Genomic DNA, 72,089 nt, shown 5'->3' with positions numbered 1-72,089 from the left:
GGTTTGATGCAAATAACCAATGGAAATGACCATTTTCCTGTTGAGCAATGATATCGAGGCTCTTTCCATGTGTCTATTGGACATCTGTATGTCTTCTTTTGAAAAATGTCTATTCAGAGTCTCTGCCTGTTTTTTAATTGAGTTGTTTGGTTTTTGTTATTGAGTTGTATGAGCTCTTTATATATATTGGATATTAACCCCTCAATGAATACACGATTTGTAAATGTCTTTTCCATTCAGTAGGTTATCTTTTCCTTTTGGTGATGGTTTTCTTCACTGTGCAGAGGCTTTTTGCTGCTGCTGCTAAGTCACTTCAGTCGTGTCCTACTCTGTGTGACCCCATAGATGGCAGCCCACCAGGCTCCTCTATCCCTGGGACTCTGCAGGCAAGAACACTGGAGTGGGTTGCCATTGCCTTCTCCAATGCATGAAAGTGAAAAGTGAAAGTGAAGTCGCTCAGTCGTGTCCGACTCTTAGCGACCTCATGGATTGCAGCCCACCAGGCTCCTCCATCTGTGGGATTTTCCAGGCAAGAGTACTGGAGTGGGGTGCCATTGCCTTCTCCTTTTAGTTTGATGTAATTCCCACCACCCCCCTGGTTTTTTTTTTTAAACTGGAGGTTAATTACTTTACAATATTGTATTGGTTTTGCCATACATCAACATGAATGATGTAATTTAATGTTTATTTTTGCCTTTGTTTCCCTTGCCTTGGGAATCATATCCACAGAAACATCACTAAGGCTGACATTTTCTTACTGCCCATGTTTTCTTCTAAGAATTTTATGTCTTCAGGTCCTACATTCAAATCTTTAATCCATTACGAGTTAAATGTTTGTTCTTTTACATGTAGCTGTCCAGTTTTCCCAACACCGTTTATTGAAGAAATTGTCCTTTCTCCATTGTATATCCTTTACTCCTTTGTCATAGATTAATTGTCCATATGTTAGGGAGTTAATATCTGGGCTCCCAAATTTGTTCCATTGACCTGGTTCTCCTGCTTTGCAGGCAGATTCTTTACTGTCTGAGTCACCTCCACTGATCTATGTGTCTGTTATTATGCTAGCACCTATTGTGCTAGTACCTAGGATCTTTGTGTCTGTTATTGTGTTTTGCTTACTACAACTTTGTATTAATAATATAACTTGAAATCAGGCAATGTGAGACCTCCAGCTTTATTCTTCCTTTTCAAGATTCTTTTGACTCTTCTCAGTAATCTTTCTTTAAAATCACCTCTGTCATAGCACTCTCTTGCTATTATCTGTTTCTTAAAGTCAAAATGATTTTGCTTGGCATCTATGTGTGTTTGCTGGAGTCCTAACTAAGTATCATCTACAACGGAAAACAGAAGACTAATCAGAAACTTAGGAGACTTGGATTCTAGTTCTTCTACTTTCTAGTTGGGTGACATTGGACTCACCCACATTCTTACTCCGGGTAGAGCTGACCTTGAAGCTAAGATACAAGATAGATTAGCTAGGAAAAGAGCTCTCTTTAAAGCAGTTGTGGAGAGCAGCTTCTCAAATGATTCTCAATGATTTCTACCTTCTGGTATATACCCCTTGTCTAATCCTCTCCCCTGCACCTAAGGACTTGCTTCTAACAAAAAAGAAAAAAAAAAAAATACAGCAACAGTGAAGGGATGTCATTTCTTAGATTAGATTACTAAAGACTGATTGCTTGCTCATATTCTCTCTCTGGCTTTCCTTGCTTTCTCTCTGATGAAGCAAGGTGTCATGTTGGGAGAGGCTCTGTGAAGGGACCCCATGTGGTAAGGAACCAAGGGCAGCCACCAGGCAGATGCCAGCTTCTGAGTAGCTCCATAAAAAGGCCTACATGACAAAGAACTGATACTTCTAGTCAACCATCAGCGGGATCTGAAGCCTGTCAGGCTCCACAGGAGAGAGCCTGGAAGCAGATCCTCTCCCAGTTGAGCCTTGAGGTGTCTAGAGTCCCAGTTCACACCTCGATTGCATCTTCATGAGATGCTCTGAGCCAGGGGACACCACTAAGCTGTGTCCTGGTTCTCAACCTCGAGAAACTGTGTAGTAATGAAAACGTTGATGTTTAAAGCTGCTAAGTGCTAGAATAATTTGTTACACAGAGATATATAATATAGCTGGTGGCTCAAAAGGTAAAAGAATCTGCCTGCAACGCAGGAGACCCAGGTTTGATCCCTGGGTTGGGAAGATCATCTGGAGAAGGGAATGGCAACCCATTCCAATATTCTTGCCTGGAGAATCCCACGGACAGAGGCAGGCTAGAGTCCAGGGGTTTGCAGAGGACCGGATACGACTGAGCGACTAACACTTTCAAAGACCTCGTGTCATTTGAAAAGGAAGGGAAATTAGGGGCAAATTACTGAGAAGTTAAACCTAGTAAAGTTGACAATGTGACTATGAAACTGTAACTTTGAAAGTTTGAAATTATTCATTTACTCACAGATGCACCAAGTAAAGAAAAACTAAAGAAATAAAGATACCAGTAAGTGTTGGTCCAGAGACTAAGATGAATTCTTACCCTTAAGGATTCAGAGAACTGTGCTTGGTCTTCCAGAGAATGACTACTGTTTTGGCACAATGTAAAAGACTATCTTTTCATGAATTGGGGATAATAGATCTGAAGAAAACATTGTTATATAGACCAAAAATGACTAGTTTCAACTAATTTCCTGATAATTGTGATGAAAAAGAAAAGGTACCTTATTTTTATGAGTGTTATAAAGCTGTGCAGTCTAGTACTGTATCCATTAGCCACTTGTGATTTCTTAAATATAAATTAAGAGTAATAAAGATTAAATACAATTTAAAATGTAGTTCCCCACTCTCACTAGCCACATTTCTAGCGCTCAGTAGCCTCAGAGCCAGTGGCCATAGTACTGGGTGGTGCTGGTAAGAACATTTCCAGTGTTGCCAAAGCTTCCATTGGGCAGTGCTGTTGTAAAGTGTTTTCCTAAGTCCTGACACCAATCCTTCTGAAGTTTGTTTCACTGTTGTTCTCTTCATGTGTGGTTAACTAGTATAAAATGTCAAGTGTTCCTGGATATCCCCAAGGGGTCAACCTAAAGGTCTTCTGGGCACATTGCAGAGGACCAAAGCCCAGTGGGGAGAATCCGTGTTCTGAAAAGTGTTAGAAGGCTAGTACCAAAAAATCAACTACAAAGACCCTGTCTTAAGGTGAACCATGAGAACTACCACTTCTGATGTGGACACCCAGACATAGCTCCCTTCATCACCCTGGGCTGCAGCTTCCCTACTATCAAATGAGAGCAGAGGGCCAAGTAATCTTTTTAAGCTCCATCAGGCTCTAGACTCAATGGCTCTGTGTCTTACTCTGATGAAAAAACAATTGCTTGTCTGAATTATTGACTCATAAATGCAGGATGCATGTCCTGTGACTGGTTTAAAAGCATCCCCCGCAGGGTTTCCTTCAGTATGGGTCTCCTTCCTTCTCCCTAGATGACATCAGGACACAGGAAGGGGCTAGCGGAAGAGAGGAGGACTGTACCTGGGGACTTCTGCCATCTTCCCCCCCAAAACCAGGCCATTCCTGACCTCCAGTTCCCTGGTAGCTCAGCTGATAAAGAATCTGCCTACAATTCAGGAGACCTGAGTTGGATCCCCAGGTTGGGAAGATCCCCTGGTAAGAGTATGGCAACACACTCCAATATTCTTGCTTGGAGAATCCCCTTGGACAGAGGAGCCTGACAGGCTACATACAGTTCATGGAGTTGAAAAGAGTTGGACACGACAGAGTAACTAAGCACACACAGTCTTTGTACATCCGTTATGGGTTGTGTGCAACCGTGGGAGCTTCTTCCACACCACATAACCACTGCAGGGAGTGCAGTTTGATGGTCTTTCAGAGAGATCTCAGCCTAACAGTATCTTGCCACCATTTTCACAACCTGGTGGTTATTTCATGTTATTGTGGGGCTAAGATGCTTGATAACTTCCTGACCTACTATTTTCTGGAGAACACTGGATTCTCCCAAATTTATCTGCTCACTCCTAGTTCTTCCTATACCCATTGGCTCTTGGATCTGTATGTCTACCCCAGGGTAGGGGTGGAGGGGACCTCCCACATTCACAGCTGACCTCTTACCCTTTACCTCACTTTAACATCTGACCTCCTGAACTCACCACTTCTTTCCTTCCTTTACCTTTTTGTCTAACGCAAAGTGCTTGTCCATCCTATCCTGCCACTCTACACTGGCTTTTAGCAAACTTTTCCCTCTAATACTTTCAAAAGAGTTCTGAGAAACTTGAACATTTTTAGCTTGATATCTAAATTTCTTTTATTGTAAGTTTGATAATGGCAAAAGATGTAATCTCTGGTGTATTTTACTTACATACTCTAAAATGTACTTTTATGTCAAACCTTAGAACATTAGATTTTTCTCATTTACTATCTGGAAGACATTCATGCAGAACCTAACTGGCAAGATCAGTTTTTGTTGTCTAGCCAATAAGCCAGATAATCCATACTTTCTGTCAGAACAAGTCTTGATTTTATTTCTCAATTTAAGTCAGTGTTTCAGTATACATCCTCATGGCAACCATATCACTTCTGAATTCTAATACATAGATGCAAATAGATGAGGCAGTGAGCTGTCTGTGACTCTGCAGTCTGGATGAAATAAGACTCAGTGACCCTCAGGATTTTACTGTGAATTCACCTGACGCTACTCTCAAAGAACTCTCCTTTGGGGCATGCATTCTCCAACTGTCCAGTCATTTGGTGACCTAGAGAGTTTTGCATCCTGAGGCAATAAACTATTTTAGGATTCTAGATGGTGGAAGGTATGATTTTCTTTTGTAAAGGAAGAGAACAATTTGAAAAGGCAGGTTAATCTGCCAATTGTAAAGGCAGGTTCATTTTAGGAAAGAAGTCACTTGGAAGTTGACAGTTTCCAAAACTGTTCCCTTAAAATTCTTCCCTTAGTCTCCATGGCCCCCCACTCCAGGGGTGCACAAAGGCCAGTGTAAAGACCACAGCTTACCAGTAAAGCTCTGTGCTCAGACCCCCAGCTTTGCTTTTACATAGGTGTTGAAAAAGGCAAGTTTTAGAATTTAGGTAAGATCTTTTTTCCTCTTAATAAAACCTGGAATTATCTTGCTGTGCACTTAAGAAGTTTGGTTTGACAGTCTAAGCTGAGTAATGACTTTGTTCTAGTTGAATATTCATCCTTTCCCAGAAGTACTCAAACCCATAGATTCAATGAGTGAGGGGTCGTAGGACAACATCACTTATGAGAAATGAAAATTACTTTGGTTTAATATTTCAAGGGTATTATCTTTCCTTTCTCTTTAATTTGGAACACGGATCAAACTGACTCTGCCTTGGTACAGAGTAGGATCAAAGGAATGAGACATACAGGAGCAGATTTTTTGAATTGTTAGGAGGCAGAAAGAGAGCTGAGAAATCAAGCCTCCTGTGACCCAGATGTCTCAGAGGCTCTGCCTGTGGAGTGAGGTTGACTTGTCCTCGTCTTTCCATTCCCACCAGGTTCATGTCCCAAGGTGTGCCCAAGAGTTCACTGAGTTCCTTTCTCATGGTTATTGCTGACTCTCTATGCCTGCTTTCAGTTCTGCTGTCTGTTTTGCAGCATGTCAATTCAGATGCATAACTCACTCTTTGATTTTCACAAACAAATTAGAGTGAGAGAAGGCCAAACAGAAGAGACAAAGAAGGAGCTGTTAACATCACAGGAAAATAACCCAATAAAGGGTCCCATGGTGTACTAAGTGGAAGGACCTCTGGCGAGCCCCTCTCAAGATGGTGCTGGTGGTCCCAACCTCTCTCCATCTTTTCAAGTGCCCTCTCGCCTCACTTTTCTCTGTAAACTTCTCCCTACTCCTTTTAGGAAGAACACATGGTATTCTCCCTGCCTCATGTAGAGCGCTTTGGCATGAGAATACAGCCATGTTCTTTGAATCTCACCATACCCTAGTGCCCCAAAGGGGTCCATCTTTCTCTAAATTCTATTCCCTTTCTAAACAGAGGAAATGGATCATTGGCTGTTAGAAACCTCCAGAAAAGATCCCAGCAGTGGTGGTAGGAGTGGGTGCCAGTGAGAGTTAAACTAGGGAAGCCTCTACTGTCCCTTCTACATCAAAATTCTTTGATTCTACCATTCTGATGTGAAGAGATTTTTCAAAATGAAAACACTACTACTATTGGTTCTAAATATGAAGATAACATGTATGCATTGTGAAAGACAAGACAAAGTGAGATAACACAAAAGTATAGAAATTCAAATAATTCACCCATATTTCCATCACCCAAAGAAAAGCATTGCCATTTATATTTTGACAATCATCATTTGAATTTTCAGATTCACACAGAATTTATTTATTTTCATACTTATGTTACAGACATGGGATTGACACTTTGCTTTGTGCCAGAAACCAACACAATATTGTAAATCAACTATACTTCAATTTTTTAAAAAGTGAGATTAGAAAAAAATCTTCCTTTTTTTTTTTCCTCTTTCATGTATTTATACAAGTTTAAAATGAGTTCATGGCATCTTCTAAATTTTTGGCCAAGAGTAAAAAAACATGCATTTAAACTTTGGAATGTGCCTACATAGACAGAAAACTGACTCAAACAATAATGGGGGCAGATGCCTGAGAACCAAAGGGCTGGGAAAGTCAGGAACATCTGAAAGAATCTTCAGCCAATTTATGAACTTGGTGCAATGATACCTCCTGGCTGACACTTTACACCAGAGATGTGGTTCCATCTAACTGGCACTTATCCCTTCCGTTACAATTGTAAACCTGCGTCATCATTTTTAATAGCTATATAGAATCCTATAATTTAACCAACATCCTGTTTCAGGACATTGAGATTGTTTCCATTTTGTAGACAATGCTGCCATTAACTATTCTAGCATAGACATCTTGTAACAAATATTTTAAATGTTTCTCTTCCCTGAAAATTTTTGAGAGTAACAATTTTACTACACATTTTACACTTATGGAAGTCTGTTTTCCTGCACATTCTTAAGTTCTTTAAGATGTACTTGTGCTGTCATTTTGGAAAATGATGGTGATCAAAACAATACCATGTTATTGCATTGTGAGGTTATGGCAGTTCTTTAAAAATTCAAATAAAGGCTTTTTTGCATATATTCCATATATTATATCCTATTAAAAAATATTCCCTATGATTATTATTGGTCAAACTCACAAGGATAATTTTTGAAGCTCATTCTACCACTCTAGAGAAGTTGGAATAAGCTTACTCTCCTATAGGGAAATCCAATTTACATGAAGTTATATGTCTACAAAGAAACAGCTGGCCTGTGATCCAAATGACTATAGTAAAGCTGATATGATATTTAACAGTAAAGTTTTCTCAAATCATGTTGAAGTGATCTTCAAAAATTCTACCTAGAAAAAAAATTTGCAAGTATCCTGAAATGAGTCCTACAAGATTTCCTCTGTTTAGAAAGTAGAATTCTCTTTGTTAATGCATTTGAGTTGATTAATCTGAGTTTGTGGAATGACCTAGAGGCTGTAACAGCTCTAATGTAACAGCTAGTTATAAATAGCTTTCCTGTTAAAGTATCAGAAATCAGTTCACACTCTGAAGCTAAAATGGGAAATGTGTTATGGGAATACGGAGGTGTCTTGTCAATGGCGTCCTGGGGTTCTTGACACAAAGACCTAGAAAGCTGGGCAACCGCTCTCACTAGGGATGCTCTCTGCATCTTCTTGAGCATCAGCTCTTTCTTTCCCTGCGTGCTGCTCTCCTGGTCCTCTGCTATGAGAGAGGCTTGCCCCTACCCTTTTCACCAGCTCTCTGGAGAAGGAAAGTCAATGACTCTTTTGCTGTCTTCCTCCCAATTGTTAGAAAAGGAGATTCTGACTGGCCCAGCTTGGGTCAGATGACTCTCATGACCCAACTGACTATGGCCAGAAATCAGGAACACACTGCTCAAAACGGGAGCTCAAGGGGGCCTCTGTGAGCTGGGAACATGCTCAGAAGAGTTCCTTGTGAGAATGAAGCTTGAGAGAGGCGAGACTGAGAGATAGAAAGTTGACAGCCATTAGATTCTAAATGTTGATTAGACACATGGGAATAGATGAGACCAGGCAAGGAGGGAAGGAATTCTGAAGAATGTGACTTGAAGGCTGATTCAAGGAAGAGGAGACATTTCTCTCAAACTGACCCTGGCTTGTCAGGGAGAACTCCAGGAATGTGTCAAGAACTGGCAAAGGCAATTTCTGGCTGCCTTTCCTTTCTGGAATTTATCAGGTTTGCTGCTTGTTTCTCTCAAGGGATTTTCTAGATCTTTTGTCTGTTCCTTTTCCCACCTGTGGACTCTGTGAATTTTTCACCTTGACTGATGATGACTCAGTTACACTTCCTCATCTGGGGCTCCTCCGCACAGGGATGGATCCAGGTTTAGATGGAACCTTGAAGTCCACAGAATAGTGGGGACCATCTTTACAAAATCATAAATTTTGTAGGAAGTATGAAGTTATAAATACAAAATAAGTTACAAGAACAAATATTTATTTAGAATGAGAAAAGAATTGATAATTACAATATTGTTAAATATCACAGATATCACAAAATCTAGAAAGTCATATAATTTAAAAAATTCTTTTAAATACCTCTAGAATACGTTTCCTCTAAATTTTTGATATAATAGATTTTAATCACTCCTGAATATTCATTGGAAGGATTGATGCTGAAGTTGAAACTCGAGTACTTTGGCCACCTGATGCAAAGAACTAACTCACTGGAAAAGATCCTGATGCTGGGAAAGATTGAAGGCGGAAAGAGAAGGGGACGATAGAGGATGAGAGGGTTGGATGGCATCACTGACTCAACAGACCTGAGTTTGAGTACACTCCGGGAGTTGGTGATGGACAGGGAGGCCTGGCGTGCTGCAGTCCGTGGGGTCACAAAGAGTCGGACATGACTGAGTGACTGAACTGAACTGAATGTGACAGTGGTTTTGTAATAATCATTTTCCATAGAATAAATAGAAAGATAATTCACTCTTTCCTCTAGTATAGTTTAAACTTTCAAAAATTGATAGTTCAGAAAGTTTTTTTCCAGCATCACAGACATTATTGATAATGCCATGTAAGTGTTTAAGGTTGTTGTTGAACCTAGAGAAACCATCAGATTTCTTTTCTATATGAGCCATATATACAGTTCAGCCAGACTAGCTTCTGGCCCTCAGAATTTCAAACCTGCTTCTCCATTAAACACATTAAACATCCAGTGCTGAGCTCTGTAAGATGCCTTCGTCCTGTAGGACAGCTGCTGGCTCAGCTCTTTAGGGTCAGGACCCCTCGCATTGGAGATGGGGAGATGGGAGATGGCTGGGGAAGGAGAGTGGTCATTTTTGTTGTTGTTGCTTGTGTTGTGCAGCTTGTAGGATCTTAGTTCTGCAACCAGGGATTGAACCTGGACCCCCAGAAATAGAGGCACTGAGTCCTAAACCACTGGACCACCAGGGAATTCCCAGGAGGGTGATCTTGAATAGCAATCAAGAGAAATTCAAGGGAAAGAGAGAGGTGAAGGTGTGTCTTAAAGTAGGTGAGTCCAAAGAGGAGATGACAGGAAGTTGAGGGAGTTCCTGCTAATGACTTCAGATTTACCATGAGACAGAGCTGGCTACGAGGGGGAGGAAGAGAATTTGGAATTCCATTTTAATTGGGTATTCTGTATTTTGTCTCACAGTCCTAGGTGGGGCCTTAAGAGAACAGTGAAGCTCTGGAACAGTCATTGAGAGGATGAGAAAGCTGACCAAAGATTAATACAAGGAAGGTATGGTTGAGATTAGAAATCAGAAAATTCCTGCCAGTGGTGTTGGGGTGTTTCTCTAATGGGGCTCAGATGTTCAGGTACATTGGTATGCACACAGCCTGTGATTACAGAAACAAGGTTTAAAATACATGGTAAAAGATGGGATTCAGCTAGGTTTCTCTCTCTTTTTTTTTAATGCTCACTATTTGTGCTTTCAATAAAACCAAGGCAGCAGAAATTTTAAAAAGAAAGATGTACTGATTATAGATTGGCATCCAAATCACAGAATGTGTTAACACAAGAATATTTTATTCTATGCTTCCCAAACATGCCATAATATATTCACCCAAAGCAATAAATCCCAAGCTGCACAAGCAAATTATAAACAAATGATAGAAGCTGAAGTTTCCTCTCAAAACAGGCTAAAGAACAGATAATTTAGAAAGAACAGATTTTATTGGAACGTCAATAGTTTTCATGACACAGATACTTAAACTACTCGTTTTCAACATACCCATATAAAGAAAATTATAAAAGGATTTTTGTGTGTGTTTTTTTTTAAGTATAATTTGACAGATGGAGTCTTTTTATGGGATCAGTAGAAGTGATAAAATTGAATAAATTACCAAGACTTTATCTCCATTTCTGTAATTCTCCCTAAAGATTTAGAGATGGCAGATTGAATCAACTGGGAAATAAATTTGCATGTTTATAACATGTCTAAAACAGAAATTAAAGACAAAAACTTCTAACTTGTTTTCAAGAGTGGTTTGTCTTAAGGAAACCTGTTTGCATGAGATATCACACATTCCTTAACCAAGTAGCAAGGCTCATTGAAAGGACCTGTACCACCAAAGTTCCAAACACCTGGGTTCAGTGAACTGTCTATTATTAAAATCAGTGTCAAAGGACAGATAATAATAATTGTGAGCTAAAAAAATTGGAATGACTCAAAAAATGTACTAAATTCTAGGTAATTTTATACATGAGGCAATTGTCTTATGACCAGGCTAAACTAGATTTTATAAAGTAAGTTACTAGTAAATCATATAATTTAGGATGCTTTATGCCAGTGTGCCTAATTGTACTACAGTGTCTTGGAAGCAGGACCACTTCCATCTCCAACTAAACCCATGTAATAAAAAAGGATTTGGGGAGTTATTTTGCTAGTGGGTGTTCTCTCTCTGTGTAGGATCCCAATTCTAAATTTGCATTGGTTGCTGTGTATGGATGAGAGATGTTTTGAGAAAATGTGACGCCAGGGGAATAAGAAATTGGAAAGAAAGCAGTGGCTCTAAATGAAGCATGTTGCTGTCTTCCTTTGAGGAAACAGTAAGCTGTTATTTGGATTAAACACGGCTCTAGAACGAACATATTGTTGACCTGGTTGTAGAGAGAAGCTGAGAACATTGTGGTAACTGCATTCTTCTTTTCCTTTTCCCAAGAGCAGAGCACATCTGCCAACCCAGCTCCCCCTGCCAGAGGGCACCTCCTACCCTCACTTGGAGACCTCCTGGACTCTTCTTGGGCTGTCTAGCCAATGGTTTGCAGTAGTAGGCGAAACTCACTTCTATTTTAATGGTTTGGAAGGAGTGAGGCCTGGTAATCAAACTGGGCATAAATCCCAGCTCCATCACTCACCAACTGTGTGACTTTGGGGAAGTCACTTTTCTGAACCTCAGTTTCCACAACTATAAAACAAGAAGAATGATTTGTAATTTGCAGAGTGGCTGTGAAATTAAACAAAGCAAAATATGTAAAGGCCTTAGTGGTTTCTGGTCTTCTTAGCGGAGGCACTGGCCTGGTATAAACGCCTCTGAGCCTTCTTCCTGTATGGCCACCAGTGGGTTGCCTCAGTTCTGGTGCCAGGTTCTGAGAACAGCCTGCTCCGCCCTCTTTTTCTTTTATTCCTTCTCATCCCAGTGTTAGCTCCTATCCCGGCCTCTCTCCAAATCTGGTGTTATATGACATCATCTGCCTAAAACTTTGAAGGTGTTCCCAGGCTAGAAATCTCAGGGGTGTCTTCTCTCTTTTCTTACCCCGCCATACCTTCTCCCTGGCATTCTGACTTAGCGATCCCATCCATAATTGTGGCTTTACCTCGCTTATCGGGAAGGCTCTTAAATCTGTTTCATGCCTTGACTTCTCAAGCCTATCTTTGTCCTCCTTGTTCGCAGAACTCAACCATCAGGAGGAAAGTATACAATCTGCACTTAGTCATTTTGCAGACATAGCCTATGAAGGCATAGCAACATCCCCTGTTTATCGAGCACCGAGCAGGTCCCTGTCTCTGCACCAGGATACAGTACAGGAGGAAAAGATGTGTTTCTTGTCCTCAGGGGCTCCTGGGTCAGAGAGAGTTCCAGTAGATGCATGAGGCATAACTGTAAACAGGTGTCACTGGAAATAGAAAGTTATTTGTCACTGTGGCCTTTAATGCTACCAATGGAGCCAAGAATAAACCGTTGGCAGTACTGTCACCTGGGAGAAGATAATGGAAAGAAAGACGGGAGGAAGGAAAGGAAGTAAAAGAGAAAGAAAAGAAAGAAGAAAAGGAGAAAGAGAAAGGAAGAAAGAAAGAAAAAGGGAGGAAAGAAGGAAGGAAGGAAGGGAGATTTAAGAAAGCAGGAAGAGAGAGAAGTCATGAGAAAAGTCAAAAGAAGTCAGAAAAAAAACCACCAATACAGTATATTAACGCATATATATGGAATTTGGAAAGATGGTGATGACGACCCTATATGCGAGACAGCAAAAGAGACACAGATAAAAAGAACAGACTTTTGGACTCTGTGGGAGGAGGCGAGGGTGGGATGATTCGACAGAAAGGCACTGAAACATGTATATTACCGTATGTGAAACAGGACACTCAAAGCCTGTGCACTGGGACAACCCAGAGGGATGGGATGGGGGGGGGTGGGGTTCGGGATGGGGGACCACACATACCCGTGGCTGATTCACGTCAATGTATGACAAAAAGCACCATAATATTGTAAAGTAATTAGCCTCCAACTAAAATAAATAAGTTAATTTAAAAAAATAAAGCAAGGGTTTATACGGTGAATGTCACCTAGTCAGACTCCCATCTAAGACTTAATTTCCTCTAGAGTGTTTGCATCTAGGCGTGTGACACTTATGCCTGAAAAATTCCAGGGACAGGAAACTCACCCATGAATATTCCTGGAGCCGATTCCATGGTGGACAGTGATAATTATTAGAATGTTCATCTAATAATGTAGAATTTTAAATTGCCTTCCTATCGTTTTTTCTATTGGTTTAGGTTCCCTTCTGGGCCCTAAAGCTAAGCCACACTTCCTTCCCTGGCCTTCACAGCCATCACTGTCTGGGCCTGTCTTGTTCTTGAACTTCATTGTGTGCTATTTGCTTCTTCAGCTCAGTTTGCTGGGACTCCTTTCATTGCTAATACACCAAGCACGTTCCCACCTGAGAGCCTTCTGACCAGGGCTCACTCTCCTGCTCTCTGCATGAAATTTAGGTTTCAGCTCAAGTGCCACCTTGCTAGAGTAGCCTTCCCTACCGGAATAGCTAGCATAGCTCCCTCTTGGGAGGTTAAATTTCATGACACTGAAAAAGAAAAAACACCTCTGATGACAAAGCACCCATAAGCCAAGTCAAAAGTAGAAAAAACCTGGGAAAGTATTTGCGTATTAGCTATGATATGACTGATTTCCTGAAAATATAAGGGCTGTTCCTAAAAAAATCAACAGAGCTATTGGTCTAATGTGAAAAAAAAAAAAAAGGGCAAAAGATATGAACAGTTCGCCAAGCAAGCCACCCACATATGTTGCTCAAACATGTAAAAAAGTACTCAAACTCACCTTTGGTTAAAAAAAAAAGAGTGAAAGAGATACTTTTGTACTGCAGTTATGCAAACAGTAACCCGCATATCCTGCTGGTAAGAGTGTAAACTGGAACAATTTTTATAGAGGGTAACTCGATAGTATTTATAAAAATTACACACGTGCAAACCTTTCACCCAGTGATTTTTACTCCTAGTAATTTGCTCCACAGATATGCTCCCGAGTGTGGGAATAGATCTGGGTACAAAGGTACTCATGACAGTGCTGCACATAACAGCAAGAGGCTGGAAATACCTATGGATCAGTCAGTTGGGTAAAGGATAAATCAATTACAGTGCATTCTTCATACAATGAAATAATATGTGGTTATTAACAAGAAAGAGGCAGATCTGTGGCACTGGGGTGCATTGACTGTATTTTGTATTGGCTTGCAGATATTTTTAATTTAGTTTTTCTTAGAGAGGGCCCCTAGAACTGTATCAGCTTCAGGCCTAACAAAACCAGGGTATTCCGCCTGCCATTCACTGAGGAGACAAGACACACTCCTGCAGTGACAGAGGTTTGGTCCACGGTGATGCGAGCAGGAGAGGGATATGGAGGGATATAGGGTTGGGATGGACAGGGAGGCCTGGTGTGCTACAATTCATGGGGTCGCAAATAGTCAGACATGACTGAGTGACTGAATTGACTGACTGACTGGGGAATCTGTCTGCATTGCAAGAGACCCAGGTTTGATCCCTGGGTCGGGAAGATCCCTTGGGAAGGGAATGACTACCCACTCCAGTATTCTTGCCTGGAGAATTGCATGGACAGAGGAGCCTAACGCAGTACAGTCCATGGGGGTTGCAAAGAGTCAGACATGACTGAGCAACCAACATTAATATGTTTCAATAATGTGGGCATGGATCAAGGTTGAGAGTGTGAAACAGTTCCACAGGAGTCTACTATATAAAAAATAAATAAACAACGAGGATCTACTGTATAGCACAGGGGAACTATATGCAATATTTTGTAATAATATATAATGCAAAGAATCTGAAAAAGAATAGATAGATATAGGTATATGTCCGAATCACTTTGCTGTACACCAACAACTAAAGCAGCATTGTAAGTCAAGTATATTTCAATGAAAAAAAGTTCCCCAGCTAGTTCTGATATGCTCACTGCTTTGAGATTCACTACTACTCTGGGTTCAGCTGCAAGTCCCTGGTGCTGTACAACCCTTCCCACATGCACCCTAACTCCTCCTTATGACTTCAGAACCACTTGCACCATCAGTTGAAGACTGATCCCTGCAGCTAATGTCCAGGTGCCTCCATCCGTCTCGTCCATCTCCCTGTCCTCATCAGTCTAGATACCTCGGCCCTTGAGGCACCCCTCAGATGCTGGGACCAGCCATCCTAACTCCAGAGTTGTTTTCTCTCCCTGGCTCTTCTGGCCTCTGATGTGACATGCCACACAGCTACTATTCACCTCATGTTTAATGGGAAGATGGCAATATGCCACCGGGAATTCCCAGATCATTCTCAAAGCCTATCAGTGTTCTAGAGGCAAGAAGCCTCTGAACAGTTCTTATCTTCTATAAATTGCCTGGGTATTCACTTTCAATTTGTCTCTTTTTTGCCAGTTGTCAAACACCTGCTGCTGCTGGGAGAGTTTGGAGAAATTTTGAGGAAGGTGGGGAGTAAACCAGCCTGACAGGACAGATTCCAGTCACAAAAAGCAATGAAGTTAGGTTTAAATATATGTGGCTATATATGTATATACATATATGTACAAATATAACCACATATATTGGGAAAATCAGATTTCCTTGAGTTCTGTGCATGAATATAGAAACAGTTAAGTATGCAGTGCATTCATTCAGGATATGGTGAATATCTGACTTGTGTCAGGCATTGTCTTGGGCACTTAGGGTTGCTGTGGTGAATCCATTCCTGCCCTCAGACTCCTGGGAGGAATAGATGTAAAACAGATTCAAATAAAAAAAAAAAGTCAAGTTTTGATAGGCACCAAAAAGGAAATAAACAGGAAGCTGAGATGGGCGATGCCTCCTCTTGTTTGGGTGATAAAGAAGGCCTTTGGAAGAAATTTCATGGAGGAAGTGATGAGAAGCTTCCTTTCTGGAGGGTAGGGAAAAGTGTATTCCAAGGTGAAGATACTACAGCGTTACTAAGGTAGGAAAGAGAGCTTGGCTTGTTTCAAGAATAGCAAAAACAGTTGTGTGACTGGATCACGGTGGGTGAAGAAGATGAGGAACAGTGAACTGGTTCCTGGGCCACGTTAATGAGTTTGGATTTTAAGTGCAGAGATTTTTACAAAGCAGAGTGATGCCACCTTATTTAGGAAAGAAAATTGCTCCAGTTTCTGTGTAGAGAATGGATTGATGTGGGGCAAGTGGCAAGTGGAAGCCCCAAGAGAAGGCTGTTGCAATAATCCACTTGGGAAATGATGGCAGTCTAGACCAGTTGTGGCGGTGAGACAGGGAGAAGAGGATTTGGAATTACAACTTGGCAGTCAAATTAAGAGGCGTTGTTGTGAATCCACTGTGGGAACTGAGATTACACATATCAGTCGGTGTCCAGCTGGGGAAACAGAAACCATTCTAGGTATTTCATGTGGAGGGAATTTAACCTAAGGAATGAGTTGCAGAAGTGTGGAAAGGTTGGAGCAACCAAAGGGGAGGATGTGGTAACCTAGAGATAAGCATCTGAGAGAAGTCTTGGACCACTCCAAAGGCTGAAGACGAAACAGAGAGATGGCAATGTTTTCAGAGCCCAGGAGTATCTGGCATCTAACACTGCAGAAAGCTGCTGATGCTGTTGGCACTGGCCACTGTCCCAACCAGGGATGTTATTGCTGGAACTACTGAAGGCCTCTGGCAGCCACTGTCAGAAGCTTTTTTAAAAATGGAGGGTCTCTCCTTCCCTCATTTCATCTGGTTTCCCACCAGTGTTTCCCACTGGCAGCATTTAACTGGGCCAGCTGGCAAGGGAGTCTGGGAGATGCCATTTACAGGATCCCAGCCACCTCCAGCTGACCAGCACACAGGATGGCAGGGACTGTACTTAATACCACAAGCCAGTGACCAGCACATGGAAGAACTAAAGATTTGTTTTAAGTAGGAAAAACAATCTATATTTTAAAAATATATATATTTTTTAGGACTTCCCCGGTGGCCCAGTGGCTAAGACTCAGCGCTCTCAACACTCCCAACACAGGGAGCCCAGGTTCAATCCCTGGTCAGGGAACTAGTACATTCGATCCCAGCTCTGGGAAGATCCTACCTGCCACAGAACAACTAAGCCTGTGTGCTGCAATGGCTGAGTCTGTGCTCCACAACCCAGAGGCTGCAACTACTGAAGCCCGAGTACCTTAGAGCCTGCGCTCTGCAACTGAGAAGCCCGCACACCAACTAGAGAGTAGCCCCCACTCAGCGCCACTAGAGAAAAGCCCATTCACCAGTGAAGGCCTAGTACGGCCTAAAGTAAGTAAAAAAAAAGTGTGCACTATTTACTGTGACTACAAGGTGACCGTTTCTCTGGTGGTATCTTTTTGACAGCAAGTAGCTGAAAACCATGACTTTAAGTTGGCTTTAGAAATGAGGAAATGCCTTATCTCAAATAACTGGAAGTCCAGAGGTAGGACAGACTCCCGGAATAGTAAGATAAACTGCTCTGGGATGTCACCAAGGTCCCAAATTCTTTCCACACTGTATTCTGCCTTCCTCTGTTGTTGGCTTCCTCCTGAGCCTGGCTGCCTTCATGGTGACGAGACGGCTGTCAGAGGCCACGGAGCTGCCTGTTTCCTTTCCCATGTTCAGCAAGAAAATGAGATCCCTCCCTTCATATTCCCTGAAAGGAATATGAATTGCTTTCAAGCAGATCAGTGGTTCTCAGTACTGCCTCAAGTTAAAATCACCAAGAGTGCTGTGTCACTTATTTATTAATTGACGATGATGATATATTATTTATTCGCTATTTTATCTTTGAAACTGCAATACCTAGGCCTTTTCACTAGAAATGTTAATTAGTCGGGGGTGGGGCCCAGCTGGAGGTCATTTTTGGAAGCTCCCAGCTGATTCTAATGGACAGCCAGAGCAGAGAACCACTGGGTTAGGTCACCTGCCCACCCCTAGACTAGCAGTCACCAGGGTAATGCCGTGAACTGACTGGCTTAGGAAAGGGCCTCAAAGTGTGACGCATATACCCTCACCCCGACCGACTAGCAGAAACAGCTCCTGGGACCTGTCAGAGACGCAGATTCATGGGCCTCACTCATGCCTACTGAATTTGAAACTCTAGAGGGCCTAAAGTTTGTATTTGAACAAGTTTGTCGCTGGTTCTGGTGGATTACTTATGTCTGAGACCTGCCTTAGATCAATCAGGTTCACCTTTGAAGCTGGGGAGGGTAAATATGTTTTACCAGGGAACCCCAGGACATTGAGCATTTTAATGCTCCCTCCTCCCACTGCCAGGTCAGAACAGAGCAGGGGATTAGCCTCCTGAACCCCCAGACTCCTGGCTGTACAGGGAGGCCTCCCGATTGTGCCACCGAACCTCAGCCACTGCAACGGGCTCGACAGTGGGCCAACCCAAGATGGGAGGAAGCCATCTTCTGTAGGTACCCATTCCTTCCTACCCTGGGGAAACTGGAAGTTTCTGCAGGTGCTAAAGAACTGAGAAGATAAATCTGGCATATATACTTTCCTGAAATCACTCTGAACTAGTTTCAACTACTGTATAATTTCAGCAGCATCCTGGAGAAGAAAAAGGCCATGCGGTAAAAACAGAAGCAATCTGAACATGAAAAGGACTTTGGTTAATAACAATGTCTCAATATAGACCATAAATCGTGACCAAGGTACCATACTACTATCTGATATCGGTGGGGAAACTGGGTGTGAGCCTATGGGAACTGTGTGTAAATCTTCACAACTTGCCTGTGAATGAAAAACTATTCTCTGTGTGGCCCCATGGACTGTAGCCCGCCAGGCTCCTCTGTCCATGAAATCCTCCAAGCAAGAATACTAGAGTGGGTTGCCCTTCCCTTCTCCAGGGATCTTCCTGACTGAGGGATCGAACACATGTCTCTTGCATTGGCAGGCAGATCTTTACCTCTGAGCCACCAGGGAAGCCCATTCTAAAATAGGTTTATTTTAAATACAACACATTACGATGTGAAATTCTAATGAATGGAAGAACCTTTGGAAAAGCTTTATAAAATTAAGTAAAGTTAAATTCTTTAAAATATTCCATGCTAATATAAATTTCACACTGCTGTATTTTTATGATTGATGCCATGTTTTTAGCCAGAGCAAATGCTTTTTAGACATTTTTAACTTAAACAAGAGTTGAATTGGAAAATACTAATGAATATTCCAAATACATTGCACTTCCCAGAACCTGCAGAATTATCAAAGAGCAAATGAGAGAGGCTTAAACTTGTCCATATGCATAAAAATTATTAAGAGCCAATATAGAAAGTTGCTTTCTTTGCCATCCCCTTAGACCTGGAAACGAGTAGGATGGCTGGACTCCACAGGGAATGGGACATAATCAGATGCATCTCTTTCTCAACCCAATTCATAGCAGTGAGTTCAAGCACATGTTCCCTTCAGGCGCTCTCTTCTTATTTCACCAGCTCCATTTAAATGAAATGTACATCCTGTGTCCTGAGGGGCGAGTCACACAATGCAGTGGACTGAGGTGTGGCTCATTTCCTATCACTACTCTCAGCAGACTGTACATCACTGAATTTATATGGGATTCTTGGAAACACTGGGCTATAAATGGAATGGAACAAGGACTTCCCAGGTGGTGCTAGTTGGAAAGAACCCACCTGCCAATGCAGATTAGATGTAAGAGACATAGGTTCAATCCCTGGGTCGGGAAGACCCCCTGGAGGAGGGCAAGGCAAGCAACTCCAGCATTCTTATCTGGAGAATCCCATGGACAGAGGAGCCTGGCAGGCTGCAGTCCATAGGGTTGCACAGAGTTGGACACGACTAAAGTGACTTAGCACTCATGCAAGGAGCAAAGCCTAATTTGTAGCTTGGAAGATTCCTCTCAATGTAGTTGGCTAAATAATTCAAGGTAAGCTTTTTGCCTATCTTCCTCTACACCAAGTATCAGTAAGGAAACCAAGAGTTAAAATTGTCATTGCAGGTGAAAATGCTGAAATTAAGACTTACAACAAAAAAGAGTACTTATAGAGGAGCCTGGTGTGCTACAGTCCAAGGGGGCATGAAAGAGTTGGATGTGACTTAGCAACTGAACAACAAAGGACAAAAACATTGCTATGTCAAGCAAGTGGCTCAAAATAACCACCCCCCCACCCCACCCCTGATCTTATCACATTTGGAATCACTTGGGTTTTGTCTGGCATTGTTATATATCTCATTGTGTGGTCTTGGACAAGCTCCTTAGCCTCTCTGTGCCTCATTTTTGTCATCTTCACAGTGGCAAACATAATAATTCCTTGGCAGTGTTAGAAGAATTGATAGAAATACTATTTGTAACACTTTTGGTACAGTGCCTGGAGTATGATGTTAAAAAGTGTTTGATAAATCAATAAATAAAATCATCCTTGCCCACATTAAATCCTTTCAGTTTAATCAAGATAAACCTCTTGATGATATGGCATGGCAAAACATGGAAAAGAATATTCAGATACCATCTTGGAGGGAGGGAAACTCTGGCACAGTAAGATGTTGAAGGAGTGAAAGAAATGTAGATGGTTTTCATCAGAAATAAAAAAAAGATGTGATGGAACCCTCCCAAAGTATCAGCAGAAATGTAAAATGGCACAGCTGCTGTGAAAAACAGTATGGCAGTTTCACAAAACAGTTAAATGTAGAATTACCGTGACAGTGGGGAAGAAAGTGTTAGTCGCTCAGTCATATCCAATTCTTTGCCACCCGTTGGACTGTAGCCCGCCAGACTCCTCTGTCCATGGGATTCTCCTGGCAAGAATGCTAGAATGGGTAGCCATTCCCTTCTCTAGGAAATCTTCCCAACTCAGGGATGAACCCAGGTCTTCTGCATTACAGGCAGATTCTTTACTGTCCAGGAAAGCCCCATATGACCCAGCAATTCCACTCCTAGGTATATGCCCCCCAAAATTGAAAGCAAGTACTCAGATACTTACACACACATGTTTATAACAGCGTTGCTCACAATAACCAAAAGGTGAAAAAACCCCCAATGCCCATCAGTTTATGATAGATAACTATTATATATTCATACAATGGAATGATCCATGGTACAACATAGATGGATTTGGATAACATATTAAGTGAAAGCAGCCAGATATACAAGGCCACATATCTTGTGATTCCACTTGTAGGGAATATCCAGAAAAGGTGAATTCATAGAAATTCTAAAAGCAGATTGGTTGTTGTCGGGCACTAGGGAATCAGGGAGTAATTGCTTAATGGATATAAGGTTTTCTTTTGGAGTGCTGAAAGTGTTTTGGAATTAGAGAGGTGGTGATTGCCTAATATTGTGAATATACTAAATGCCAATGAATTGTACACTATTTTTGGTGAATTTTACCTAATCCCCTCTCCTCTGCAAAAAAACAAATCCCACATACATACATAAATAAAATAGGAGAGAGTGCTCTCTTGTAGTTGAGAGCACAGAAACATTCCAGGCTTCCTCTTCCACTGACCAGAGATTCCTTCCTTAGGAGAGTCCCTTAATGTCCAGGCCCGCTGGACCCTGGTTTCCACTTTGGTTGGAAAATGAAGTTGGATCATTCAGATCCCTTCCAGTTCAAATTCCAAAGCCAAGAAATTCAACTTCCTTCTTTTACCCTCTCTCATCTACATGCTTGAAAAATACCTGCCTCTGTGGTGCAAATATATACTGGAAGACCACATTGTTGAAATTAAATTACAGGGAAATTAATTTGTTTTAGTTATTAATAGGAAAAGTATTTTAATATTTATGATGATAATGGCACAAATTAATGGACAAATAAGTAAAACAAATGCACTTTAGCCATTATCTTGGTGTTTGCCACTCTGATGTTCAGACTCCTCTGAGCCCGCGCACGGCTCCAGCCTGTCTGCACCCCTTGTAATCACACACTGTGCTTTTTGCCAGTCACAGTATCTCAGGCTCCACTGCCAAATGCAGTGCCGGCAGCCCCAAGTTGATTAGGAGGCCTTTGATTGATTGATAGGTGCCCTTGCCAAGTAGGAATGGGGGCAAGGGATTGAATACCTTTCTAAACTGCCTTCGCTTTGCAACCAAAGGGATCTAGAACAACTTAAAGATTTTAGTCACTAGAACTTGCTCATGGGCTGTTTTAATTACAGCTGGACTAGTTACAAATTCATTCTAACATTACAGATATACGATTTGAATAGTGAGCTGAACTTAACCAGTGCCGGGATTTAAAGCCCCAGGTTAACAAGTTGATTCTGGGAGGTGCGGATGTATTTTTCTGTATTTCACTGACCACCATGTCCTCTACCTTCTCCTGCGGATTTCTGGTCCTCTGTAAATTCCCAAATTATTCCTAGAAGTGTCAGGCATATCTTCAAAGAAATTTCAGGTAGCGAATTTTCAGCCAGCTACCAAATCTGTTATTCCCCTTCCCATCCCCCACACCATGCTTCAAATTCAAATACACCTACTTCTGAGGCTACGACAATCCCCAAAGCTGCAAAAAACCTCCAGCCACTGCTTACCAGGGCCCATGTTCAGGCAGCCTCAGACTGCTCTTCTCTTGATCACTTGTTATCCATAATGCCCCTGAAGGAGCTCACTGGAGGGCCCCAGGTATCCTGGTTAGGCAGGGTTTAAGCACACTGGAGGAAAGGGCCTTCCTCTCTTGGTATTGCATCTTCATGTTAGTCCCTGCTGCAAATGAGCAGCCCCAGGTTTCTCTTTAGGTCTCCTGCTCTCAGAACTGACCGTCCTCCATGGCTGGATAGAGAGGCGAAGCCAGGAGACGAGTATCCTGCAGAATGCCTAACTGCCCCTCCCTTCACTGGCCCCTGGAGTTTCGCTCTGGGCCAGGCTGCTCTGCCCGATACTCTCCTAGTGATTTCTCTCTGGGGAGGCATCTCTATTTATCATGCAGATAGGGCCAGTTTCCAACCAGCCCAGACTTGCCCAAAGCCCATGTGGAGGTTGCCATGGCTCAGGGTGAGACACCAGTTTCCCAATACCTACTTGTTAGGCCCCTACTATGTGCTAGGTGCTGGAGGTCCAAGAATGATGGGCTCTTGTCATCCAGGAGCTGCTGTGGGAATTTAGGCAGCAGCTCCTTGAGGCTGGCCAATCAAGCCATTACCTCAGTTGGTGCACCTCCTGCTGGAAGGTCATACCAACAGTGCCAGCTTAGTGCTGCCCTGGCAAAGATCCTCCTCCCTATATAAGTAGGAGTTTCACTGGGGTTCTCACTGACCGCTCCTCTTGAACATTCTTCAGTTCTTACCTGACCACGTATTTCTGTCTGTTCCTTTCCATCAGTAGCAGCAGCATCCCTTTCCTAATCTGCTCTTTGTTCCTGACCCACACTTCGCTCCATTTCTCCTCTCAGAAGAAGAAAAGAGAGGGCTGTGGGCAGGAGAATAAAAGTGTAAAATCTATATGCGATTGTATACAAAATAAACAATACCTGTAATACCTGTACAATTTTTTTTTCTTTTCACAAATGTTCATTGTACTTTTATTTTTATGAGTGAACTGTTTTTTCTTTTTCAGTTTAAATAAACTGAATAAAAGATAAAAATGTAGTTAACATTTGTGGAAAGAAAAAAAAGAAAGAGAGAGAGAAGAATGTACAGGTTTTACAGGTATGGTAGGACTTCCCTGGTGGCTCAGTGGTAAGGGAGGGTGGGGTGTTGCTCGATTTCTAGATTGGGAAGATACCCTGGAGAAGGAAATGGCAATCCACTCCAGTGTTCTTGCCTGGGAAATCCCATGGACAGAGGAGCCTGGCGGGCTACATACAGTCCACGGGGCTGCAGAGTTGGATGTGACTTAGTAACTAAACAACAACAACAGATTTATTGTAACTTGCAACTTAATGTGAGAACTGTACATTCTTTTGTTCAATTTCAGTGAAGAACCCAAGTGCAAACTGATGTAAAATTTAAAATATAGAAATGGCTTTGCATGCAATTTATGAATCTTTTTCTCTTGAGTCTGTTCTCTGATGTTCAGTAGGAAAGAGAATTTTAAAAATCCATTAAGTAATCAGTTTGCTGCTGCTGCTGCTGCTGCTGCTGCTTCTGCTAAGTCGCTTCACCCCATAGATGGCCTCCCACCAGGCTTCTCTGTCCCTGGGATTCTCCAGGCAAGAACACTGGAGTGGGTTGCCATTTCCTTCTCCAGTGAATGAAAGTGAAAAGTGAAAGTGAAGTCGCTCAGTCGAGTCTGACTTTTAGCGATCTCATGGACTGCAGCCTACCAGGCTCCTCTGTCCATGGGATTTTCCAGGCAAGAGTACTGGAGTGGGGTGCCATTGCCTTCTCTGAAGTAATCAGCTTACCTTTGGATAACTAAAAAGTCTTAAAGGACATACCTATGTTGGCTGTTACATGAATGAGCATGTGGTGAATTTTGAAGGCAGACTTTCAGAACATCATATTTTAGTAAGAAGCTTGAAAGATACATTGATCAAAACATTCAGCAAAGCAAAATACAATATTTTCAGTATAAAATATGACCCAGTATTTCTTCATTGTTCACACCCTCCCTTCATTGAGCACCGGGGCCTTGAACATAGCAGTCTGGAGATGCTTGTTTATTTTAATTAAAATTGGATTCCTCCCAGTCTCTCAAAGTCTTGAACCTCCCGGCCTGGGTCAAACAGCTGAGGAAAGGAGAATAAAGTACCAAGAAGCTAGAACGAGATCATTGCTAAAATATTTGTTCCTGGGTTTATTATTTTACTCAAAAGTCTAGGAAGTGACCGGTCTAGAATGTGGCAGCAAAGTGCTGTTAATCCCATTTACATTTTCAGAGTTGGGATCCAGGTTTTCAAGTTTGTTATGGGATTTTAAGCAAAACTGGGCAAATCGATAGCATTCTTAAACTGCCGTCTGTTCTCCAGCTCCCCTCCTGGTCACAAACAACCGAGGCTGGCGCCGGGCTTGCCTGGCTCCTAGAGCGAGGGGTAAACCCGGCCGGGAGATGGACTGGGGAGAAGGGCTGTCCCGGGGGCGGTCCCGGGGCGGAGCCTGGGCGGGGCCCGTGACGCTTGGAGTCGGCCGGCTCAGGGGCTGGACCTCAGCTTCTCCCCGCCTGGGGCCGCCGCCGCCGCACCAGTGGTGGCTCCACATTTCTAAAAGGGGCCCTCCGACGCTTCACTGGGCCAGTCTGGTGCTGAGTCGCGGAGCTCCGCACAACTTCCGCTGGTCTCTAAACGGGATCCCTCCTCCCCAGAGTTGCGGGCAACTTTCCCCTCTCCCTGGCGCCGCGGTGGCTTGGGGACCGTGGCCGCCGCAGGTAGCTGAACTCCGGGCCACGCTCCCCGCGTCTCGGCTGAGCGCACACGCAGGTCGCTCTCTGCACGCTGGGGGTCCCCAAGCGCGGCTTTGCGGGCGGGATGCCCTTAGGACATATCATGAGGCTGGATCTAGAGAAAATCGCCCTGGAGTACATCGTGCCCTGTCTGCACGAGGTCGGCTTCTGCTACCTGGATAACTTCCTGGGCGAGGTGGTGGGCGACTGCGTCCTGGAGCGCGTGAAGCAGCTGCACTGCAACGGGGCCCTGCGGGACGGCCAGCTGGCCGGGCCCCGCGCCGGCGTCTCCAAGCGGCACCTGCGGGGTGATCAGATCACGTGGATCGGGGGCAACGAGGAAGGCTGTGAGGCCATCAATTACCTCCTGTCCCTCATCGATAGGCTGGTCTTGTACTGCGGGAGCCGGCTGGGCAAATACTACGTCAAGGAAAGGTCCAAGGTAGGACGCGCGCGGGCGCCCAGCCGCTGCTGCAAGCCCGAGGAGACCGGGGACGTTCGGAGTCCGTTGTGTGTCTCCTTGGCAGGGCTGCAATCGAACTTAGTTTTTAAACAAGCAAGAAGTCCGCCTGCCCCCTACCCCCGCCCCTCACGTTTCCATGGGTTATTAGAAACCTTATGTATGATTTGAGACACACTCGAACTCATGATCTTAAATGCCTGCTTTCCAGTCACTTAATAGTGCCCTTCAGACCTTCATTGTATTCAGAGGGGATTACAACAAAAGCGCGTTTAGAGAATTCTAGAGACAGTGTGATTTCACAGTGTGGCATTTGGTTTGTGGAGTGTGGCATTTGGTTTGTGGAGTCTGGCAGGTGTGAGGAGAATTTGATCTGTGAAAGAGTAAGGCTCATCCTCACTTTTGAGTACTGCCCTTGGCTTGTTGGCATTGTTTGATCATCCAGTTGATGTGAAAATTCTCTCCTGGTGCTGAGCCCCAGCCACCACTTACCCTTCCTGTCAATTACTGGGGAAATCCACTCAACCAACCAGTTGAGTGATCAGGAGAGGGTAGTGAAGTACCTCTGGAAAGAAACCATGTTTTTGTTCACATCCCAGCAGTCACTCCTTAGGTGGTAATTTTTCTTGGAAACGTTAACAGGTAGATTGGCAGAACTATGGGAACGTGGAGTACCATAATGTTGGTGCATGTACATTATGCTGGGATAGTCCAGCTACTCAAGTGTTTTCTACAAATGATAATCCATCCAGTTTTCCAGGGTAGCTCTGAGAGTGATTTATACTCCTTTTATTGTAGACCCCATCAAGAGGCACTTAGAGCTGTAGAGAAGTTTTACTTTAACACAGTGAGGCACAACATACTACTGTGAGAAGGAAGGTGAGCATTCACCTACGTACCACTCTGTGACACTGCGTGTAGTATTCTTCAATTTAAGATTGCTCCTGCGATATTAATAAAACACACCATTGTTGTCTCATTTGTCCTGTAAGCTGAAAGGAACACTTTTTATAAAGGACAAATGGTGAAGACTGAAAGTGCATAGAAAGGAAGGGGTTGGATTGATCAAGTAGAACAAGGGAGAGACTGCAGTTACCTTTCCAGCCAGGACATGGTTAGACTATCTGAGAACACTATTTTTAATAGAATGCAAATAAAGTAAATCTTAGAAGGAAATGCTGCTTTCTAACCTTTGATTGAGGGAAAGCTCAGTTAGCTGGTCTCTGCAGAACATTTACAGTAAAGTGTCTCTTTACTCCTGTCCCATCATTTTGGTGATGGACTAGAGAACCATTTGTCTTGATTAGTTTTGTTTCCGCACTTGTTTTGTAAATGACTGTGCCTTTCGGATGGGGGAGGGGTCTGGCTAGCCTCAGTGCTGTAGAGGTGCTTGTGGCTTCAACCTGAAACAGCAGATGGCTTCTCTTCAGGTTTTCAAAGTTTCTTTCAAATTTTGTTGTTATGAAATTCACTCTCAGCATTATAGAAATGGAATTTGCTCAGCAAGAGATCAGAATTAATTGATAGAAAGAGGTCACCAACATATTTAAAAGTTAATTTTTTTGTTTTTATTGTAGATTTGACTTAACAGACAGTTGTAGGGTTTTAAGCTAGAATTTAACTCCACAAATTGAATGAAAAGCATTGTGTACCTCTGAGTAAGGGAAACAAAAAAGACCTCTAGATATGATTCTTCGATTATGGATTATCATCTGGGTATAACAAAACTTCAGTTAACCCTTTCAGAAGGTGACTGAATTGAAAAGAGAAAATTCATCTTTTGGCCAGTGAAGAGACCTCTATCCATACTTTGATTTTCAGCTTTCCTTTAGCTGTTTGGCACAAAGTTCTTTATTTCTGCTCTTTAGAATAATCACCTTTAAACTGGGATATTCATTCCCTGGCCAGCTAGAACCAAATGTAAACCACGCTTGAGCAAATCATTATTATACTAGAAAAAAAAAAGTTTAGTTTGTTTGTATAAAGAAGTCTCCTTAGTAGTGTCTTGTGGCCCCTCATTCTCTTACCTGAAGTTCATTATTGAAGCACTGTAGAAACACATTTCATTTTTACATGATTTATAGTAGTTCTACCTAATTTAACCTTATTTATTTCTCTTCCCTCAACTGAATGCCTTACTCTACTGCTTCCCAGGGTAGTGATACAGACCCAGTTTCCTGCTCCATCCTCAAAGCAGGTTTTCAGTAAAAATTAAAATTTTAAAAAGAAGAATTTGTACATTTATTTTAAACATTTATTTGTAATTTTTATTACAGAAATTTTCAAACATATATGTGTAGAGAGGCTAGTGTAATGAGCACCCATCACCGATTTTCAAGTGCCAAGAGATACATTTACGTATTTCAGACCAGTTGTTTTTTAGGTACTTGAAATTTATTTGTGTTTTGCTTAATCAATCCTGATTAAGCACTTTTTCCCCTGAACTTTTAAAGGTCATTGAACAGTGTAATAATGCTTTTTATCTTGATGAAAGAATTACTAGAAGCATTGGAAATAGAATAGGAATATATGCTAGTCCTAAAATTGAAATTGTGGAAGCGTATGGAAAGAAATATTAAAGGGTTCTTTCCCCTCCCTGCCACAAAAGTTGTTACTGATCAAAATTTATCTACCTCCGCTTTGTTAGAAAAAAACCCACGGGTGCTGAAGACTCTCCAGGGAAGACAATTCCACGATACACAGCAGTATGGTGCCCCCTAACTTCAAGTACTATCATTGCTTTCAGGCTATGAAAAGATTTCTTATCTGTTACTCCCTTTTGGATAATTTTGACCATATCCAAGATAAATATTGGTTCTAATTTGCTTCTCTTGCTTTAGCTGCCTAGATGTTGGATGTGGCTGTTTTCCAGATGGCCTGTAGTTTATAGAACCCAGAGTCCTTCCGTTTGAAGTATCTCACTGTAGACTCACTAGTTAATAACTCTAATAATAATAGCTACCTTTTAATGAGCAGTTGGTTCCATCTGGCACTGTGCTAAGCACTCTTCAGACACTATCTGTCTGACTTAGTCTTCAGAACCATAATCTTTGGCAAACTGAGTGATTAAATCATCCGCCCAAGGTGATGAAGTCAGCAGTGAGTGCGGTTTGTCACAGGGGTTAGGGATTTGAACTTAACCTTGACTAACCTTGTAGCCATAGGTAAGTTTCAGTTTTCACCAAGTGTAAAGTGAAAGATACTACCTTACAGCTTGAGGGGTGGGGAGATTGGTGAAGAAGCATGAAATAAGATAAATGAACATAAAATTCTTAGCACAATTCTGAGCCTTCATAAATGTTAAAAGAGGAGATTTGGGATTCTGACCCAGTTCTGTTTGAGCCTAGAGTTTACTTTTGACTCTTAGGCTCCTAAGAGGCTACATGCCCTCCTTTCATTCCCTCAGCATGGGGAATTTTGCTGGGATAGGGAGACAAAAGTGGACAGGCATCATGCCTGCCCCACTAGAGTTTACATTCACTTGTACTTTTGAGTTGTAGGACCCTCTGGCTTACACTTGATCAATTCTCCAGCTTAAAAAAGAAAAAAACTCAAATATTGAAGTGGGTCTGTTAAGTACATTTGAAGAAGAGAATGGAATGCCGTGCTAATGTTTTCCTACTGTTATTTCCAGGAAACGCATTTATTAACAAAGTTGGTTGTTAGGGTCCCAGACTGGAGTAGCTCTGGATGATGGGGTTATGGGATTTGTATTATGAATCAACAGGTCAGTCCTCCCCTGGAAACTGTACAGAGAAATGATGAAACAACCATAAGTTGTGGATAACAAAAAATATATAACAAATGGTGGGTTTGTTCCTTCACTGCTAGAGCAGTGACAGTTTTGGCCCTTCCTTCTGTGATGTCAGGAATATTCATGACTCGATGGAGCTCATCATGGTTGCAAATTGCCTTAAGCAAACCTGGGATAATGAATTTCAAAGAATAGAATCTCTCTCAGGACCCAAGTGCAGGAAATGTGGTTGGGGTTCACAGAAGCCTGGAGCCATGAACTGAGAACCAGAAAGTCCTTAACATGCCTGAAAGCAGGTGTGTTAGTTCTTGTTTCTGGCGCTCTATGGCCTTCGCATTTGCTTCTCTGGTTGCATGCTATTTCTTGCCGTCTCTACCTTCCATCCAGCTTTTACTGATTTCCTATGCAGTTGGCTCAAGATGGCTGCCTCATAATGCTCATTTCAGCCTCAGTTTGATTTCAACAGAGACATGACTAACATTCTAGGAACCCTTTTCATTTCCTGAGAAAAAATACTATGGTCTCATTGTGGCTCAGAGGATCCATCAGCCTTGGGTGGGGATGGTTGGGGGCGGGGGGCATGTGGAATCATACATAACAAATACAGGTTACCAGGGCCTGTAAGAGGTGCAGTTCTTAGAGTACAGGGTTTGGGGCCTAGACATCATATGTGGTGTCTCTGCAACTAAAATCTTAAAAATTTATCTGTCAATGAGGTATTTCAGGGGAAGGAGGCAGGAAATTTTAAAGCATGGGAACATCTTTCTATAAGGATGTGAGGATTCTTATAAAAGGTTTTGTATTTGAAAGTCACTTAGCTCTTGGAGGAAGAAAATAATTTACTGAATACAACCTTAGTGAAGCAAGTTTCTCCACAGGGTGAGTTTTCATAGAGTTCTTTGTGTATTTCGTTGAATGACACTTGGGGACACAGAAAAGAAGGTGTGTGTGTGTGTTTCCTTTATCATTTCTATTGTTCAGTTTTGGGCCACTGGCCACCGCACCCTTGTGTGCTTGCAGTGAAGCGGGAAATCAGGAGGTATCAATTTAATTTATTCATTCACAAATCATTAAATGTCTTACACTGCACTCCATCTGTATGTGGATGGGAGAAAGGAGATGGAAAGGGATGATAAAAGCACCTAAAGAAGTAAGCTGAAAGATGAGTGGCGTAAAATAGTTGTTACCAACTTTGCAGTCTCTTTTTCTGTTTTAACAGGCTACTTTTATACTGATGGGTCATTTTTGTTTCTCTTCTTTGAGCTTTCTCCAGTTTCTCTATTTACTAAACATGAAGTGACCAAAACTATTAGGATTTTAATGATAAAGTTTTTTGCACCTAGGGAGGTATCAGAAGGAGACTAGCTGGCTCAGTGGTAAAGAACCAACCTGCCAATGCAGAAGATATGGGTTTTATTCCTGATCTGGGAAGATCCCCTGGAGGAGGAAATGGCAACCCACTCCAGTATTCTTGCCTGGGAAATTCCATACACAGAGGAGCCTGGCGGGCTACAGTCCATGGGGTTGCAAAGAGTTGGACACGACTGAGCAAATAACACTTAGGTGGGAATTATGTAGCCTGTCTGTGCATTCAACTTTTGGATGTCATGAACTATTTCCCTTTCTGACCTTACTCAGCTCAAGCAAAATTTGTAAATTCTTTCCTGATTCTGGGCTTCCCTGGTAGCTCAGACGGTAAAGAATCTGCCTGCAGTACGGGAGACCCAGGTTGAATCCTTAGGTCGGGAACATCCCCTGGTGAAGGAAATGGCAACCCACTCTAGGATTCTTGCCTGCAAAATCCCATGGACAGAGGAAGCTGACAAACTACAGTCCATGGGGTCGCAAAGAGTCGGACACTTCACTTCCTTCCTGATTCTAGACTCTGGCTAGAAAAATTTCGGGTATTATTCAGATGCATATTATTACAACTCTATCCTGAAAATGCTCCGTGTCTGGGAGACCTCTCTGATGAGCTTAAAATTGGGGATGGAGTTTAACCCATAAGGAGCAGAGCACATTGGAGAGGCGTCTCTGAGCACCCCAGCATCCTGGCATTGGAGGTTAAAGTTCAGAGAACACCTCACCTGCGGCCCATGTTTGCTCAGTTTGGCAAGACCTCTGCTTTTGACTCACCTTTGTGGCCTCCAGTAAATTAAAAGACAATTTGACCTGTGTCTGTTGAACACCAAGGAGCAGCTTGCAGGTTAACACAACAGAGAAGGTTATTAATTCTTCATTAATTATTATAGGTCTAGACTTGATAGTTCCTTTATAGCAGTACTTTGTGGCTGTTAACTAATATTGCTCTAAGAAACGAGTGTCATTTTTCTCTAGTGTTTGTCAAATGTGCATGTTCTGACAGTAATGATAGTTCAGATGTATTCTGCTGGGCAACTGCCGGGGGTGCCCAGTGGGTAGCTGAATCCAGAGACACTAGAATTGTAAATTCGACAGACAAATCATTTTATGATGCCAGACTAATGAATTCGACTTTGGTAGATTGCCAGGAGCCGTTATTTTGGCTCAGATTCAGAGCTGTGTGTCTGTTTGCCAAGCAAGATGAGTTAGCTTGGTTCATTTTACATAGGATTTGTACCTTCTTCCCCTTGATTATTTTCATCTTAAACTAATGTGGCTCTTACCTTAATTTGTATCATCTTTTGGTATTGATTTGTGGGCAAGTTCCTATTCTTGTTTTTGGTGAACTGGTAGTGACAGAGTGTCATACTTTTTACCCCCTGCCCCACCCAACCCCAGCCTTACCGATACCTGAATTTGCAGTTGTTGATTGCAAGCTCTCAGATCTTGTTCTGGATTCCTTTTGCTCCAACTTACTGAGTGTTCTCCAGGTTCAGTACAATGTTAATACGGCCTTAAGTCAAACCAATTTAATTTTAACGTTTTATCTTTATCAGATTTTTAAAGGTTACTTTCCATTTACAGTTACTATAAAATATTGGCTACATTCCCTTTGTTGTACAATACATCCTTGAGCCTGTCTTACAACCAGAGCTTGTACCTGCCACTCTCTCACCTGTATGGTCTCCCCCTCCTCCTCACTAGTGACCACTAGTGAGTTTGGTCTCACGAGCAGTTTGGGCTCATAAATATACTTCTTTTTAGTTATATTTCTTCATTTGTTGTACTTTTCAGATCCCACATACAAGTGATATCATACGGTATTTGTCTTTTTCCATCTGATTTATCTCACTTAGCACAATGCCCTCCAAGTCCATCCATGTTGCTGCAAACAGCAGAACTTCACCGTGTTTTATTGCTGAGTGGTATTCCATTGTGTATGTGTACCACATCGTCTGTATCCATTCATCTGTCGATAGACCCTTGGGTTGCTTCCATATTTTGGCTGTTGTAAATAATGCTGCTATACACATTGAGGTTAATGTATCTTTTTAAATTAGTGTTTTCATTTTCTTTGGACATATACCCAGGATGGGAATTGCCGGGTCATACGGTAGTTTTATTTTTAGTCAAATCAATTTTTCATTCTTTAGGGGATGCAATGATCACAGTTTCTCAAATTCTGGAGTAAATGTACCTATCTCATTTCAACTCTTATTTTTGTTTCCAAATGAAATTCAAATGCTATTACCATATAGAAATAATCCCCAAATACAAAGATTCAAAGAATATGAGAGCAGTCTTGATTATTTGCCAGTGGGAAGAAGACAAATTGAAAAATTTGATTCCAGGTGTCAGTGACATCTATTTTTGGTTTTCTTAGGGCAGATTAAAATTGTTTTGAAGTATTCAACATAATACTCTTCTTTTTGAGCATTGCTTGGGAATAGTAAAGATGTACTGTACTGCTTGAAACAGTCTGGACACTTGCGGGGAGTTTGCTTGTGTTCTCAAGACACAGAGAACATTCTTCCCATGCCCCTCCCTCCACGTTCCCTCCACATCCCCTCCCAGTTCTACTCATCTGTCTAGTCAAACCTGAGGGACTATTACTCAGAAATCTCAATACCCAACACAAAGTTGGCAATCTTTTTTTTTGGATGACTTTCCTATTGATATTGTTTTGCTGGTTAATTTGATTGTTTTGGAGTAGATAAACAAAACCGTTTTAAACACTGAAGGTTCAGTCAGGAACATGTAGTAGTTTTGGTTAAAATCTGGCTATTTTGTGCTGTTTTAGCTTTTGAAGGCTCACTGTAGATACTTAAGTTTTGTCTTTAAAAAAAAAACAAAACTAAAATTTGTCTTTCATAGTATTGTAGAAATCCTTGAGGAGGGAAGTCTTTTAAAGACACCTACTTTAACCAGAAATCCCCTACCTTTGGTTCTTGTCCTCCTTGTAAGCTATTTTAAAGTGTTTTGCTAGAGTGTTAAGTAATGTACAACCGAACACTAATCATGCAGTCTCCATGCTCAACAAAAAAAAAATTTAAAAAACCGAAGAGTGCTTTCTCCTCATTGTCCACCATTTACGCTGTGAACTTAGCATGCTATTTAAGTTTCTCCGCTTCTGACCCCATCTGACCTTTCTACATTTAATCTCCCACTGACAGCCTTCCTTCCCTCCGGATCCCTGAAGTGCTAGAAACTGATTTGCCAGGCAAACCAGGCATCCCCATTGTCTTGTCCTCAAAATCCATCTTAGTGCCTTTCCACGAAGTTCCCTCCTGCCCCCTAGAACTCTGTGGGTGGCTCAACCTGGGCCGCCCCAGTAGGCTTATTTCTTTGGCTGCTTACCCTGCCCCTCATTTACTTATAAATTCTTTGATGGCAGAGACTTTTAAGCTTGATATATACTTTTAGTGCCTCCCCACAGTCCTTTACTGTTGACTTAATTTCATCTTTAAAAGGAACTTCGATTTTAAGGATGTCAGAGTATCAAAAAGAAAAGTTAATAAATATTTTGTTAGGCAAAAGGAAAGATTTTCAACTTGGTCCCTAATCTGATGCTAAAGGGTTTAACTATTTTATTACATTAACAGGCTGTGAGGGACCAGCTAACAGGAGAGACTTTGGCTTTGCAAGTTTTTTTTTCTCAGTTCTGAAAGTCTATGCTTTGCCCTAGAAAGTACCAAGTTGCACTCAGATTCTGGCAGCTTGTACTTAGTGGTCAGACTCAGAGAAGCCTGGGACCACGAGACTAGAACCCCAGCTTCTGGTCCTCACTCGGTCCCTTACAATTAGCCTCTCAGGACCTCAATTTCCACTTCTCTAGGAAGGAAGTCAATTTTTATTTTTATATGTGAACTTAATTTTAGTCAGCACCTTACTAGGCACTGGAATGGACATTTTATATTGTTTCACTGTGTTCAGTTCTCTGAGCCTCACTTTCCTCATCTATAACATGGGTACAATAATAAATATCTACATCCAGATGATAAGGAATTAAATGAAAACTGAGACTAAGATTTCATTTGAGAGAGCAGGTAAGTATTTTCAGTGCCTCTGATTGCATTCCTGAAGAAGAGATCTGACTCTATCAGCAGTCACACCTCAATGCTGACATGACAGTAATCCTCAGCAATGCTACAGAGTTGCAGTTGGAATGTTTCCTGCTAATTTCAAGAATCATGCTGCAAAGCCTGTGCCAGAAGCTGCCCTGTAGGAATTCCTCTTACTTCCTGCTCTACCCATCACCTCCTGTTGTCTGAGTTAACTAGTTGTTGTTTGTTGTTCAGCTAAGTCGTGTCCCACTCTTTGCGACCCCATGAACTGCAGCATGCCTGGCTTCCCTGTCCTTTACTATCTCCCTGAGTTTGCTCACACTCATGTCCGCTGAGTCAATGAAGCCATCCAACCATCTCATTCTCTGTCACTCCCTTCTCCTCTCCCAGCATCGGTGTCTTTTCCAATGAGTCAGCTCTTCACATCAGGTGGCCAAAGTATTGGAGTTTCAGCTTCAGCATCAGTCCTTCCAATGAATATTCGGGGCTGATGTCGTTTAGGATTGACTGGTTTGATATCCTTGCAGTCCAAGGGACTCTCAAGAATCTTCTCCAACACCACAGTTTAAAAGCATCAATTTTTCAGCGCTCAGCTTTCTTTACAGTCCAACTCCCATATCCATATGTGACTACTGGAAAAACCATAGCTTTGACTATATAGACCTTTTTTTGGCAAAATGATGTCTCTGCTTTTTAATACACTGTGTAGATTTGTCATAGCTTTTAATCCAAGGAGCAAGCATCTTTTAATCACTGTCCATGGTGATTTTGGAGCCCAAGAAAATGAAATCCGACACTGTTTCTACTTTTCCCCCATCTATTTGCTGTGAAGTGATGCGACTGGATACTGTAATATTAGTTTTTTGAATGTAAAGTTTTAAGCCAGCTTTTCCACTCTCCTCTTTTACCTTCATCAAGAGTCTCTTTAGTTCCTCTTCACTTTCTGCCCATAGAGCGGTATCATCAGCATATCTGAGGTTGTTCATATTTCTCCCGACAATCTTGATTCCAGCTTGTGAGTTAACTAGTGCAGTTGACTAATTCTAATTCCCCTTGACTTTTTATCATTTAGGCTGAATCATTGCACAGAAACTCTTGGTTTGTCACAAAATAGCCATGATTTCTCAAAGTGTGGTTGTTGGAGCAGCAGCAGCAGCCTCACCCAGAAACCTATTGGAAATGCATAGTCTTGAGCTTCTCCCCAAACCTAGTGAAACAGAAACTCACAATCCTCCAGGCATTTCTCATACAGGCTGAAGCTGGAGAACCACTGAGTGAAATAAATATGAGGAGGCTAAATGGGGATGTTGTTCTATTTTTCTGTAGTTTCTCCATTGGTGAGAAAATCAGTTCCATCAGTTGATTCAATCTGAACTTATTCACAGTGAAAACTAAAAAAGTACAAGTGTTTTTGGTTCATTTGGAAAATTTTTGAGAAAAGCACTTTAACATGTTAAGTACACACACACCCCACACCTATGATTTATCTGTTATTTGTTCCAATAAAGTTAAGCTTTCAGAATGAGGATTGGGGTGGAATTTGGAGCCGAGTCTCTCCTGTTATGTTGAATGAAGGGGAGCATCTTCGTTAATATCAGTATGTGCACAGTACTGCTCCCCTATCTGTATCCTCCAGCCCAGCAAGGAGTGCGAGCTGAAGGCATGAAGGAGAGCAAGAAAGAATCGTAATAATTTGGGAACAAACTGGAAAAGAGCAGTCTCATTCTCATTCTCTCTGTATTGAGCATCTATCATGCGCTAACTGAACACCACACAGAAGCCTAAGGTTATGTCGTCTGACCCTCTGGGGTAAGATGGCTGAGGCATGGGATTCTAAGGGAGGGGAAACCTGGAAAGGAATCCAACTTGATCGGAATCAAAGGTCTGACTCAATAGAAATCTGAGAGTAGCTGGCACTTGCCTTTTCTGCATGCAGGGCTTTGAGTTCTCAGTAATGCAGTGTGAGCCCATATTTGGTAAGTAACGAGTATCCTCTGAGAATCCTTTGTTGTGTTATCTTGGAATTGAAGGAAGACAATTTCACTCGTGGTCACTCTGGAAATAATGGCATATGTTTTCAGTGATCAGCCTTTTCCTGATATTTCTGAAGCACGGTTTAGTGGTGGGAAGACCATGTTTAGTTCTATAACGTCCTGCAAGTTACTTTTTGTCTCTCTCAGTTTCCACATTTGTAAAATGGAGCTTTTTTTGGAGCCCCATCTTGAAGGGACATTGCTGTTGTTGTTCAGTTGCTAAGTCATGTCCAACTCTTTGCGACCCCATAGACTACAGCATGTGAAGGGACTTGGGGACCATTAAATTAACCATCACTGCCCCCTAGACTCAGAGTCAGGCACTCCTTTATTTCTAGCCCCCTTGCTGCTCACCAGAGTACTTTATACATTTCTCTCAGAAGAGCCTTTTATTTTCCATCCATCTGAGTGGTCCTCTGGATCTCACCCCTGTTGAAAGCCACAGTGGGTCTATATCCAGTGTGTTCTAATTAATATGATATTAGAAAATTCTGTACGGTGAATTCTAATTAATTGTGTAGTGGTAGTCAAGCCTCTCCTGAATAAGCTTTACACCCCAGGAAGGAAATTTTGTCTCATCCCTTGGTTTCCTGGGAGTTTACTAAGTGTTGCCCTTTGTCTTCCCAAGGGAAAATACACTTTATATTTCCTTTAAAGTTTTTTCTTGATTGATCGTTTACCTTCTGACTTTGAAATAGTCTGAAGACCTTAGCTGGTGTTGGGAAGGGAAAGGGAAGGGAAGTCGCTCAGTCGTGTCCGACTCTTTGCGACCCCATGGACTGCTGGTGTTGACCTGAGCTAAAAAGCAAGATCCTGGAGAGACTGACTTTCTCCCACAGACCTTGGGGTGGGACCTGGGACTGAGACTGATGGTTGTTGACCACCTGCATCCCAAGCAGATATGGGGCTACAGTTTAAGCGGGATTGAGCTCTGCAGTGTGAATAACCCATCGAAGACCACTAATGTTTTGCTGCAGGATTGAGTGTTTCCTTTGCTCTTTGCTTTTGTTGAAATACAGCCCCCCCCCCACTCCCCGACCAAATCCCGAGTCCCCGCTTTCTCACCTTTGCCCTGGAGATTTTGGTTCACAGACTCAACACTGAGCACACTCATTTTTCTTTCTTCTCATTTTATGATTTTCTGTCATTAAGCAAAGGGTGACAGGCAAGGGTGAGAGTAAGTAGATACCTCAAGAAGAACTGAAGATCTTAGTTCTCTCAAAAATGAAGTGAATCAGTTAATATTAGACATTAGATAAGCTGCGCTGGTAAAGCATGACGTCATTCTCTAACTGCGTTCCGAAAAGCCAGTTACTTAAACTCCTTGTGCCTCAGTTCCTCATCTGTAAAACGGAGGTGATAATGGTCCCCACCTTATGCAGTTACTATGAATAGCAAATGAGGTAGTATTTGTGAAGCACATAGAACAGTGTCAGGCACGTACAAATGTTTGTTCAGTAAATAAAAGTGCCTCCTGAGTTACATGAATTCTGGTTCTGACTTGCTGTGTGTCATTCCTTTCATTCAGCAGATCTATTTCCAAGTGCTGAAATTCAAATGTGAATATAAGATCTGGTTTCCTAGAAAGTTCTTTAACTTTACTTTTTCCAACATAGCTACACTATCCCAAGTCTCTTCAAAATCACTGGGAATTGCAAATAAAGTGTTTCCTGTTTCTCTTAAGAACATTGCTTCAAGGCATTTTTCTTGACATGTTTTGATTGGTAACTATATATTTTTGTATATTACTCAATAAAATCTTGTCTTACCGACTGTATTTAAGTTATCATGGATTCCCTCAAGTGTTTTAGGATTCATTCCAGATGAAAATTTAAAGCCAACCATACTTAATTCTCTGACATTCCTGTGGTCATAAACATTCTTTTTTTTTTTTCCTCTTCAGCTCAAAGCCTTTAGAAAGCCACATGTAAAGTTTTATTTACTGATAAGTCTGTTTCTCACATCAAAGGAAGTTAAATGGGGGAGTTCCTACACCCATACTGCCTTAAGGATTACTCATGAATTTGTTTTTCTGTAGGACTGGGATAACTTCTAGATCCCTATGCTAGCTTCCAGGGTTAACGACTTCTACTGAAAACTTGTGGGCAGGGTGACTCAGGACAGACGGCCACTAGTTCACCTTCCCCTTAACCTGGAGATTAAATGAGAGAACGTGTGTAAATTGCCACCCTCAAGTGCTCCTTGGCTACATGGGTCTTCAGGAAATAACAGTTGTTAGGATTTGGGGGAAAGGTCTCGGAATGGAGAGGGTTAAATGGCCTTAACCCAGGGCCTGGCTGACTTTCGGGGATTTCATAATCGCAAGGAAGCCCTTACTGAGAACATCTCTCTGGTGACTCGGGTGGGGATGGGGGAGGGCGCTCCCGTGCCGGTTCTGTGCTCGGGTGTGGGCTGGCTGCCACCCTCACGCAGCGCACGTAGCCCTGTCACTCAGCCGTCACCCTGCTGGCCCGGAGCCAGGCCTCCGCGGGAAGGGCTGCCTTCCCAAACGCAGACAGCCTGTACTGCTGTGCCGATGTTCCCGGGCCTGTTTACTGTGCTTAATTGCAGGGCTCTGCTTGAATCCCCTCCAAGGAGAGGAATTAAGCACAATTCAAAACGGAGTGACAATAGCCTCTTAAATTCCTGGTCTCTGAGAGTTTCAGTGGCTCCTGGGGGAAGGGTGATTCCCTCAAGTTCAGGGTGATTCACGCAGGTTCATGCACGAAGTGCAGGATCCCCTCAAGAGAATTTTGATCTAGTTCAGTCAGACCTTACAGGCCTGTGACTCCTCTGTAATCTTAGGCATGCTTCTCTGTGTGTGTGTGTATATATGCATATTTCTGAGGGTGGGGTGGGAGCCAGCTCTTGAATGTAAGAATCTGAAGGAGCTATTATCACTGAGCTAAGAGAACTGAGGAGAAGGTTTCAGAGTCTCGATAGTTGCTGATGGTTTGTTGAAGTTGCTGATGGTTTGTTGAATGATCCCAAAGTTAGGACCAAGTTCGTAATAAAGAGGGACGCTGATGAAAAAGGTCTACCTGAGGACAGGTTTTCAAGTGAATATGGTAAATTGCCTGCCTTTCTAGGCAGGCTGCTCTTGCCTGATAGGAAGGAACCAGCAGGCCCAGTTCACCAGAGCCACAGAGAATGGCTTATAACTTCTGATTTTTCATTTTCAGAATTACTGGAGCTCCTGCATTTCCACAAAATTTAGGTATGGGGCATAACAATTATTGTTCTAAATTGGGGGTAAGGTTATATGTAGCACAGTTCTGGGCATGTGGGTTCAGGGAGAAGAATTTTTAGTGCAGATATAGGGCGCGTGAGGAAGGCAGAAGTTCTCAGTGTAGAAACAGAATTAGTAGAAGATATTTGTGTGAATAACTTGGGGTTTGTTGGAAGGATTACTTGCCTCTTGGATATTGACTGCCTGATGTTCTGAATCTTCTGAACATGGTCAGCATGGTCAGATGCTGAAATTCTGGGAAGGGGAACGTGGTAGCTGGATCCAGCTCTTGCTGTTGCCCACCAAGAGCCTTTTCCCCATTATTTCTTCTTCATTCCCTTACATCAGTCTTTAACTTGGGCAGTAGGAGAAAGGAAATAGCTAGACTTGCTCTTAACTAACCAGATAGCTAACAAGCAAGATGCCAAGATATCTAGTGACAGTTTGTATACATTTTTCCTGAATCTAGAATGAATATAAAGACTCTAAAGCACTTTTTCTGCTTCTGAGCTGTTCAGCAACACATTGAGAGCTGACTTTTTTCTAAAACTGGCAGCAATGTGAACTGGTTAGTGACATTTTCTTGAAACTCTTGGAGAAGGCTTTGTGTAGTTGCAATTATTTTGTAAACATGCCTTGTGAATATTGTATGAATTTAAGTGATTTAGGTAATATATATTGTTTAATGTTCTTTAAATATAGTTAGTTCATAATATCATGAATTTTGGGTGTGCAGCAGCGTGATCCAGTTATACATACATATCTACACACACACATATATTCTTTTTAAGATTCTTTTCTATTATAGTTTATTACAAGATATTGAGTAGAGTTTCCTGTGCTATGAAGTAGGTCCTTGTTGGTTATCTATTTTATATGTAGTACTGTGTATATTTTAATCCCAAACTGTTAATTTATCCCCCTCCCTTCTCCTTTGGTAACGATAAGTTTTGTTTTCTGGGTCTGTGAGTTCTGTTTAGTAGATAAATTCATTTGTATCATTCATTTTTAAGATTCCATGTATAAGTGATATCATATGATATTTGATTATGTGATATAAATTGGAACCATTTCTGGCCAGTAAACTTCATCTATTACATTCTCCACTCTGATTGCTTGGCTGTTTTTCCAAGCTAAACAAGGCGCATGGTCTTGTGTATTTTTTCTCAAGTCTTTACTCATCTAACATTCTGTGTGGTTGGTATCTTATGGTATAGTGAGGAAGGATCCTGGGCCCCCTTTGCTGTGTTTGGAGCAGATGTGGTGGAAGGACTTGAGGGGAGAGAGGTTTGGTGAAGGCCTGTGCAATGTGGATGGCAGTGAAGGATATAGCTGAGCCTGGTAAAGAGAGACAGGGAAAGCACCCCTGTGTAGCTCAGGAAGTGTCACAGACAGTTCCTGGGCCATAGACAGTGATCTCAAAATCCAGCCTGATTTTTTTTTGTTTGTTTGTTTGTTTTTTTGTGGCTCTGATTTAACAATTAGGGTTAAAAATATTCAGGAGAGTTTATATACAAATCTGGTTCAGTTACCTGCTACCCTCCTAAAACCTGAAGATTTTTAATGTCTGCCTCTCATTGCCAAGGATAGAAAATTCCCTAGTTGTAGGTAGCATAGCTCACATTCCAGAGTTCTGACACATATATACCTGATTGGCTTCAATATCTTAAGTAAGTGAAAGTCGCTCAGTCGTGTCTTGACTCTTTGTGACCCCATAAATATAGCCTGCCAGGCTCCTCTGTCCATGGGATTCTCCAGGCAAGAACATTGGAGTGGGTTGCCATGCTCTCCTACAGAGGATCTTCCCATCCCAGGGATCAAACCCAAGTCTCTCACATTGCAGGCAGATTCTTTACCATCTAAGCCACCAGGGAAGCCCAAGAATACTGGAGTGGGTAACCTATCCCTTCTCCAGGGTATCTTCCTGACTCAGGAGTCAAACTGGGGTCTCCTGCATTGCAGTCAAACTCTTTACCAGCTGAGCTACCAGGGAACCCTTCAATATTTTGTTACTTGCAAATCCCACAGGCTATGTGAGTTTCTCAGCCCTGCTTTTGAAGCTGCAAAACACTTAGGTAGGATCAGATTCCCTGAGCGGAGACATTCTGAAGCCCCAGTTGAGGGGAACACAGACGTGCACATCATCAGTGCATATTTTAAAAATAGCTGACATTAAGCTGTGACAGACTTTATTTTCTTGGTCTTCACAATCACGTGGATGGTGACTGCAGCCATGAAATTAAAAGATGCCTGCTCCTTGGAAGAAAAGCAATGACAAACCTAGACAGACTGTTAAAAAAACAGAGACATTTCTTTGCCTACAAAGGTCCATATAGTCAAAGCTATGGTTTTTCCAGTAGTCACATATGGATGTGAGAGCTGGACAGTAGAAAAAAAAAAAAAAGGCTGAGTGCTAAAGAACGATGCTTTTGAACTGTGGTGCTGAAGAAGACTCTTGAGAGTCCCTTGGACAATAAGGAGATCAAGCCAGTCAATCCTAAAGGAAATCAACCCTGAATATTGGTTGGACTGATGCTGAAGCTGATCCTTCATTGGAAGGACTGATGCTGAAGCTGAAGCTCCATTACTTTGGCCACCTGATATGACTCATTGGAAAAGACCCTGATGTTGGAAAAGACTGAAGGCAGAAGGATAAGGCGATGACAGAGGATGAGATGGTTGGATGGTATCACCGACTCAATGGACATGAGTATGAGCAAACTCCGGGAAATGTGAAGGACAGGGAAGCCTGGCATGCTGCAGTCAATGGGATCAGAAAGAGTTGGACACAACACCAACAAGGCGGTGTTTGGTATGTGCCAGGCCTTACACTGAGTGTTTTACACCTTCAGTCCTCATAAACCCATTCTACAGATGAGAAAACTGAGATGTGAACAGGTTAGATACAGGTTATTCTATATTTAGGTTGCATTTTATTAAAGGTATGTTCTGCTTAGGGACCTTCCATAATTCAAAACAAATCTTTACCAAGATTGGCTGGTATTTCTGTTTCACAGTTGGAGGGGCTTAGTATTTGGCAGTAGACCGAAATACCAGTTTAAAGTTACTCAACCTGGCAGCTTCAAAGTTATGCTCTTTTTAGCAAATTTTTCAAAATGGATTCATATTTATTATCAACTTGGCAAGTAAAATGAGATGATTACTGTTTTAATGTGCTAAGTTAAAATTTCTATAAAACGTCACTCTCTACCTTAAGATCAAGTCATACTAGTGACTGATGCTGAAGTCATGATATATATATATATATATATATATATATATAGTACATTTCTGTAGAAAATCTATGTTGCTGACTGTTTTTAATGAAGTGGTGAGTCTGAGTGGAAGAGAGGATGGGACAGATGTATCCCTTTCCGACCTGTGGATCTAAAATGATCCTCATTGCTAAATGGACAGTGGAGGTTGCCAACACCAGTTTTTTGAAGTGGTGTATACGGAGCTGTGGTTGGTTTCAATTAAGAGCATTCTGTTTAGGTGCTGGGATGGAAATCCTGCACTTTCCTTTTTCAACTTTACCTTTGGGATGGATGAGATATGGCTTTTCACAAAGCCGACTTAGTAAGCGCTCTTAACAGAAACCCTGTTTTCTTTTCTACCTGCAGCATTTGGGGAGCATATTTTGTTACTTGGGTTTGGCTGTTAAAGTTCTACATCTGTGTACATTTTCAAAGCATCGTTACACATTTCCTGCTGGAATGTGGCCGCCTAGGTATCCAGAGCGCCTGTCTCTGGTCTGGAGCCAGTCTGGAAGCCTGGGAGGGGTTCACCCCTCTCCACTCATTTTCTTCTGTTAAAAGCTGTAGAGAGGCTTCTGGGGATGAAGTGGGGATAGGGAGTGGGTGGAGGAGTCCGCAGTGGGGCCAGAGGAAGGGATGGTGAATGCATAAAGAGATGTGGATTTATCAGCACATCCAAGGCTAGAACTATAGGACTAAATTGTATGTGTAGTGCTGGTCACACTAACACCTTATTAAACTTTTATAAATTTCAAGTATTAATCTAGTCCAGAAGTTTTGATGAGTAAAAAGTCAGTGATAAGTGAAACTTCCTGCTGATGGGTTTCAGTGTTAACTGCACAGCACATTCGTCACTTGATCCTGAAATACTCTGGTGATGTTCTTATTGTTCTGGAGCGTTCTCCTCTGTACAGTCTAAAGCCCTTCCCTGCTTGATGAGGTTTGGATAGCAGCTCCGTTGACCTGATCAGTTTCCGGGGTTTGTTTCTGCCCCGTGCACGATTTGGCACAGAAACGTGTGACTTGTTATTGAAGTGAGCCTTGCTTCTCAGTGCATCCTTAGCCTCTGTGGTTTTGGACTATGTCAGAACCCAACAAATATTGGGAATGTGCCCAAGCCAAGACCCATCTCGTGTGGCTCTTGTCCAGAAAACACTGATAAAACTGGCCTGTGTGGTTTCAACAGGGCCACTGAGGCTCACAATGATTTCCTTCCATTGTTTTGAAGTTGATGCTATGGTTTCAGGAACCAAAAGAGAAGGTGAAGATTCACTCTGGCCAGAAAAATTCTGTTTCTCTCCATTAATCAATCAGATACTTTGCTGACATTAGGAGTTTTGTTCTAAAAATAAATCCCCTGGAATGTGCCAGCTCCTTCACTCTGGGTATGTTTTACAGATGCAGCAATTCATAAAGGAGGTACTTTTGTGAATTTGTATCTTTTTTTTTTTTTTTCAGTTTTTAATCTAAGCTGAGTCCTGAGGCAGATAAGCGCTTCCTAATGCCCCAAAGAACTCTGTTGCTGCTTGTAGGGGTGATGCCTAGATAGAGTGCTAGACCTTCTTGGACCATCAGAGGCCAGGTAACCTAAGCCCTTTAAAGGAAAGACACCAAGCCTGGAATCACATAATTAGTTGCAGGGTGAATTAGATGGCAGGCATCCAGACCACTGACCTTTTCCTTAGAGTAGAGCTGTTTAAGAACATAAGATTATGTAGCATTGATGGAGTACTTTTTCTTCTTTTCAGAGCTTCACAGTGGGGAGAGGCTGAGTTGGTAGGGAATCCAGCCTCTAATTATTTGTGGCTTAAGTGACGTTCATTACTGGCTCAGTGGTGGCTCTTATAATCCTAATAGCTGCTTCCAGGGATGGGTAATTCCCTAGTCATTATAGTCGACTTCATTCATCTCTTCCCTAGCTAGGCCCATCATTTCTATCTGCTACCAATCACCTTTCCCCAAGCCATCCTTTGCTTGGTGGTATCATTTGTTAAATCTCAATTGCAGTAACCTCAGAATTCCATCTCTGAAAGATGTTCAAGCTAACAGTCTAACTTTAGCTTTAAGATGGCATTGCATTGACATTCAAAGATAGGATATGGGGATTGCTAGCTGCATGGGGATATAGAGTTGGAGAGATATGGTAATTTAAGCCTTAAGATCACTGTAAAACTGAGTTACTCTTCAGCCTTATTTTTGTTCTAGTATGCGGTGTGTGTGAGGCCTTTTAGGTACATGCCTCGTTCATGTGTTCATGTTACCATTGGGAGTGACTTGGCACTCACGGCACTGAAGCTAATTCTTGAGCCACTAGTGCCTTAGTGTGGGCTCTACTTGACTGGTATTTCACCAATGAAACAGTCTTTCCATTTGTGAAGGAAACTGTGAACTGAATTGCTACATGTATGTTTGAAGATGTGCTTTTAAAATGACAAAATCCCTACTGATCTAGGTAGAAAATAAACTTACTCTTTAGCGGGAAGACCTGCCTACTAATCATTCATTTACTTATCAAATTTTATTTTATTTTATTTTTTTAATTTTAAAATCTTTAATTCTTACATGTGTTCCCAAACATGAACCCCCCTCCCACCTCCCTCCCCATAACATCTCTGTGGGTCATCCCCATGCACCAGCCCCAAGCATGCTGTATCCTGCGTCAGACATAGACTGGTGATTCAATTCTTACATGATACTTATCAAATTTTAAAACAAAAGCAAATCAGAAAAAGGGAATTCTCTGATGGTCCAGTGGTTAGCATTCTGAGCTCTCACTGCCAAGGGTACAGGTTTAACCCCTGGTCAGGGAACTAAGATCCTACAAGCACTGTGGTGTGTGTCCACCCCTCCAAAGTAAAATTTAAACAGATAGGTTCCATGTTTTAGGAACTGTTCTAGGCACTTAAGAATACATCAGCAAACAAAAAGGAAACATATCCCTTTTCTCATCTTATGTTACCAATATCTTCCCTGAGAGTATCTCATCCCTATGAAGATATTTTAGAAACAAGGCAATCTCCTGTGAAAATAACTGGCTTTTTACACTTTGTCTAATTTTTTCTATCCCTTCCTATAAATTTTCCAGGGAACATTTAGAGGTTTGTTACTTTCTTCATAGTAATTCCCTAATACTAATTTTTAGTAGGATTTTTAGTTTGGCTTCTTTCTCTATTTCTCCACATGAATGATACAGGTAGTGTTTGGGCAAAAGGAAGAGAATCATTTAATTTGATAATTCTCAATAGGAAAAAGACAAGCTTTGAAAAATGCATTAAGGTGTCTGTGAGTTTTCTTCTCTGAACTGGATTTGACTGTCATTTATGCTTCCCTGGTGGCTCAGATGGTAAAGCGTCTGCCTGCCTTGTGGGAGACCCAGGTTCGATCCCTGGTTCGGGAAGATCCCCTGGAGAAGGAAATGGCAACCCACTCCAGTACTCTTGCCTGAAAAATTCCATGGACTGAGGAGCCTGGTAGGCTACAGTCCATGGGGTCGCAAAGAGTCGGACACGACTGAGCGACTTCACTTCACTTCACATGCTGGCAAGTTGGGCCACGGTTTCCATTGGCCCTTCCCTATTTTTTCTTGTCCTGAGCATTTTATTGAGCAAGCCTAACCTTTTTCTCCTTCGTGATTGGTTCCTGTGTCTTTGTAAATGAAAGTATCTTAGCCATTGATCTAAGATAGTGATTGATTCAGTGATTCTGGGGCATTTGCTAGTAAGGCATAATCTCTAAACCTAGTGATTCTGATCTTCTGGGTCTAGGGTGAAACGCAGAACCTGCCTTTTCAAAAAGAAAGATTTAAGAGGGGCAGGACATTCTAATGACAACATAGATGCTATCTAAAATGTTCTAGAATTGTGCGATTATTGTTGAACTGCTTTCCACTGGGCTGAGCAGTAAGATATAACTTGGTTGTTAATGTCATATGCTGAAGAGTCCAAATTTATGCACTGTACACAAACTGAAGAGGCCAGCAGATACCTGTGTCCCATAGCGGCTGAGGAGGCTATGTTATTCAGGTCTTCACTGGTGGGAGATGCTTGGCTCAGCTTTGGTAACCAGCTTCCTTTGGATTTCTCTGTAGGCGATGGTGGCTTGCTACCCAGGAAATGGAACAGGCTATGTTCGACATGTGGACAACCCCAACGGTGACGGCCGCTGTATCACCTGCATCTACTATCTGAACAAGAACTGGGATGCCAAGGTACTTGGAATAATGCGAGTAGAGGGAGGGCTGAGAAACCACAGGAAAAGAATTCAGATGACTTAGAGGAGAGTTTCGGAGAAGGCAGTGGCACCCCACTCCAGTACTCTTGCCTGGAAAATCCCATGGGCGGAGGAGCCTGGTGGGCTGCAGTCCCTGGGGTCGCTAGGAGTCGGACATGACTGAGCGACTTCCCTTTCACTTTTCACTTTCATGCATTGGAGAAGGAAATGCAAGTAACCCACTGCAGTGTTCTTGCCTGGAGAATCCCAGGGATGGGGGAGCCTGGTGGGCTGCCGTCTATGGGGTCTCACAGAGTCGGACACTACTGAAGCGACTTAGCAGCAGCAGCAGCAGCAGCAGCAGAGGAGAGTTTGGAGTTCATAATTCCCACTGAAGAATCTTTTCTATTTCGTATTATCCTTTTTTCCTGCTATGGTTTTAGTATTAAAGTTGATGAGATGAAAATAATAGATGTAAAGTTAATTTGATGGAGGTGGGTGAGTAGAGCCTTTTTATTAGGTTATAGGTTATAATTTGATGATTGATGAGGAGAAGGTACTTTATTTTTTAAAAATTGGGATCAGTGTTTTTAGTCTAATCCAGAGCTGATAGGATTCTTGATTCTCATTGTGGAATAAGATATATACTTTTCCCTGCCAGGAGCAACGCTGAGAGAATTTCACAAAAATAGAACCGTAGGATGTTAAAACATCCCCAAGTGACGTTTCCCACACAGTCTTCTCTCTGGGTGAAATGTCTCCTTGGTGGCCTCTTGCCATGGTTTACTGTGATTGTGAGTGCCAAAGGTTTTGTAGCTTATTTTCGTATTTTTGAACATATATATAGATAGAGATGTAAAGTCTGGTGCCATGCTCACAGACATTTGTCTGGAATTTGTATGTTTTTTAAAAGTTAAGGATGATTTAGGAGTCTGAGAAGTTGGAGAACTTTTCAAGCTTATCTGGCTTTTGAACCTTCTGCATCTCCATTTCCTATTCATTAGGCCAGATACTAGCTGTCATAAAGCAAGGATATTTTATCTGGGGTCAGAAAAAGTAAACCTGGGAAACCAGTGAATTAGTGACAAGGTTTGTGTCAGTTCCCTATTTGATAACATGACTGAAATATATTCCTTAGTTATCCTTTAAAATCTTGAAAGGTAGTGTTATAGGCAAGAGAGTCAAGTTGTCAGATCAGTGATGATAAATCACAAAGTTTGAAATCATTCAAAAATTTTTTGAGTGCCTGCTAGTGCCAGGCATCATGCTGTGGGGAACCATCAACATATAAGACCAGAATTCTACCTTGACAAGATTATTCTAGTAGGACAGATTGGATGTACATGTAAAAAAATGTAATTCGAGGGGGAGAGTGAGTGGTATATGTCATGAGAGATACAGATAAGGTGGTCTGAGCATTCAGAAAAAAAAGAGCGTGTAACTTCCAGCTGATGAAATCAGATAGGAGATGGGGAACTCAAAAGAAAACTGTAAATTCTAATTGAAGGGGCGGTTATATGTGGTCACTGCCCTCTGGAGCTGTTAATATTAGATTGAATTACATGAAATGGCTAGGGCAGGGAGGAGGTTATGGGTCAAACAGTCAGATATTGGCAAGTCTGTATAACTGACCTAGTAGAATTCTACTTTGTGTCCATGGGCTTTGAGATTGTGGGGGTGAGAAGACTTCATTCAGTATGACTTCGGTATGTCTAGTCAAGTTTAAGATAACATTTAATACACAGGATGGCACTGGAGTTAAAATTTGGGAATAATATATGCTGGCAGTGGCAGTTGGAAGATAGCTTTGTTTCTAGATGAGACTGAAGTATCATTGTTAATGAACTGTGTGTGAGGCTCGGAAGTAATCTACCTTCTTTGTGGCCCTCAGCGACATGGTGGGGTCCTGCGAATATTTCCAGAAGGGAAATCATTCATAGCGGACGTGGAGCCCATTTTTGACAGACTGTTGTTCTTCTGGTCAGACCGCAGGAACCCACATGAAGTCCAGCCCTCCTATGCGACCAGGTAACAGCCAGGGCCACGACCGCTCTTGAGAAGCTTCTTGGACCAACCCCAGTTCCCAGAAAATTCTCAAATGTGTGTTGTTTACGGACAAAAGACCAACCATCCCCCTAAGCAGAGAGCAAACCTGTTCGAAGTCAATAAAAATTAAAGGAGAAACTTGGCTTCTTTAACATATAAAGTCTAACGTTGGTTTCAACTATTAACAAGTCGTTTTCCATTAAGTGAGAGTCTCAGATTCCAAATTTCCCAGAGCCCTTTTTTCTCTTCTCTTCTTTCTTGCTCACCACCCTCCCTTAAAAAAAAGCCTAATGTTGAACTATGCCTAGAGAATGTTGGCTGCCACATGTCAGAAATCCTATCTGGTTAACTCTGGATGAGTTTACAAGCTGCCAGTTACAAGCAGAGAAAAAACCTTGAGAATAGAAAGAAGAATTTGTAACACAGCATTGTAAATCAGCTATGCTCTAATAAAATTTAAAAGGAGGTTCAAAAGGGAGGGGATATATTTATCCCTATGGCTGATTCATGTTGAGGTTTGATAGAAAACAACAAAATTCTGTAAAGCAATTATCCTTCAATTAAAAAATAAATTGATTTTTAAAAGAAGAAAGAGGAATTTGTTCTGACTTCTTTTCCTTTTCCCCCTTTTCTTAGCTTAAAATTGGATTGGGTTTACTGTACCCAACATGTCCCAACAATTGGATTTTTCAGACTCCTTTCTTTAGATCACGCATGGGAAGATTTTTCAGAGTAACAGAACAATTTAGTATTGTTTACTATTAATATAGAAATTCTTGTGTGTGCGTGCTTAGTCATTTATGTCCAACTATGTCCAAGTCATTTATGTCCAAGCAATGGCACCCCACTCCAGTACTCTTGCCTGGAAACTCCCATGGACAGAGGAGCCTGGTAGGCTGCAGTCCATGGGGTCACTAAGAGTCGGACATGACTGAGCAACTTCACTTTCACTTTTCACTATCATGCATTGGAGAAGGAAATGGCAACCTACTCCAGTGTTCTTGCCTGGAGAATCCCAGGGACGGGGGAGCCCGGTGGGCTGCCGTCTTTGGGGTCGCACAGAGTCGGACACGACTGAAGCAACTTAGCAGCAGCAGCAGCATGCCACCTCATGGACTGTAGCCCTCCAGGATCCTCTGTCCGTGGAATTTTCCAGGCAAGAGTACTGGAGTAGGTTGCCATTTCCTTCTCCAGGAGATCCTCCAGGGATTGAACCTGCATCTCTTACATCTCCTGCACTGGCAGGCGGATTCTTTACCTCTGTGCCACCCGGGATGCCCAGAAACTCTTGATATATCTTAATTTCAGATTCTATCTCATTTGCACCTGTTTTATGGCCAAAGCTGTAAACCATGTGGTACTGGAGTGCTGTGGGGTGCAGCTTGAATTGGGAATAACAGTTGGGGGCAGGGAGGAGAGAGGTTGGGTGGAAAAGATAATGACTAAACCTTAACAAGACTAATTAAATTAAAGTCACAGGTGTTAAGTGTTCAAGGTTTATGTGTCCCCCTCCAGAAGTGACAGATCTGAGCCTCACACAGAGTTGCCTATGAAATGTCAAACTGGGATGTGCCCTAGGAGAGCAGATAACTACTTCTCCCACCAAAGCCTGTTTGTGGCTTATTAATGGGGTACAGTAATCGGTCCTTGTCATTTGTGCAGAATTTCCTTGCTCCTCCCCAGTTCCTCTATGACTAGGGTCACAGGGGAAACCTTAACACCACATGTTGATGGAAAGCCTTTGGAAAAATTCAAGTCCTATAGAAATTCCAGTAACTACTACTAAAAATGAAACAAAACTTTTTGGAAACTCATGCATAAAATTACTCCTGTATAGTCTAGCCCATAAATGGGACATAGTAGAAAACATGACGGTACCAATATCCCATTGCTTCTTTGCCTCAGCGTCCAAAACTAAAGACAAAAGTCAAGAATTTTAACGTCCTGTCATTCGATAAGTTATTCTTCAAAAGCTTCACTCCTCATCTCTGTGTTCTCCCCACCAGCTTAGGTCCCTCAGGCTTTAGCTGAATGATTCGCTGAATGACTTGCTTCCAGCCCTTTCTTGTGTAGTTCATCTGGACCTGTTATATTATTTGTTCAATTGCCTTTCCCCTCCCTGCTAGAGCCTGAGCTCCTTGAGAAAGAGGCTGCTGTATTCACAGGACAGTTTCAATTCCCAGCGCCCAGGATAATGGGTGGTGCATACTTGGAATTCCTTACATGTTTTATTACATTTAAATAGACTTGAAACCAGAGACGTTTATTTTAAATTAAAATTGGGATGGACTTCTGATAGTAGGAAAATTTTTAAATGTTGGCTTTACAAATGTCTGTTATGTGAAATTTATAGTATTTTTATTTTTGGTCATATTTTTAAACCTCTTTTCTAATATCTTCTTATCCTTCACAGATACGCCATGACTGTTTGGTACTTTGATGCTGAAGAAAGGGCAGAAGCCAAAAAGAAATTCAGGAATTTAACTAGTATGTGTTTGATAATTTTCTGTGACTTTTGCTCAAGTCAATCCATTATTTTTATTTAAGTTTTTTATGTATATGCTAATGTACTCTGTTCAGTCTCAGCTATCTATCTATACACACACACACACACATATATATATAAATGACATCATGACGGACTTAGTCCTGAAACCCTGGCCTTAGCTCTGCTGAAAAAAACAGAAAAAAAATGCAAAGAACGTCCCTGGTGAATGCCCACTGACTGTGGGACAGTTTGTAATAGATGGGATACGGTTAACTTTTGATCATTAATATTCACCCATCAAATATAACATTAAATTTTGCCCATGGTTTTGGCTTTGTAATAACAAAGGAAATGCAATGGAACCCAACCACCATGGTTCATTTATTATATTGGTATAGGAATGTGACTTTCAGTATAAAAACCAGGCTCATGTAATATAAACTGAATATGACTTAATGTCTTTCCTGTCCCCTCCAACCAGTATTATAAGGCATATTTTCCCAAAATACATTATATTGAAAGACATGTTATGAATAGTTTGTGAGAAGGTAAATTCCTGGTCCCCAAGTGTGGGAATTGTTACGTACAATATCTCTTTCTTGAAGAGTAACTGTGTTTATGGGCATATTAATCAAGAAAAATTAACCTAAGAAATCCTACAGTAAACATGTATGTAACATCATGTAATGTTACATGACCTATTGAATGTAACGTCATGTAATAGGTCATGTAACATCATGACCTATTTGAACAGTCTCCCCAGCAAATACCAAAGAAAATACATCAGGAGGTCCTTTGTTCAGCTTTGTTCTATGAGATGGGAAACATTTGCTAGAGGTTTTAGGGGTGATGTTTGTGACATGAGGTTCATCAGATCTGGCTCCTTAACCTCTGTTTTCTTTTCTGTTCCTAACTCAGGGAAGACTGAACCTGCCCTTACTGAGGACTGACCCTGCTCTGAAATCCGCTGGCCTCATTCACTTTTAGTAACAGTTTCTGAATTTGCTTTAAGAGTTGAGATCCAAAGAAGGCCTCTTCTTCAGTGACTCGGTGACAAGGAACCCCCACCCCCACCCCCCACTGCTTGCATCACTCAGATCCCTGTCTCGTGTATGGTACTTTGTGTTTTCTTGCCAAGACTGCACCTACCTTCAGACACTCTTTTTGCCAGATGAACTCATTTGCTAACTCCAGAAATACCTGCAGACAACCTAGCTGGCCAGCGGTTTAATTGTTAGATTTGGTAATCCTGGCTATCAAAGCAAGAACCTGAAAGCACGGGCGAGGGACTGAGTCTTACTTGCACTTTATGTACACTTTCTAATTTGAAAGGAGGAGGTTTGCAAAGAAAGAAAATGGTGACAGGTGCCACGGAGAGGCATCACTGAAGCCTTAACACAGGAAACAAATGTGTGTCATCTGAACAATTTCCAAATGTTCCTAATCCTGGGCTATTGGGGTTTCTGGAGAATTATCACAACCTAATGACGTTATTACCTCTAGAACAGGCTGCTGTTTTAGTAATCAATTTCTAAGTATCCTGTGGGTGGACACTCCCTTTTCCTGGTCCTGTAACCTGGACTTGCTGCCTCTGCCCCATCTTGCTGAAGTACAACTTTCTGATCAAAGATGACACCATTTATTTTCTATTTTCACTTCTTACATAGAGAACCTAATTCATTAATTATTTTGGTTGCTTTGTTGAAATACAATTTGAATTTAAATCAAAGGGGGGAAAAAATCTTCCTGGTAGTTCAGAGCCAACAACCTCTGATAATGGTGTCAAAAAACCTGGGTCTGCTGATATACAATAAACGTGTGCATTTTAAACAATTTGAGATTGGAGATGGAGTTGGAAATGTAGGCATTCCTGTTTTTCACTTTTTGTTTTTAGTGACCTCACTCTTCTCTAATGAAACAAGAAAATCACAAAAACTAGGCTGTATTCTAAAAAAGGTAATGGAAAATAAAACAAAAAATCCTGGAAAGCTACTGAGTTCTTCCACATTTTCTGACCCTGGTAGCCTCTTCGACACTTGACTCTCCAGATCTTCTGTGGTTGGCAGTGTGGCCAGAATCATGGAATTTGCTAGAATTGTGGGAAATTCTCCAGCAGTAAACACAGATTCCAATGCCTCACAAATTCTGTATGGAGCTCCTCTTTTATGAAAGTTACTCTGCTTAATTTTCAATTCCACTTTCATATTTTTAAAACCCCTGTAATTTCTTGCTTGAAAATCCCATGAACATTAAGGGGCCAGAAATATTTTCTTTTCTCATGGACAGGCACATAGACTTTCCAAGAAAAAAGCATATTTTTGTGTGTGTCCGGTTTGGGAAATTTTCCAAATAAGGCTTGTCTTCATTCTCACAATTGCTCTATTTTTTTTTTTTTTCCCTGTAGTACTCATTACCTTCTAACTTACTATGTAAATTATTTATTATGTTCATTGTCTGGTATCCTTCCTCTAGAGTGTAAGCACAATGAAGACAGGGATTTTGTATTTTTTAATCAATGGAATGTATTCCTAGCACATAAAATAGTGCTTGGCATATAGTAAGGGCTCAGTAAATACTTGTTGAATAAACTCATTCTCCTGCCTTAGCCTTTTAATGGTTTGATTCATTTCCTCCATCTTGGGCAGGAAGGGCTCACTAGCATTTTTGTGCACACACACCTTTCTCTTGTTGTTGATGTGTAAATTTAGGCTAAAGGTTATAGAAAGCTTTGGTCATAGTGTCCTCTCTTATCTGTTTACCTGTTCAAAATACAGATGCACAGTGCATCTGAAGACTGAGGAGGATTCTGCCCTTCTGGGTCCAGGGACCATGGGAGTAATGTAAGAATACCTTTAGACAGGACAGACTACATTCCTCCTTCAGAACAGTTTTGAAATACTTCAGCAAGAGAGAAAGAAACAAAGCTGTTTATTAGGAATTTTATGTTCCCTGTAATGGTAGATAAGTTTTCTTCCATGATTATTAATGTCATGAGAATTATAATGATGATATTCTGAAGGAATACCATATCATTCCAATACTATGTCTTAGATCTTTCATTTTAGTTAATATTTTTACTTACAAAAAGATCAGACCTCATAGGCCTTGCTTATTCCTTCCGGACAAAGGTCCTATAACCTAATAATATATATATATCAAATCAGTTTTTAGTGCACTGATTTTTTTCATGGCTGAATTGGAGTCCTGGAAGATACAACTAATAGTGACTGCTTTTTGCTCCTCTCTTTGACAGCCCACTTAGAGGAGGACTTAGCCCTGATGAGGAAACATTATTTAGCAAATAATCAGATCAATTTCTTTATATTCCTGGCAATGACATGTTACGTCACCTACATAGTGCAGAGTCCTTGGCAGGAGATTAAATTTTGGACCAAAGATCCAATTTCATGGAAATAAAAAGTCTTACCTAAGTGCATTAAATAGATCTTCAGTAGAGTAGTTAATACCAATTAGCTGCTGGGCTATCTGAATCATGAATTACCTACTCAGATATGATTTTGTTTTTCTTCTTTACATGACTCAGGATTTTTAGAGGCTGGGTCATCCTAATTTCTTTGGGTCCCTCGGTCTTGAAATTTCCTGTGATTTAGGGAGCAGTGATGGGAAGCGCCATGCTGAGTCAGCAGTTTGTATAAAATAGGGGTTGGGACATGACAGGTACTTTTATATTTGATTAACTGTGAGGACAAGCCCAAGGAATGTTCTTGGTAAAGTTATTTTAAATAAAAATAATACAAAATTGACTTAGCTTCAGTCTTGAATCTTTTGAATGGCATGAAAATAGTACTGGTTAGTGAGGTGGAGAAGGAAATGGCAACCCACTCCAGTGTTCTTGCCTGGAGAATCCCAGGGATGGAGGAGCCTGGTGGGCTGCCGTCTATGGGGTCACACAGAGTCGGACATGACTGAAGTGACTTGGCAGCAGTAGCATTAGCAGTGAGGTGGTTGGAAACTATTGTCAAAACAGTGGAAATAGCTCTTTTCACGATGAAGCTGGTTCTAGTTGAACTCTTGAATGATATATGCTAGTGTATATTTAAGGCCCTGTCTGCTTTCAGATCAGTCTATTCCTGCCCAAAAGTGATTTTCAGTATATTGCTATCTCTGTGTTGATAGGTTAGGTCCTTTGAGATGCTGGACTTACTATGGCTTATCTTTCTTACGTTTGCAAGGCCAGCATCGAAGAGGTCCAAGTCACGATGTTCTGCAGCTGGTAAGATGACTCTACGTATGCCAGTAGCTCGGTTCCAGGCCTGCGCTCCGTGCTCTCACACGTTCATTCTCTGCAGCCTCTGTCAACTCTTCCTCTTTTCAGATGAGGAAATGGTCTCAGAGCATTTGGGTGGTTTGTCAGGGGCTGCAGTCCAGGAGTTGCAAAGAGTAGGACACGACTGAGCAACTAAGACATGACATGACACAGCATGGGGTGAAGGAGTACTGCACCCAAAGCTTCCAGCTCCCAGGATCTGCTGTCTTTGGTGTCTCCTTCCTGCAGAGGAGATGCCAGACAAAAGAGCAGGAATGAGTGGAGCCGGGAGAGAGGAAGCTTTAAGTGTTTGCTGCTTGCTAGCTTCACATGAGGCTCATGTTATCAACAAGGTTCTCATGCCCAGTATCCTAAAGGAATGTCAGTTACTCAGAAGAAACCACGTGAGCAGAAAACATCAACAGCATAGATGAATTCTCCCTTGTCTTTGCAATGGAATCTTCACTGCACGCCTCCCAGGATCATGGAGGAAGTTGGGAATATGGGCAACATTGGTCTCTCAGGCTAACCCTGGGTATGAGCTGTGTGGGGCATTCCATCCCCCACAGAGCAGAGGTCAGCAGTGTGGACCCTCTGGAAGAGAAAACAGACTGGAATTTCCCGGGTACAATTTGGAAGCCTCCCAGCAGACCACAGGGCATGCAGGGCATGGGGACATTTGGACAGTGTCCAGGCTGCCATCCTCATGTCCCTAGGTTGATGCCCTCTGAGGGGAGGAAAAGAAACCTTTTTTTTTTAAATGCACCTAACTTTCCAGTTTAGGCTTAAGATTGAGATGTCAGCATGGTTCTATTACTGGCAGTTCTCTATCTGATACGTGGAAATCAAGAGAAGAAGCTAAGCTAGGTTCTGTCATCGTAGGGAATTCTCAACATCCCCTCTAAGTGACATTGAGTGGAAATTAAAAAACATTTTTAATTCTCTGAAGCTCTTAGATAGTCTCTTAGCTAATCTTTTTGAGGTACTTGTAGAAAGATGTCATTTTCATTTCTTTAAAACACAGCTCTTTTGCCTATTTAAATACCCTGAAAGACTATGAGTGTTGAAAAAAGCTCCAGATTTCTTTCTTGAATCCTGTTTGTTTGACCTTTGGTAAACTTAGTATTGTACTTAGAAAAGCTTTCCTTGAAGCAGTTGCTGCTTGTGCTCCTGAGTGCTGAGATTTTTCAGAAATTTTATAAAGACCATTTTGTGATTCTTTTTTTTAAGTTAGAGGAACATCTCAGATAGGGAATGGCTGTTGCACTTTATTGTCACAGTTTTGCGTAGAGATTTTAAGAGCAGCTGTGGAACGAAATTCATTATTTGCACTAGGTTATTAAAAATTAATTTCACAGGTAGTCTTTGTTTTGTGCCTATTTCTTGAGCAAAAACGGCACATCCCTTATGATGAATGCCTGGTGGATGTAGAGGAAGAAGATTCGGGACTTCATGTATCATTTGTAGTGGGACTTCAGTGGGTGTGTGGTAGGCCGGTTTTGAAAAGAGCTGTGGAGCAGCCCAATTTCATGGCAAATCTCAGAAAAGCTGTTGAAGATGGGGGGTAGGGTGGGGGGTGAAGGGTTGGGGGTGGCATGAGGGGGTGAGTTCCTAGCAGCCAAGGCCTGGCTGCTTGCTGCCAGCTTCCTTCATCCTCATCCAGTTTAAGCATTTACTACCTGGATTTTGAAAAATTCACTGAGGACAGGGTTACCAGCCATAAAAATGCTGAGAAGTAGAAATTGCCCTAGAGTGTTTTCCGAACACCGATATTTTTCTGAAAAGGTAACAAATGCATGTGGGGCAGGGGCATGGATGGGGAAAGGACGCAATCAGTTTTTAAAAAGTCTCTCGCCACCAGAATCAGGCCCTTGGCCAGTTTCTTCTGTATCCCTGGAGGGTGACCACCTCTCCTGGAAGGTCAGCACCTGCTGGAGAGCCCTCCTCCCGCAGGACTGGCACGTTTGCTGGGTCATTTCCTCATGTTTTTATGCTTATTCATCCTGTGGCCTGTGTTCTCCTGCAGTTTTTCCCTCCATCCTCCCGGGGGAAGAGAGAACATTCTCAGGATCTAATTCTCATCTGATAAGTTTTATTTTTAACCAACTTCTACATCCTTCCTTCTTATTTTCATGGCCCCTGTGCTTCTCGGCCTTTTCTGGCTTTCTCAGAAGGGAAGAGCAGAACACTGGGGTACTGTGTAGGGCACCAGGGTTTCTCCCATCCCATCCTGGAGCTGCCACTCGGGGCTGGGCACCTGGCTCATTTTCTAATAGCAGGGAGACTTCCCTCTGCACCAGGTCCTATTCTCACTCTTACCTCCTTCTGGGCTGTCTGTAGATTTCCTTCTGTCAATAAATTAATGTGATCTTGAGGAAGGAAACACGCTTTAGAAAACTAGACAGCTGTGACTTGCAGGGATTAACATGGACTGAGTTGCCAATGCGGGGTGGCCTTGCGGCCACTTAAGGCTCCCACAGTGTGACAAAGTCATGACTTGACAGGATGATTCTTGGATTGAGATGAATGAAAGCAGCCAGGATCCACCCAACCAAAGGGAAAGGTTTTATTTGGCTTGGTTTGTTTTTCTGTCCTGAGCCCTCTGGCCCAGGCTTTCCCAGACAAGTATGTTAGCTGTGACTGTGACCTTAGCCACGTAAGCATATATACATTCTTTTTCTTTTTTGACTTTTGACCCGACCCCTCCCCAGATATGACTAAATATGGTTATGGCTAAAAGTTTTCCAACTAACGCTAGGGGGAAGTGGAAGTTTTGAACCTGGGGAGGGCGATGGAGTTTGTGTTCCCCAGAGAGGGTTGTGCATGGGAATGCTGTCCCAGACTTGAACTTCATGGCCTCCAACTGCAATTCGTTCTCCATGGACCGGTTGTCTCTCAAGCATCTCTTGGCTCTGCCGTGCATTGTGTATACAGTCCCTATGCCTTTCTTATAACCCTGTAATAGGCTCTTAGAAACAAATCTTAAAAAAAAAAAGGTTTGTGATGTAGCTTCAGAGGATAGAAGACTTATCAGAGGATTTAAGAAACAACGAATAAAATACTACCACTTAATCATGGAGTACCAACCAGGGCTCCAGGAGGAAATGGATGACACTTACAAATTAGGATAATTGTAGGAGAGTTAAACAAAAAGACTTTTCACCAAGGTGGGGAGCAAGTAGGGAAACCATAAGAGAGAGCGCAGTACCCAGCCTTCCAAAGCAGGTGGTGCCACTCCAGACTCCACACTTGCAGGCGGGAAAGTGGGGGAAACAGTGACCAGAAGAGGGCGGCTTCCTGACGGGAGCTAGGGCCTTCGCTGAAGGAACCCAGCCAGCCCATGGGACCCTGCAAGAAGGGAGCTGGGTAGTTAACACCGCACCTCTGGCTTTTCCCTCATCAGAGTTGCTGAAATGCACCCTGGGCTACGCACATCTGTAAGTCACCAGTCAACTGCCCACTGATAGAAGACCACAGGTCTGGTCAGGCTTCTGTGGCTCAAAAGAGGGGCATAACCTAGAGAGTGTGGAGGGGTAAAACAAAGAGATCTCCACGGTCCAGCCCTATCTCCCCCTCGTAGCCTCTCTCTCACTACACCAGGACTTTTCTGTTTGTCAAAGTCCAGTCTGCCTCTGCCTCAGGGCCTTTGCACTTGATCCTTCTGCCTAGAGTGGTCTTCTCCACTATAATGATGGGTCATTCAGATCCTGGCTCCCTAAAGAGGATCTCCACTCCTAGTGTTCCCCCATCTCACCTTCCAGTCATGCTATTTCACAGTCTAGTTTTATTTTTACATTGAAGAGAGTAATGGAACAGTTTTAACTTAAAATGTCAATATTTACTGGAAGTTTTATTCTTTGCAATGATTTAAGCTTAAGATGAAAACCAGATATCAACTTTCAAATATGCAGGGGGTACTTATTTTTACAAAAGTTGCCGGAAGGTGTGGAAACATGTTTGGATATCACTGAGAGAGCCTGAATGCTGAAGGAGGGAGCAGTTCTCTTCCTCTACTGGAGGCTGTGTGCCTGTGCTTCTTACCCCAGCTACCACACAGTGTGTGTGAGTTGCTAAGTTGAATCTGACTCTCTTCGACCCTGTGGACTGTAGCTTGCCAGGCTCCTCTGTACATGGAATTCTCCAGGCAAGAATACTGGGGTGGGTTGCCATTCCCTGCTCCAGGGGAATCTTCCTGACCCAGGGCTTGAATTCCAGTCTCCTGCATTACAAGCAGACTCTACCTCTGAGCCACCATGGAGAGAACATGAGTTAGCACAAGTTAGGAGGTAGCTACCAGAACCGTATTTCTTTATCTACAGGGACCTACAGAATCTCCCCCAAGAGCTTCAGAGAGAGATTTTCTTCCTTCTCTGCTGGCTGCATCCTGACTCATGCTAACTCAAGTTGATGCAGAGCAACCCAAACTTGAGGAGACTACTTTAGCTCCACCTACGGACTTGGTTTGCGTGCCAGACCAGAGGCAATTACCTTGTCTTTGTGAAGGGCCACACCCCACTCTTTTTTGGCCCCATTGAGCAGGGAGTGAGGCTTGCAGAACCAAGTCTGGATGGGAGCAATTTGAAAACTATGCCAGCCTGATAATTTATAGTGAGCTTTTAAGGCATCATTTCATTTAGGGAAGGGCATGAAGCCATTCTCCATGGCTTTCCTCCGACTGCCACAATTGCCCTGACTGAAGTCGGTAACCAGCCCATGCCTGCTGGCGTCTGATGGGGCAGACCTTCCTTCTGACAAGTGGGGCCTCAGCCACATAACTGTCAAGAATTTTCAGGACCACCCGTGCTTTTGAGGATAGATCTGTCAGTTTTGGTTTGGAGGCCGGGATTTTGTTCCAAGGTCTGCTGCTGACTGAGGGCCCCCATGCTCATCCTCCAGGCAGCGCCCTGGTAGGGTCTGAATTCCAGAGGAAATGTCATGGGCATCCAAGAGCAGGCCACGAACGGTGCAGGCTCACTGGACTAGCATAGAAGCCATGAGAGCAGCCAGGAGTGAGGAAACTCTCTCTCCTGCTCTTTCAGCTGAAGAGCTCCTTGACACCCTAACTATACAGCTTTCCTGCTATATGACTTCCCACCTATGGAACCTTCCAGCTGCTTTTAGTTTTCTGGTTCCCAAGGAAGGAATATGATTTGCAAAGCTCATCTTGTGGGGCCAGACCAGCAATCTGGATTGATTGCTCTGGGGGCAGGTGTTCACTAGCGTTGTTGATGGTTGGGGGAGCCAGGGTAGAATTCTTCGGTTTCTATAGACTGCTTCCAGCTGTTCTTCTCAGAAGGGCATGTAGACTGGGCAGGCCCCTCTAGATTACATAGCAATCATATGGGCTTTTTCGGGTTCTGTGAAAGACAAGTGAAGTAATTCCAACTGACACTAAAAGGTGAAAGCTCTGTTCTTTAAAAAATATACCACAATTGTGGTAGGCTGTTGACTGGCCTCTTCCGTGTGCCCCGACTTGTGAATCAGATTCATCAGGCTCTGAAAGCAGGGGCTGGAAGAACTAGGACCAGCTAGGGGGAAACCACAGGAGAAGGAGGCGAGGCCAGGCTCCAGGGGCTTGGAGGAGGCGAGTAGAAGCAGCATCCTGCTCAGTGGGCAGCTGAAGGTACTTCTTATTTTACCACGTTCCTGGAGGTGGGCCAAGTTCCCAGCTCACTTGACTCATCGGTAAGAGGGAAGCAGTGGTTGAGTAAGGGCTGACCCTGTCCTAGCCCACAGAGCTGGACAATCAGATCACGTCTCTAAACTCACAAAGGAGCCTGGTCTTGGAGGTGACCTAGGCAAAGGAAAGTCGTATTATTACGAAGTTTCATCCTCAAGGAGAAGAGCCACAGCACGACCATTTCTTTTCCTATTAGATTCTACTTAAAACAGACAAGCCACTTCGCCTTTACCATGGTCCCAGCCATGTGTTTCTCCTGCTCCCATTAGCTTGCACTGCCAGGAGGGCATCATCAACAGGTCTTCGGAGGCTGTGTTAGCCACGCCTACCATCTCTAGAAGGAGTGGCATTAATAACCCCTAACCACCTGTAAGCCCTGAGTCCTTCACAGCTGTTGCTCGTTTTCTGAACAAACAGCAGAATTCGGGCTTGGAGGCATCCTGAAAGGTCAGTGGATCCTCTGTGAGAAGCTCAGGTTTCTCCCCACTCATCACCAGTTTAGCCTTTTTCCCCCCTGCAAAACCACCGTCACCACAATTGAGCCAGACTCAGCAATGTCTGCTATCCACAGGATAGGAAGTGTGGTTATCTAACTGCCCAAGGTCAGGACCCATTTCTGGTCCTTGAAGTAGTGTTTTCATTCTCGGAAACACGCTGCTCTGAGATCAGAGGAGAGTCTAGCTCGAAGGTGAGCCTCTTGGTTTTGACATTCTTGGGGAAATGGTGCTGCTTTTTGGGTGAAAAAACAGCACAAATGGCCAGCAAGTACTGTAAGTAGCCCAGCTTAACCACGGGCCTTGTGTGTCTGTGGGCTGAAGGTGGCTCAGGAGCCGAGAGCACCGGTGGGTTGGGGTCTGCCCATGTATTCATCCCCAGTATTTCACCGCAGCCTGGCAGACAGCTGGGGGCAATATGGTGTGGTGAAAACAGCATGGACTTTGGAGTCAGGCCTGGTTTGGAGTCCCAGTTCGGCTGTTTCTACCTGTACAACCTCTAAGTTATCTACTCTCTGTGTGCCTCAGTTTCCTCCTCTGCACCCCCACCTCCACTCCCTCTAACCCACTTCCACAGTGCTTCCTGTCCCCGTGGAGCTGAGCTCTTCCTGTCAGAGAGGTTTCTGTGCCCAGAGGACAAATGCTTCCTTCAGGAGGCACAGGGAAATTTCTGATGAATTTGGAATTTGAGAGAGCCAGCCGGAGGCACTCCTTCAGGAGTAACTACCAGGGAAATGGGCCACAAAAACGAACCACAGCACAACCCAGAGTGGACTCGAGTGGTTGACACACTCTCAAGGGAGGATTAGGGTCAACCGTGCTGGAGGAGGTTTCAGAGGCATGTGCATGGCGGATGTCTGGGCCTTCCCCTGGGCTGCGTCCTTGGTTTCCTGTGCGCATAATGAGGATGGACATGCAACTCCCGCAGCAGATCCCAGGCAGCACTACCAGGACTCAGCCCCATTGAGAATGAGGGTTGAGGGCCAGGTAAAGGGCCTCTGCAGCTGTAGCACTGGCTGAAGGGAAAGGGGTTGCGGTGGACAGCGAGTAAGTTAGACAGTGACCTGTTAACTGCCTCTGTGTTCCATCCTGCCCTTCATTGCCTTGATGATGGAGCCAGACTCCTTGCTGTCTGGAACAATGCTGAATTTGTCAGTAGAGGTGCTGGAGGGATACTGCAGGAGGAAAGGGTTGCCTGCAGTTTGCAGTGTGCCCCATGGGTTGCCAGTGTTAAGTGGAGGACACTCAGGGGTCCTTGCACTCCAGCCAGTTGCATCGCTGGCGCCCGGCCCGTGTGCTGCCTTCGATACCTGACCACCAGCCTCAGCTCACCCACCATGGACCAGCTCTGGCCCTGGCCATCTCGAGTTTCTCTGCCACCCAGTGGGCTGCAGTCTTGTCCTATGGAAGGAGATCTGAATCTCAGCCTGGGAAAGTTTGTTTTTTGCTTGGCTATTCTTCCTCAGCCTTAGGGTATTCTTTCTTTTTTAGTGTGTACTCCCTGTAAATAGTTCTTCGTGTTCAGCATCCATATATGGTTTCAAATGTTCAAATTCCCGTGTAGTTTCTGTCTCTGCCTGGAGTCTGACTATGATAGAATTGATACCAGGAGCGGTCCCAGTAGATAAATGTCCCCCTCCCCTCTCCAGCCATACACACAAATGGTATTTGGGGATTTGTCTGGGCTTGAGTGCAGTGCTCAGCTCCGTGCCCATGGGAAATGGGATGCTGGTAATGCAGTGGCATCACAGTTAATTAAGCTTTCACCGGTGGTTAACTGTGATGCAATGTCAATGGAAGCAAATGCCTTGGAATCTCAAACAACTGCTGGACTGTTAATGGCGGTCATGATGATGATGAGGATTGTGACTTGGGGTGGATTGCGCTGAGGGTACTAGAGCGTTTAGAGAGAAAATGACACACTCAGGTCCTTCAACTCTTAAGTCACGGTCTGACTACAGAATGTCACAGAGCTTCTATTAAGCCCTTACAAGAATTTTTTCTTGTTGCCAGAGGGCTGATATCACTGAAAGATTATACAAAATTTAATTGTGTGAGTGGTTGAATTATGATTGCTAAATTCACAGTGATGCCAAGTATCTTATGTTACAGATTAGGGCATTGACTGGGAAAGAACGGGATTCTGGAACTTGGAACAGGAACAGCTGGTTATATTCCGATAAAACTAACACTCTTGAAACTGCAAGTCACCCCGATTCCTTTGCTAGTAGAAGTATATTGCCCTCTGATATCTGAAGAAACGAGCTTTCCTTTGCTGGTAAACTCCACGCTCACCTCATCTGGGGCAGATGCCTTGAAAGAGGATGTTCCTTCTCAAGACCCACCACAACCAGCCCTTGTTACTATTGCCTGTGCGTGCTGCCAAGTTGCTTCAGTCGTGTTCGACTCTTTGCAATCCCAGGACTGCAGGCTGCCAGGCTCCTCTGTCCATGAGATTCTCCAGGCAAGAATATTGGAGTGGGTTGCCATGCCCTCCTCCAGGGGATCTTCCCAACCCAGGGATTGAACCTGCATCTCCTGCATTGGCAGGCAGATTCTTTACCACTAACACCTCCTGGGGAGCCCACTATTAGCCTGTAACTAGGGTCAATTCTCTGTTCCAGGGACAGGATATACTAACATCTGGGAAAACCCAACTTACACACTAAAAAGACTGTAAGACTTTGCTAATCTATCAAGAGAAACCTGCAGAATATATAGGAGTGGATTTTAAGGGTGTTAAATATAATATGGTTATAGATTTTCCTCTAATATTTTACAAGGATTTTTTGCTTTATGTACTTTGAAATTCTGGGGATAATGGACAACTGTGACTCTTGGGATTTCTGTGGATTGTAATTTTTTAAAAAATAAGAACATCCCTCATTGTTTTCTCTTAGTGATTGTACACTGTTTTGTCATAGATTAATATTATCCTACCCATTTTCTTTTAGTTAGCATTTTCTAATGTTTTTTCCATCCCTTTATGTCCAAATTATTTTTTTTTTTTTGCTGTTATTCTAGGAGTGTCTCTTGTAAATAGCTCATAGCTTTGCTTCCCCTCACACAAGCCATCTGTTACTGTCACGTGTTGGATTGACATGTTATGTTTTACCATGCTTCTTGTTTTCTTGTTTGTTCCTTTCCTATTTTTGATCAATTTCGTGCATGTTTGCTTTTGTTCTTGTTTTTACCCTAGTGGTTCAGAAACAAACTGTTTTTCTACTAGCTAACCTTAAATTTTTGATGTGTATCTAAATATTCTATGCTCTAGCCAGAATCTGTCACTTCCTCTTGTACAAAATAATGTTTGCTTGCTTTCACTCCCTCCTTCCTAATCTCAGGTATTATTTCTAGAATTATTGTTTTTCCCTGGAATAAAGAGCTTTTAGAGATTTTTTTCTTTTTTGTTTTTTAATTGCTTTCTTGATTGCCATTGTTTTTTTGTATTCTGTCTCTCTCTTTTGGACTCTTTTTTTTTTTTTTTCTTTAGTAAGAGTTATCCTTTAGTATTTCAGGAGATGTTTGTGGCTGCTAAACTTTGGGTCCTTGAATGTCTCAATTTCTTCCTCCTCTCATTTGAATGCTATTTTGGCTGCTTGGTGTATCGATAACAGAGATATAGGTTAAAATCTTTCACTATGAATGTAGATTTTTCTATTTCTTCTTGTAGTTGTATCAGTTTTGGTTTATATATTGAAGCCCTCTTATTTGACATAAACATTTTGAGTATTATTTAATCTCATCTTTGTAAATTGAACTTTTTGAAAAATTATTGAGACAACTCTTCTTTCTGCTAATGCTTCTTGTTTAAAATTGGTCTTGTCTGATGGAGCCATCTGAGCTTTCTTTTTTTAATCTTCTTTATTTTCAATCTTTTAATATCCTTAGGTTTAAATGTAGCTTTTATGCACTGCATATCTAGTTGGATTGTCTCCTTTTACCTAGTATAACAATATTTGTCTTTTCAATGAATAAACCTTAGTTAAAATTTCCCCAATTTTTTATTTTTCAAAATTTAAGTCTGCAGAACATTCACAAGAGTAATAAACATCAATTTGATTCACCAGTTAGTAACACTTTGCTGTACTCTGTGAATATGTGTATATACAAATGAATATGTATATAATTTTTATGTGTATTTATATATGTATACAGACACATGTGCTTCTTTGAAGTGGATGAGAACTGAGCCTTTATCTCTTAGGAATATGGACATTGTCCTACCTTAAGATAATTATCCTCTAAAAACTTAGCATTTATACAATATTATCATTTAATATACAGTCCTGGGTCGGGAAGATCCCCTGGAGAAGGAAATGGCAACCCACTCCTGTACTCTGCCTGGAGAATCCCATGGACAAAGGAGCCTAGCAGGCTACATTCCATTGGTTTGCAAGAGTCGGATGCGACTTAGTGGTTAAACCGCCACCGCATTCAGATATGCCCAGTTGGTCCCAATAAAGTCTTCAAATGCTTTTCTCCCATCCAGGACCCAATTAAGGGTGAAGAACCACGTTTAGTTTCCTCTATAGGCAGAACAGTTCCCCGGCCTTTTGTTGTTGTTGTTTTTCTTTTTTCCCCCGTCTTTTTTTCCTTTTCCCTTTTCTTCTCTCTTTTCTCCTTTTTAAAGGGTCTGCCTCACTTATTTTGCAGGGCATCCCTCTGTATGCTTGTCTGTCTGACCCGATGTTCATGATCAGGGCCAGGTAAACATTTGCCGTGTTCCCCTCAGTGTGATGTGTGAGGGGTGCACAATGCAGCTCGTCCCATTATTACCGATGTTAAGTAGGTTAAGGTGGATGTCTGTCAATTTCTCCACATTCTGCCCCCCAACTATCTCTTACCCCATATTTTATCATTCATTGGTGATTCTACTCATGCAAAATAATGATTTTTCTATTTCTGTCATTCTTCCTACACCTGTTAGTTGGCACCTACTCTATGGAAAACTTCCCTTTCACTTCTCTTTGCCCCATCTAAAATTTTAAAGGCAAGTTTAGAATCAGTGCATTTATGAATTATTTTGTTTTTTCAGAGGTATAATCTAGTCCTGTCACTAACTGTTTTGAAGTTTAGATTCTCCCAGATTTGATCATAGGACCTCCTTTAAGACCCTGGATTCCATCAGTTTTGAGCACTTTTCAATTCTTTGGTACCAGAAAAATTTCAGGGCTTCCTTTTCACTTTTCTGGAAGCAGGCGTTTCTCTAACCAACCTGCTGTTCCTTTGTAGTGGGGAATAATATTCACAACTAAGATCCGACTGCTAGGTGTGCTGCCTGGAGCAGAGATGTGATTGCATCCAGGCCCTTCCTGTGGAAAGAGCTAAGAAATCTCAAGTTTCTACTGACAGTGCTTCCAACTTCACCCTAACTCCATGGGGGTGTTTTTCTGTTCTGCCTACATTGGCTATTTGTACCTCTTTGCTCCCTCAATGAGAACTTGGGTTTCCAACAGTATGTTCAGTCCTGCAGGAAACTAACAATATTTCATAATTACTTCATCAACAGAAAGCTTACTTTGGCTAGTTTAAGATTTGTTTTTGTCCTAAGACTGAACTCTTCCTTTGAGGGTGTACTGCGTTCAGAATTTTTCTTTTTTCTTTTTCTGGGTAATTATATATTAATGTGATATATGGTTTTGTTTGTGTCTGAATTCAGTGTTAGAGTTTTCCCCATTCTTGTTTCAATCTATGTTTTGAATGTATAAAAAATAAACATGGTTCAAGGCAAAATTCTATTTAAAGTCTGCTTAAGTCTCATTCCCTTCTCTATCCCTTCCATCCTGGGGATACCAGTCTTGCCACTCCGGTAGGCCATTGATTTTAGTTCTTTTTGATTAATTTTGCAAAAATAAGTATGTATATTCCTTTTTTCCTTCTCACACAAAAAGTGATGTATAATTTTTGCATCTTGCTTTTTCATTGAAGAATATATCCTGAAAATCACCCTATATCAGCTCACAGGGAATTTCTTTATTCTTTTATACATGTTTCAGTTCAGTTAAATAGGAATTTAATTGTTTTATTTGGGCTTAGCTCTGACATCTTATTTTGTGCTTGTACTTACCTTGTTTGGTTACACCCTTTTCTTTCATGTGTATCTTAAACTATTTTAGAATGCCATTTTCCCTCTACTAGCTTAGACATTATACATTCTTTTTCTATTCCTTTTAGATGTTATCCTAAAAATTGCAACATGTTAAGTTAATTGGTAACTACCCTCCTTCTGGAAAATGCAATGACCTTTCTATATTTAAAACCTGCAAGATCTAGCTTATGCTTTCAGTGTTTATTTAGATGAATTCATAAATCTTCTCACAGCTTTAGTTTGGGTCATATTTGCTACCTAAAGAGTATGTTAGATTTTCTTTTATTTGGATGATAAATTCTGTTTTTGTTTTCTAAAATTACCTTTATTTCACCTTCATTTTAGAAATATTTTCACTGGAAATGGAATTCTAGGTTAATAGCAATCTTCAACATACGAAAAGAAAAAATAATTTCTAATGTTTTCAGTCTTGTTACTGTTAATTCGACACTCCTTTTAGGAAAGTCTGTTGTAGCCTCAGTGTCATCATCTGCTCTCTGTTGGATTTTTCTGTGCTTCAGATAATCCTGCTGCTAAGTCACTTCAGTTGTGTCCGACTCTGTCTTATTTATTCTACACAGAAAACCTGTAAAATAAGCACTCCACCCATTTTGTAAATGATAATCCTGACTTTTCAAGGGGTTGGGTTACTTCATTAAGGAAATGCAAATCAAAACCACAATGAGACACCACTTCACATCTACTAGAATGACTGTGATTTAAAATTATTTAATTAAAAACAGAAAAGAAAAAAAAAATCCGGTTTTTCTTAAACTTCTTTGAGTAGCTCCTATGTCTTTGACTAGCAGCAGTTTTACAATGATGTGTCTAAGTGTGGACGTATTTTTATTCATTCTGACTGGAATGCATAGAACTTCTTGAAGCATCTATGTCTGCTTTATTTGCAATGCGAAAGCCTCTGACTATGTGAATCACGACAAACTGGAAAATTCTTCAAGAGATGGGAATACCAGACACCCCACCTGTTTCCTGAGAAATCTGTATGCAGGTCAAGATGCAACAGTTAGAACTGGACATGGAACAATAGATGATTGGTTCCAAATAGGAAAAGGAATATGTCAAAAATGTATATTATCACCAATGCCAGGCTGGTTGAAGCACAAGCTGGAATCAAGATTGCCAGGAGAAATATGCAGATGACACCACCCTTGTGGCAGAAAGCGAGGAACTAAAGAGCTTCTTGATAAAAGTGAAAGAGGAGAGTGAAAATGCTGGCATAAAACTCAACATTCAAAAAACGAAGATCATGGCATCTGGTCCCATCACTTCATGGCAAATAGATGGGGAAACAGTGGAAACAGTGTCAGACTTCATTTTCTTGGGCTCCAAAATCACTGCAGGTGGTGACTGCAGTCATGAAATTAAAAGATGCTTACTCCTTGGAAGAAAAGCTATGACCAACCTAGACAGCATTTTAAAAAGCAGAGACATGACTTTGCCGACAAAGGTCCGTCTAGTCAAAGCTATGTTTTTTCCAGTAGTCCTGTATGGATGTGAGAGTTGGACTGTGAAGAAGACTGAGTGCCCAAGAATTGATGCTTTTGAACTGTGGTGTTGGAGAAGACTCTTGAGAGTCCCTTGGACTGCATGGAGATCCAACCAGTCCATTCTAAAGTAAATCAACCCTGAATATTCATTGGAAGGACTGATGCTGAAGCTGAAACTCCAATACTTTGGCTGCCTGATGCGAAAAACTGACACTTTTGAAAAGACCCTAATGCTGGGAAAGATTGAAGGCAGGAGGAGAAGGGGACGACAGAGGATGAGATGGTTGGATGGCATCACTGACTCAATGGACATGAGTTTGAGCAAGCTCCAGGAATTGGTGATGAACAGGGAAACCTGGCGTGCTACAGTCCATGGGGTTGCAAAGAGTCGGACACAACTGAGCAGCTGAAGTGAACTGAACTTGAATCAATTCATTTGAAAAATCCTCAGCCGTTATCTCTTAAATGTATTCTCTTTCCCACCCTCTTCTTCCTTGGAGATCCCAACTGAATGCCCTTGACCTCACTTCTGTACCTCCTATTTCTTACCAGTTCTTTTGCATTTGCTGTTTGTCTCTTCAGGCTACATTCTGGATAACTTCTTTTGGTTTCTTATCCCTATTCATGAATGTTCCTGATCTGCTATTAACTTATCCACTGAGTTCGTAACTTTGGTTATCATATTTTTTAAATTCTAGAAGTTCTGTTTGGTTCTCTTTCTCATTTGGTAAAAGTCTCCTATTGCCTGTAGATGGAGCATATCTTGCATTTCACTAAACATAGTAAATGACATGCTTTTTATCTCTTGTGGATCTGTGTGTGTCAGTGTGCACATGAGCACACATGCTTGATTCTGCTTGTCTTCATGGTAACAACTTTGGTGTCCATCTTCATCATTAATTCTGGACTGCTGTACCTGGAGCTATCTCTAGAAAAAAGTGGAGAATAGAACACAACTACAGTCTGGCAGAAAGCATTTGAGTTTGCTTCTGCATGACAGAGGCAGGCAGCTCTAATCCAGGACTACCCTACTCTTGTTGCAGAGGAGAAGCCCATTCCCACTCCATGTTGGAACTGTTTCTTTGGCTTTCTTTTCACTGCTTTTGTTATTATAATCATACAGAATGGCCTGCCTCAGAGAATCCTGCCCCTCCCCCAACTGTTAAAGTGCCTCTGCTCTAAAACCCTGTCCACCTTTGGATGGCAGGAAGGAAGAAATTAACACATCCCCGGTCTGAGGCTTGCCATTCTAGGACGCTCGCAAGGTTAATGGCTTTTTCACTTTGCCTCCTCACCTCCCCACCATCTCTGATCTATAAAAGAACCTGGCATCCAGACCATGATAAGATGGTTATTCTGAGGCACTAGCCTGCCATCTTTTTGGTCAGCTGCTTTCGGAATAAAGTAGTTTTCCTTGCCTCAACAACACTTTTTCTCTTGGATTCATTGTCCTGTCGTGCAGCGAGAAGAGCGAGCTTGGACACTCAGCAACACGCTTAATTCAAGGCTTGAGATCTGGGTCCGTTTAGAATGCAAGATCTTATAGAAGACGTGGATTCCTTTAGTTCATCCTCACCTTTGGGCCTCAGGCTTGTTGAGGGGAGAATCTCCCTGTAGACATCCACCTGGTATGAGTCTGAGCTTTGACTTGTGTCCCATTTGCAGCCAAAAGTCATTCATATGCAAGTTCAAGTCTACTGGGAGCAACAGAGCCCTCAGGACAAAAGTGGCTTCTCTGCTTATTTACCTCTGGAGTGCCTTTGGTTCTGGTTATTTCTAACTATGGTGTTAGCTCCTCTTACGTTTAAGAAAGATATCTGCTTTTCTTTTAGTTTTAAACACTTACCCAGAAATTTTAGTGTTTTTGGTTTGTGTGTGTGTTTGGCTCTCCTGTGTGACTGATGGGATCCTAGTCCCCCAACCAGGGATGGAAACCCAGGCCCTTGGCAGTAAAAGTGCCAAGTCCTCTAGGGAATTCTAGGGACCTCTAGGGAATTCCCTTATAGTGTTCATGTGTGTGTTTTGTTTTCAAGAGGGCTTGTCCAAATATCCAAACCCATTATTACA

General features: G+C 42.2%; 1 protein-coding gene across 1 annotated transcript; it reads left to right on the top strand.

The window, feature by feature from the left end:
* Positions 1-24,866: 24,866 nt before the first annotated feature.
* Positions 24,867-53,062, top strand: EGLN3 (egl-9 family hypoxia inducible factor 3). Its single transcript, XM_052659726.1, has 5 exons — positions 24,867-25,522; positions 47,327-47,446; positions 49,340-49,476; positions 51,908-51,981; positions 52,901-53,062. Exons 1-5 carry the CDS (start codon positions 25,166-25,168, stop codon positions 52,930-52,932), a joined length of 720 nt encoding a protein of 239 aa, XP_052515686.1. The 5' UTR covers positions 24,867-25,165; the 3' UTR covers positions 52,933-53,062.
* Positions 53,063-72,089: the final 19,027 nt, after the last annotated feature.

The sequence above is a fragment of the Budorcas taxicolor genome, chromosome 21 (genome assembly GCF_023091745.1).
Source record: "Budorcas taxicolor isolate Tak-1 chromosome 21, Takin1.1, whole genome shotgun sequence".
In the NCBI taxonomy this organism is placed as follows: Eukaryota; Metazoa; Chordata; class Mammalia; order Artiodactyla; family Bovidae; genus Budorcas; species Budorcas taxicolor.
Note: the sequence above shows the minus strand (reverse complement) of the source record. Positions and strands in the feature narration are given on the sequence as shown.

Bases quoted from the DNA above. Each gene is read 5' to 3' on its own strand.
- EGLN3 (XM_052659726.1), top strand. From the start codon at position 25,166: ATGCCCTTAGGACATATCATGAGGCTGGATCTAGAGAAAATCGCCCTG. The intron at 47,447-49,339 runs GTACTTGGAATA...TGTGGCCCTCAG, and splicing joins ACAAGAACTGGGATGCCAAG to CGACATGGTGGGGTCCTGCG. The intron at 49,477-51,907 runs GTAACAGCCAGG...TATCCTTCACAG, and splicing joins CAGCCCTCCTATGCGACCAG to ATACGCCATGACTGTTTGGT.